Here is a 72089-nt window from a genome sequence, read left to right on the forward strand (position 1 = left end):
ACAGGGCAAACTGAAAAGGAGAAGACAGGGATAGGATAAAGTGACCTCACTGGCCACACTTGTCTTGAAGATGGCAATGGGGTCTGGGCCAAGAGTTTAAAAGGGTCCAAGTCTTAATTTTCTTTTCAAATTTGTTAGAATTGTGAACATCTGTACCAAGGCATAGCATATTTCTATGGAAATGTAGAATCATGTGGTGGTGAGATAATTGGAAGCCAGAGGTTCATGATTCTAAGAAGTAATAAGAGTAGTTAATTGTTATTGATGCTCACTCACTATATGCCATGTACTATCTTTTTCTAAGATTTATTTATTTACTTGAAAGTCAGAGTTACATAGAGAAGGAGAGGCAGAGAGAGAGAAATCTTCCATCTACTGGTTCACTCCCCAATTGGCCGCAATGGCTGGAGCTGTGCCAATCCAAAGCCAGGAGCCAGGAGCCAGAAGCTTCTTCTGGGTCTCCCACATGGGTGCAGGGTCTCAAGGACTTGGGCCATCTTCTACTGCTTTTCCAGGCCGTAGAAGAGAGCTGGATCAGAAGTAGAGCTGCCTGGACTAGAACCAGCACCCATATGGGATGCCAGCACTGAAGGGGGCAGTTTTACCTGTTATGCCACAGCACCAGCCTTACCATGTACTATTTTAAGTTCTCTATGTATGCAAACTCTATAGTCAACAATATTTTATGGTACATAATAATATCACCACTATTGGAGAAGAGAAGAAACTCAGAAAGCTTAAGTATCCCACCAAAGTTCAGATATGATAGAACACCAGGAATCAAATGTAGTCTGTCCTTTTCTGTCTATCCTAGTGAAAGAAGAGGTGGGACATTGGACTCAGATCCAGAAAAGGGAGCTTGGAAGAAGGAATGGGTGAAAAATTCAGAATGTAAGGATTTCAAATGTATTGTTGTTGAGGGTGGAAGTTAATTCTCTGGAGGGAGAAGTGTTGAACTGTATATGGACAACCTATTAGAATAAGGAGAAGGAACTGTGGAGTGTTAATAAGATTCAGAAGTAGTGGCAGACTAAGAGTGACAGGCTGGAGATCTATTTGGGTTCAGAATTTATTTGGATTATCACAGAATCCTATAGCAAAGAGAACAAGGTGGGTCTTTGACTTATTAACTTTATTAAATAAATGTGTTGAAAGAAAAAGGCTTGCAGGAGACACAGTCTAATCAAGATAAGTTCAAGGCCCATGAAATTTGTGTATATAGACTATTTATGTGGTTCTGACTTGGGTGTAGATAAAGAGAAAGTCGAAGAAAAGAGAGTCAGTGTATTGTTTTTTCATAAACAGTATGAAAAATACACATTTTATAAAGTTCTTGTTGTGAACCTATTGGGTGTTAACTTTTTAAATTTATCATTTAGAGTATAAAATTGGTCCATTACCAAGATTTTTAAAAAGCCATTATTTAAAGAGAGGACTTTCTACTTTTAGCCACAGTATAATTAGGATTAGATTTAACTTCTCATCCTAAATAACTAGAAAACTGAACAAAATATATGAGACGTCTATTTTCAGACATGGACAGCAGGGAGTACAGATAATGGTGGTCACTGTGAAAGAGAAAATACACCAGGCGGGCTTTTGTCTGTCTGAAGTTCTTTTCAGATCTTTAGTAAAGCACAGCGGTCCTGTTGACTTGAGGAGACAGAGATTGGAGGGGACAGATAGAGGAGACAGAGGTGTTTGAGTTTGGAGGACAAATGAAGAGATAAGAGAAAGCTAAGTAGAGAAGGAGCTCCAGAAGTCAGCGGAGGAATCCCTTTGTGCCTATGTCTAAGTGGCAGTGTGTGTATGTGGAGTGTGTTGCTTAACCTCTATAATGAAACAAAACAAATTAACACTAGACCACGGGGCTAAGAACAGTCTCCTGCCTAAGAAGTCATGGCCCACTGCTTTGTTTTCAGACCCGAGGCAATTTTCAGATCCAGAACCCATTGGTTTAAGAGATGGCTGCGTCTACAGGAGAAAGAATCTCCTACCCTGCAGCAAATATAGATCAGAACAACTCCTAAGAATTTCTCTAAAGGCATCTATGGCTATTTTCCCAAGGAAATGTCCAGTTTAGGAAGAACTATGGGACATAAGGTCTGGGTGGAAGCTGACGTACAGACATTATAAAAATCACTGTTTTGCCACTTTTAGAGTAGGGACTTAAGGAAACCAGATAATAAAACTTTGGGCCAAGTCCAACTCAGTAAAGACCCACTGTGGTTATTTCTCTGCTTCTTAAATATGTATTGGAACTGGTATACCTGGCAGTTGGAGAATCACTAACATTTAGTCACTGGTGCCAGAGATACATTTTATCATAGCAAGGAAGGTGTAGTTGTGAACATGGCTACTTTGTAGTTAAGTAAAAGGTGGTCTACCATTGTTCTTTAGGGTCCATCCATTCTTTGAAGGGGCTAGACTGTAAAATTAGTTAGAGATATGATAGAGACCACTATTCTTGCTTCCTTTTATTTTCAATGTTGATATGAATCTTTGTTGCAATCCCTACCTTCACTCTGGGATGTGATATCATTTTTGAGAATGATGCATTGCATAGATAACTGGATAATGCAAGCAAGTGGTGCTTTTATGTTGGTGGTCTTGGTGAGATACTTCAGAGAAGGAAAGATAAGTGCTACATTGCTACTTGTGAAATGGCCACATCAGTGAGTGTTTAAAAGTCTACTGATCAAGGGTACGGCTAGAATAATTCTCCCAAAGTAAAAGAGAAATTACTGCATCTTGCCTCCCTAGCCACAGAATAGTCTGGCAAGCTTCTTTGGGTTCTGGAATAAATTCATTCTATATGTATAAATATTACTTCAGCCCATAAATGGAGTGGTGTGGAAAGACTGTATGTGATCCAGGCTATCGTGCTGCCACTCTATTCCATAAACCATGTCATTCAGTAGACCTTATGGTTAGAAATGTTAAAAGTAGAACAGATAATGCATAGAAATAATAGGAAACTCTAGGGAGTGAATGCATAACATTGACCCCTGAGATTCTGAAGAAAATCCATACTATCCACAGTGTTTATATGTTAATAAGCCCTGGTAAGGACAGACTATTTGACCATGAAAAATCAAGTGATTTTGTTAAGAAGTAAATCTCCATGAGACTCCTATATTTCTGCATATTAGAACAAATGAATTTATGGTCTTTGTTCTGGACTATATTTTCAGGAATGTTTTTATAGTAAAGAGCCTTAGAAAGTAAGTGATCCTCTCTGCCTCTCTCAAAATAGTCATTTGCTTATTGTTATATGTGATGTACATAATTCTTAAATTTTATTATATATGAATATAATATTTCATTTTAAAGCAAATATCATGTAGGCTTACTAACTGCTACAACATATATAGATTCTCAGTCTCAGAATTCCCCTCCTATAATGCAACCCATTGCATGTGGTGGTTGGTGTCTTCTGGTTTTCTTCATATTTCTCTATGGAAGTTGGGGCTGGGGAAACCAGAAGAAGTGTTAATATCACTACTGATGTTGTTGTGGGTAATACTGTGTTTTATCATTTACCCAGGGGTCTCATGTATTCTGGAAGAACTCTTGAAACTGTGTCAGGATAACTTGTTGGCTTGTAAGTAGTATAAAAATCTGATTTTTTTTTTTGCAGATTTTGAGATTTAACATCTCCATACTCGTTTGTTGATGGCTCTGAGTCTCATTTTACTGTTGACTCATAATGTGTGTTTAATGTCTTAGGGATCCCTGTGGGTGTTTTTGAGAAGCACTCATGGTCAACTGAGCCGTCTTCTCGACCTTTAAGTTCCTGTCATCTTGATAGTATTTTTATGTCATCTTTCACATCTCTTTGTTACATTTTATTTTTCCCAGCCAAGACTTGTAACAAGTAGATTTTTTTTTTATAACACATATGTCAAGGAAATATTTCATCAAGACTCTAGAAATCTCTGAGGGTTTCATTTCTTTCATAGACGGGACAAATATTTTCTGCTCATATCCTTTACAAGTGCTTGAATTTTGTTCTTGCTTTGTGATGTCTCTCAAATGAAGAATTCATGTAAATCAGAGCTACCTCGGATTGAAATTTTTTCTGAAAATTTCAACAGAGCTACTTGGTGAACACACATAGGAAAGAACAAGTATTTTTGAAATGGTTTTTACTTTATATGACTTTTGAACACATACTGATATATGATTACATTTTCTCCTAGTTTATCTCAATAACTATTAATATAGATTGGAATATGGAAGTGAGAGAATATTGAGAATAGGCAACAGAGTTCCCTTCATCCCCAACAATAAATATTAAAAAACTCAAATAAATATTTAAAAATTGAAGTTTTACTCTTTATTATTTCCAAAAACGAAATGAAAACTTACCTTCAAGAAGATTTTGCAGGGCCGCATTATCGCATAGCAGGTAAAGCTGCTGCCTGCAATGCCAGCATCCCACATGGGCGGTGGTTTGTGACCCAGCTGCTCCACTTTCCATCCAGATCTCTGCAATGGCCTGGAAAAAGCAGAGGAGACAGCCCAAACAATTGAGTCACTGCTAACCATGTGGAAAACCCAGAAGAAGCTCCTGGATCCTGGCTCTGGCTTGGCTCAGGCCTGCCATTGTGGCCACTTGGGAACTGAGCCAGCAGAAAGAAGACCTCTCTGTGTGTGTCTCTTCTCTCTCTGTAACTCTATCAAATAAATAAATAAATAAATAAATAATTTTAAAAAGATTTTTCATGAATATTTATACTTCCATTATTAATAATAGTCCCAAATTAATAATAACCTATCAATAAATGAATGGATAGCCAAATTGTGGTATGTCCACGCAATAGAATAACAGCAACAATAAAGCAAAGCTAAAATGATATATGCAGTATATGGATAAGTAAAAAAACATTTATTCTGAGTGGAAGAAGGCAGATACAAAAAATATCTATAACATTATTTTGTTTATGTGGCTTTCTAGAACAGGTAGAACTAGTATATGGGGACTGAGAGCAGACTCATCATAAGCTGGAGAGGCAGGAATCAATTGCAAGGAGTAAGAAGTATCTTCCTGGAGTGATGGAAACATTTTGTAATTTGATTATGGTGGTGATTACAAAAGTGTACATTTATAAAATTTCATCAAACAGTATATATAAAATTTGTTCTTTGTATTGCATATTAATTATACCTCTATAAAACTGTAAAATGAAAACAAAACCAAGGTGATAAGAAATAAACGATATTAACTGCCTTCATTTGAAATATTATGTATTTGTGGTTAAAAATATATCTTGTGTTATACAATAGAAGATGTTGAAATTGATGTTAGAATTGTCTATGAAGAAAACATCAAGGTATTTTTATAGTAGTTCAGTTTCAATGAATTGAAGCATAGGCTTAAGAATACAGACTCCTTATTTAGTAATGCAAATAGTATTCTTTTTTTTTAACTTTTATTTAATGAATATAAATTTCCAAAGTACAGAATATGGATTACAATGGCTTCCCCCCATAATGTCCCTCCCACCCGCAACCCTCCCCTTATCCACTCCCTCTCCCCTTCCATTCACATCAAGATTCATTTTCGATTCTCTTTATATACAGAAGATCAGTTTAGCATACATTAAGTAAAGATTTCAACAGTTTGCTCCCACACAGAAACATAAAGTGAAAAATACTGTTTGAGTACTAGTTATAGCATTAAATCTCAATGTACAGCACACTAAGGACAAAGATCCTACATGAGGAGTAAGTGCACAGTGACTCCTGTTGTTGACTTAACAAATTGACACTCTTGTTTATGGCATCAGTAATCACCCTAGGCTCTTATCATGAGCTGCCAAGGCTATGGAAGCCCCCTGAGTTCACTGACTCTGATCATATTTAGACAAGGCCATGGTCAAAGTGGAAGTTCTCTCCTCCCTTCAGAGAAAGGTACCTCCTTCTTTGATGACCCGTTCTTTCCACTGGGATCTCACTCATGGAGATCTTTCATTTAGGTTTTTTTTTTCCCCCAGAGTGTCTTGGCTTTCCATGCCTGAAATACTCTCATGGGCATTTCAGCCGGATCTGCATGCCTTAAGGGCTGATTATGAGGTCATAGTGCTGTTAGGACATTTGCCATTCTATGGGTCTGCTGTGTATCTCACTTCCCATGTTGGATCATTCTCTCCCTTTTTGATTCTATCAGCTAGTATTTCAGTTTCAATGAATAGTAGTTCAGTTTCAATGAATTGAAGCATAGGCTTAAGAATACAGACTCCTTATTTAGTAATGCAAATAGTATTCTTATACACGTAATCATTTCTACTTTAGAAATTTACAATTTCCCTATCATAAAATTTCCTTTCACATTATAGGATGAGTGTCAATACTTCAGAATAGTCCTGTCACAATACGCTCATGTGAATTGTATAATACTGCAGAACCTGAGGAGTCCTATTCATCGATGCTACAACATGATTTCAATGCCATTTGCACCCTTTTCAGGTGTCCTTTACTGAGAGATTGTCCCTGATATTTCTTGGTTTCATGGCATTTTGAAGTTAAATGCACTTGGAGGTTTTCTTCATGTATGGTTCTTGTTTTGTGAACAAGCTGCCAGCTTGCAATTTATCTCACAACCGTCCACTTGCTCTTCCAAATGTCTGGTTTATCTTTCTTTGTTGTTGTTGTCATTACTAGGCTGAGAAAAGGAGAAGCACTCTGAAGATAGTGATGCAGTTGATTTATTTTGTTCTTCCTATTGTCTTTTTTTTTTTATAAGAATGGAAGATGAATCTTTGTTGCATCTGACTAAAGTCCTTCATCCTGCTCAATAACTTCATTTTAAAATAATGTTTAAATTCATCAAATACATTTTAGCTGTCCTTTCTCTGAGCCTATTATAACTAGTCTTCGGCAGAGACCAGGGAAGTAATGTTTTTTCCTATAGGCCACGCTACTTTAATCCCATTTTAATACAAATGGTTTTAAGCCAGTCTCTTCACAAATATATCAGACAAGCTAACACAGAGTTTTGGTACTTTAAGATTTCATAATATGATTATTTTCTTGGTGCTATCTCAAAAAATAAAATTGTGTGTGTGTGTTTTGCTTGCTTTTTCTAGTAAAATGTAGAGGAGAAGCTAGATTGTGGTTCAGCTTATTTTTTATTAAAGGATAGCATAGTGTTTTAAGCTTGTGGGCCATATCTCTGTTGTAACTTCTCAACTCTGTCACCACAGCATAAGAGTAACTGTAATTGCTTAAAGCATGTTCTTTACTAAAACAGTTGGTTAGCCCATGGCCATCCCTTGCAGACCACTGAATTAAATAATATTTAATTCCCTTAATAGTCTAACATGTCTTGACTCTAGTATAATGAAACAGAAAATATTCTAGAAAAATACTGTGTGGTTTGAATATCAAATATAAGTATCTTGTCAGAAAACTGGAACTATAAATTTGTAAGCCCAGTTTTTGCATGACAGACAATTTAGCTCTGAAGATTACTTCAGAAGCAAAAAATTTAATTTCTTATCACTGTGCAATTTTAGGAAATGTATTACATGTATTTCTTTGATGGGAATTAAGAATGGGTATATTCAGATTAAATGAGCTTGAAGTGCAAGGTGTATTTTGAAAAGGCTTTGATCAAAAATCATGTTATATTATACAGGTAAGATGCTATCAAGAGTAATTTATGGAACAAGAATTTAATTCTCAAGCTAGCCAAATTTAGGAGAAAATCCACTTGACATTGTCACAGCATATTAGTGACCTTTCTGGACCGGTGTTTCCTTGATACAGTATTATGAAAATATATTCTGTTCTTTATAAAATGCAAATTCATTTCAAAGTACATTTAACTTGAATAAATAAATTTTTAATGAAACGGATGGTTGTTTTTGAAATTCACTCTGTTCTGCAACAGACTCTAAATGGCTTCATTTCTCGGTTCTTAGTCCTTTTTTTCATAAAGTCTATGACTGCTACTCTATGATTATTAAATTCTGGATAGTTCCTTGCATCTCACATAGTTTGAAGAAGGAATTAATGAGCAGCAGGCCTGCAAGGTACTTGCTCAACTTCTCCTGTGAAAACAGCTCATCAGAGCTCACTCACAAACAGCTGTCTACAAGTCATAAATAACAATCATGAATGGTGACTAAAGTATGACACCCAACGTATGGTCAAGTGCAGAACAAGTCAAGAATGGTATTTCATCATTTGAAAAGTTATTTTAAAGGGCTCTATCATCACTAAGTTATCTGAAACCCATCTAGTCCCTGCCAATTTCAAAAATGACACAGGGACAGAAGCTAATTTACTCATTCAAGTCCCAGGAAGATTCATTAAACCAACTTAGGGCTCTGAGATCTCCAGGGATTGGGCTCATCTGTCCCTGAAATCTTGTCCCCACTTCCTGAAGGCATTTGCTTAACGAATGTTAGACCAAGATCTGACAGTTTCAGCAACCAGAAACAGGAAATCATTCTCCTCATTCTCCACCCCAATCTTCATTAATCTTTGATTTAATGTGAGTAGGCCCATCCTGCTTGAAATTGTATCTCAGGAGACTTGGGGTTAGAGCTTTGGAAGGCAATAATGCTTGGCAAAATAATACTCTAAAACTGATTTGGAAAGCTCAAGGGGGAACTTGCTCACATTTAAGGCTTCGGCTACTTCCTGGTTGCAGTCAGGGCAGAAACACCCACAAACATGAATGCTTTTCCAAATTGCATTTTGGCACATTGCTTTTCTAGTTCCAGCTGAATTCAGGAAATGTGCCAGATGAAAAAGACAGTAATGTAATGTGAGACAAAAAGTTTTTCTTTGTCTACCTTTCACTTAAAGAACCTCCAGGAACATTGTTAATATAGATGGAGTGGCATGGTTGCTTTTTCTTGATGTATGGTAGATTTTTAGAATTACACCCTCACTCCTCTGGATAGAGCCTAGAGCCAAGATTATGTATAGGGGTAAGATGTGTATGTGACGGGGAGTGCTGAACCTGCATGTACAGTCAGGAGTAGGGAAATGGGTGTTTGCAAATTGTAGCTGACAGACAGTTTGACCGACCTTGATTTCATTCTGACTTTATCTTCCAGGTGTAAAATATAAGGCCAGATTTTCAGAAGACACCCAGTACCTACACCATTATGGGTCATCTGGGTTTTCTTTGCCATCACATCGTTGTGTACTGGTTTTCCTTAGTTTTCACAATGGTTATTGATGAACAAAGGATGTTGGAAATTTTAGAAAAAAACTAAGAATTTTGGAAACAGAATGTCACTTTCTCATGAAGTTAGACATACACCTATCCTATGAAACAGAAATCCCAATGCTTGGGATTTCTTTGTCAGGAGTCCACTAAAAATCCTTTACAAAAATGTTTTACTGCAGCTTTAATTACAATAGTCCCAAACTGAAAATTACCCACATGTCCATCAATTGGTGGAAAGGTAAATTTTTACATCAGCGTAATGGAACATTGCTCATCAAAGCAAAGGCATGAGCTACTAACACATGTAATGACATGGATGAATCTTAAATGTATTGTGCTTAGTGAAGTAAACCAGACTCTGAAGTTTACATATTGCTTGATTCTATTTATATGATACTCTAGAAAACTTAAGCAATAGTGAGAGAGAGCAGATCAATGGGGAAAGAGGATGGAGAGTAGACAAGGAATGAGAGGAATTTTGAAAGTGATTGTGTGGTGGTTACATCTCTTTCTGTTTACAAAAAACTAAGCACTAGAATGGGTGAATTTCTGTAGTAGGTAAATAACATGTCAGTAAATCTGGCTTAAAAATAGTTAGGCGGAGCTCTACATTGGTACTGAAAATTAATGTATGTTTCCTGTCTTAAAAATATCAAGCTGGTTTCCCTTGTTTAAAAGAAGCTGTGTCTCGCCCACCCCCCAACCTCAGCCCCATGCTTGCCAGAAACCTGACTCCTCTGCTTACTATGATAAGCCAAGCAGGACATTGATTATCCTCAACAAGCGCTAATTTAATGCATTTGACTTCTTCTCCATCTCCGCCTATGTCTTATTCCCCTGTTCTTTCTCTTTGGCCACCCTGCTGTTCTCTGAAATCTTCTACACTGTGATAACCAGCATGGGACCTTTTTGGTTCTTTCACCTAAACTCTGCAGAAAACATGAGAGGGAGCTCAAATAATGCTCTTTGCCTGTAGATGGCTGTGAAATGTGATGGCCAGTGTATTTACTCACTTAACAATCATCTCACAGCCCCTGGTTGCTACACATTCTGCTAAGCATTTATTTCACTGCCCTCTGTAAAGGGTACTAAGTCACCACATTGGTATTGGCACCAGCATACCATTAAACAATCATAAAAATAATTGTGAAACATTTAGTAAAGGAAAAAGAGAGTGAGCTATGGAATGGTTACAGCAGGCACCATAGCATTTTCCCTGTAGAGACTCAATGTACTAGGATTTGATGTGCTCGTACTCGTATATAATTTTGCTTAAAGAGCTGGATCAATAGAAAATGAAGATCAATACCTCAGCATATCAGTAGCTTGTGTCAAGCAGCAATTGTGGAAAAGCTCTGGTTTTCAGGACTCAATTTTTCTGGAATTAGATAATGACCTGAAGTTCTAGCATGGTTGGTAGTGGTGGCCTCAGTGAGAAATGGGGCTGTAATAATGATAGTAGCATGGTAGGCTCAATAAGTATTAAATGGAGATTAAAGTGAGTAAATGCTGCAGCCAAAAGTAGGTTTTAGGTAAACATGGGGCACTGGAACACTGGTGGAGAATCTGAAACAGTTTATTGCCTTGAGCTTGCTTTTCAGAAAATGTTGCAAGAAAGCTTGTCTTTCAACCATGTGCTCAAAGGGGCCAGACAACCACCAATAAGGAATGGATAAAGCTGGAAGATACCACTTTGAGTCAGAATTTTTAAAAGATTTATTGATTTATTTGAAAGTTAGATTTACAGTGAGAGAGGGACACACACACATACACACTCTCTTTCATCTTATTGTTCACTCCCCAGATATCCACATGGTTGGGACTGAGTCAGGCTGAAGCCAGGAACCAGGAACTTCTGGGTCTCCCATGTGGGTGCAGGGGCCCAAGCATTTGGGCTAGCCTCTACTGCTTTCCCAGATGCATTATAGGGAGCTGGATAGGAAGTGGAGTGGCCAGGACTCAAATTGGTGCCCATATGGGAAGCCAGTGTCACAGGCAGCGGTTTAATCCACTATACCCCTTACTCAGATGTTTGCACATACAATGGATAAAGACGTATATTACAAGCAGGGAGAGACCTCTTTGTTGCTCTTGTCTATGTCCTGGACCCTCTAAGCCTTGCTCTAAAAGCCTTAGCAAATTGCTTCTCAGGGAGGCAATTTCTTTAGAGCACTGTACTTTTCACAGCCCTCTTACTTGGCCCATAAAGCTTTCCTCTGAGCAGCTCCTGCTTAAGCCAGATTATTTGGCAACATCCCAAGCTAACAGATTCATTGTTTCTTTTAACATTGTTATAATAATAAAACATGCTGGGATATACTCTGTAAGAGCTCATAATACATAAATTTTTAAATATTGGATGAGTTAGTAATAAATAAAATTATATTTTGTACTGATACCTTTTACATTTTTACTCATATCAGGATACTACATATGAGAAATATTGGGTATTTTGCATGAACATTTCCTATTAGTAAGAAACTAATTTATTGGGAGAAAGAAGACATATCCTAAGGAAGAAATCAGAAAATGAGACAAGACCAAAGAACTCATGTTCTAGTTCTGCTTTCTTCTTTTGGGAGAAGCAGGACCTGAGTTTGTTACATTTTACATTTGGCAGAAATGGATTTTTCTATGAGCCAAAGTGGGGTTGAGGTCCATCAATGTAAGAAACAGCGATTTTATTTACTTTTATTACTACCTGGGAAAGCAGATAATACAACTCAGAAAGTGAAATCATATTTCTAGGGTGAAGATTGCCTTTGTTTGCCCCTAGGACAGTGCTATGCACACAGGAAGTGATGGGATTATTGTCATCTCAAAACAGTTAATTCATAAATTTCATGCTCATCTTCAAGACTGATAAGTATAAATTTGATAAATCATTTGAAAAATGAAAAAGATAGGTTTTATATATTAAAAAACAGAATTCATGTCCTAAATCATTTGATAGAGTGAAAAGGAAATCAAGAAGGTAAGAGTTAATGAGGTGAGAAGGGTCAGGAATGACGCTAAGGAGTTAAACCCACAACAAAGGAGAATGGAGCATGTGAGACTTGAATCCACATTCAAGGTGGGGAGTTTGGGCCCTTCCAGTCATGGGTTCTCTTGAGCAAACCCAGAGAGGTAGGTCAGGGAAATTCAAGAGCACATGTTGTTTGAACTATTAAGATAATCTGCTTATGTGTTATTTCAAAGTGAATTTGTTCAAAACAGCATGCTCCGCTCCTATTACAATCAATATGCTGCTTCTTGCCATTAATTCTTGCTCCGCTGGGGGAAAAGCATTATTCCCCCATTATGCCTGCTCTTTGCCATCTCAAAGTAAAAAGTGCTGGATGCTTTGATGAAGTTAGCAAGATTAACATCTGTAGAAATAAAAGGTACAGAAGCGTTAATTCAAATCACTTTTGTACTTTTAATGGCTTTCAGCTTAGGCTGGGACCCCTTGTGAGAAATGCTTTGAAGAGATGTTTTGTCTGCTTTTTCTGTACTTCTTGCCTCTTCCAAAGATTAAAATTGGATGCAATTATGTTCTGAATGGTTGTCCCCTCAAAATTCATATGTTGATATTTAATCTCCAATGAGTAGCATAAATAGGTAGGACCTACAGGAAGTTATTGATGTATGACAGCAGATTCTTTATGAATGGTAATAGCACCCTTATAAAAGAGGCATCTCAAGCTTGTTTGTTTCTGCTACCCTTTGAAACAAAGAGGCACAAACTATAGGAAACAAACCCTCATCAGACCTTATGCGCCTTGGTGTTGGTTTTCTCCCCCTCCCAAACCATGAGCAATGAATTTATATTGTTAATAAATTGACCAGTCTAAGGCATTTTGTTATAGAAAAAGGAATGGACTATGACAGAAGCCTCTCCTAATATCTTTCCTGAGCTTTGGAAATGGTTTTCTGTGTGACCCAAGCTCAGTGTTGACTGTCTTTAGAATCTCTACTCTTTCCATCATCACATAAGAAAATGCAGGTAAAGGTATCACCCATATTGCAATAAGTTGAATTTGTAGTTAAGCTCAGGAATCATTTTTAGGCTTAAGAAAAATCAACATCAGCAAACAAGACATCAATAACTCTCCCCATTTTTTTCTGATTTCCCCTTAGAACATTAAAGGTTTCTTTTCAAACAGGTCTGAGCCTGGGATCTTGTCTGGACCATCCTCTCCACAAAATTGCCTTATGTAATACTTGGGCCCTGTTCTCTGAATAAACCTTAAAAATTCTGAGACTGTAAATACATAATGGCAAGGCCAGTCTGAACTTTAGTCTTGTTTGGCAAATGTTAACCATCTTTTAGACTGTAGACATCTTCTGCTATAATCATTTAATATTCATATTTATTTCAGCCTCAGCTCTTATGAAGCTCTCAGAGATCTGGTATAAAATTCTTGGGTGTTGTTTATTATTAAATAAAAGTCTTAATTTCCCTTCAATTACAGGGTGCACTATTCCTTTCTTTAGGCTTCTGAATACTTAGTTACCAACTCACTATATTGTTGCTGTAATGGTTTGGATAATAGTTATCTCCTAAGGCACATGTGTCAAGCACTTGAGCTCCAGGAACTTATGTTAATGAATTTTGGATAGAACTTAGTCCAATTTTCTCATCGGAAGGTGGTGCTTTAGAAGGTTATTCAACTGGATTATGAAGTAGGAGTGGAAGTCTTTATGATTAAATTATGGTTGCTTTGCAAGGAGAGATCAAACGAAGTGTAGACAATCAGTGTGCTCCTTGTCGCTCTGCTTTCTGGCTCACCATATGATGTTCCAACAATAAGGTTTCCACAATCTACAGGTCCCATCAGATGACAGACCAATGAAGCCACCTGATCTTGGTTTTTGAACCTCTTAAACCATGAGCCAAAATAAACTTTATTTCTCCTTAAAAAACTACCCTTAGGTTTTTAAATATAAGAATGGCAAGCTAAATAATATAATAAATATTCAGTTCATGTTATTTGATTCTACCTCAACAAACTTTTTTCGTGCCTACCATGACCTTTACACTGAGGAACGGCAGAAATGACTGAGTCTTGTTACTCTCAGAGTGGTGAGATCGAGAAAAACATGCACACACACTGCTACAGCATAGTAAAGCCACAAGTACAATGTGAGAAGAGAAGAGGAGAAGATAAGTTTTGACCTAAAGAGTTGTGGAGAAGAATGTCATTGGTATTTTGATTTGGATCACATTGAATCTGTATATTGCTTTCAGTAGTATGGACATTTTGATGATATTAATTCTTCTAATCCATGAACATAGAAGATTTTTCCATTTTTTTGTATCTTCTATTTCTTTCTTTAATGTTTTATAATTTATTTATTTTATTTATTTGAAATACAGAATTAGAGAGAGAGAGAGAGAGAGAGAAAGGGGTTTTCCATCCACTGGTTCACTCCTCATATGGCCGCAACAGCCAGAGCTGCACCGGTCTGAAGCCAGGAGCCTCTTCTGGGTCTCCCACGGGGGTGCAGGGGCCCAAGGACTTGGGCCATCTTCCACTGCTATCCCAGGCCACAGTAGAGAGCTGGATCAGAAGAGGAGCAGCTGGGACTAGAACAGGTGCCCATTTGGGATGCCAGTTCTTCAGAACAGGGCTTTATCCCCCTGAGCCACAGTGCTGGTCCCAATGTTTTGTAATTTTCATCATGAATATCATTCACCTCCTTGGTTTAATGTATTTCAAAGCATTCTTTTCTGTGTATACTGTAAATTGGATTGATCTTAAGAGTTTTTCTCAGCCATGGCATTGTCTGTGTATACAAAGGCTATTGTTTTTTTTTGTGTTAATTTTATATCCTGCCACTTTACCAAACTCTTTTATGACTTCCAATAGTCTACATGGAAAGACAAGAGACTCTGTATATCTACAGCAACCTTATACAACAAAAACAAAGCTTGAGACATCACAATGCAATTTCAAGACATGCTACAAGGCAGTTATAATCAAAACATCCTGGTACTGGCACAAAAACAGACTTGCAACCAATGGAAAGCATAGAAACTTCAGAAATCAATCCACACATCTACAACCAACTAATCTTTGATAAAGGAGCTAAAATCAATCCTTGCAGAAAGGACAGTCTCTTCAAAAAAATGGACTTAGAAATTGGATCTCTGTGTGTAGGAGTATGAAACACTATCCCTACCTTAGACCTTATGCAAAAATCAACTCAAAATGGAACACAGATCTAAATCTTTGACCTAATACTATGAAATTACTAGAGGAGAACATTGAGGAAATTCTGCAAGACATTGGCATAGACAAAGACTTCTTGGAAAAGATCTAAGAAGCACAATCAAAAACAAAATAGACAAATGTGATCACATTAAGCTGAGATGCTTCTGCACTGCAAAGGAAACACTCAGCAAAGTGGAGGCAAGAGACAGAATAGGAGAAAATATTTGCAAACTATGAAGCTGATAAAAGATTAATATATGGGATCAATAAAGAGCTCTAAGAATTTAAAATAGCACAACAAACAATCCAATTAAGGAATGGGCAAAAGAATTGAACAGGCATTTTTCAAAAGAGGAAATTCAATAGTCCAACAGGCATATGAAAAAATGCTCAGGATCACTAGCCATAAAGTATATGAAATCAAAACCACAATGAGGTTTCACCTCACCCCAGTTAGAATGGCTCTCAAATAGAAATCAACAAACAATAAATGCTGGTGAGGATGTAGGGGAAAAGGTACCCTAATCCACTATTGGTGAGAATGTAAACTAGTACAACCATTTTAGAAGACAGTATGCAGATATATTAAAAACCTGAAAATGGGCCTACAATATGATCTAGCCATCCCACTCTTGGGGATTTACTCAAATGAAATGAAATCAGAATATGAAGGAGATATCTGTACCCTTATATTTATTGAAGCTCAATTCATAATAGCTAAAATGTGAAATCAACCCAGATGTCCATCATCAGATGACTGGATAAAGAAATTATGATATGTATATACCATGGAATACTGCTCAGACATAAAAATGAATGAGTTCTTGTCTTTTGCAACAAAATGGATACTACTAAAACCCTTTATACTTAGTGAAATAAACCAGTCCCCAAAAGACAAATATCATGTTTTCCCTGATCAGTGGTAATGAACAGAGTACCAAAAATGTAATGTATAGGAGTGAAATAAACACTTTTAGCTTCAATGATTGTTTATAATTGTTGTCTCTCTATTGTTGAGGAGCAATTTTTTTCCTTGCTATTTGCTGAACACTTTACTTTGTGCAGGGTTAATCTTATGAGCATCAAGTAAACAGAAAGTAGATCATTGTAAAAATAAAGAGAAGGAATAAGAGTGGAAGGAGGAGGAAGTGTTTGAGCATGGGCAGAAGGTGAAGTATCACTATGTCCCTAAATCTGTATATATGAAATAGATGAAATTTGTCTACTTTAAATACAATTTTAAAAATTAAAAATTATATGAAAATTATATAAAAAGAGTTATGGAATATCTTTTGAAATTCAAGGGATTTCTGAGTAGCCCCTGGAATATTGGGTAACTAAGGATGATAAGAGGGATGCAAGTTTGATGGTTTCCTTGAATTAAGATTTCTTTTCAATGCATATTTTCCTTGATATGAAATTGTCTAACTACTACCTTTACTTAATATTTTCCATTTTATTGTATCTATTTTGGCTGCTTTGTTGTTTTATTGTTTCTGATTTATAATTCACTCTTTCTTTATTGAATTCAGGTTTTTTCTCAAATCTGCTTTTGTAATAACAATGGACCTAACTGTGCTACCATTTTGCTATGTGAATTTGGGCAACTCCCTGAAAAGTGAGATAAATTGCATAGGTCTCACAGGAAGTATACGCAGACAACATGATATTTGAAATTAACTGGTATTCATATATTCATGCTTAAATAATGCATAATTACTGTTACTCTTGTGACCTTCTAAATATCTAATAATCTATCATTTGTTTTATAGTTGCATCCAAATTGCAATTGAGTTCAATATACTCTTTCATTATGAATTCTTTCATAGCCAGATATATATGTCTCTCTATTGTATACTGATATACATATCAGTATAATCAGGATGATTGGGTCCAAACTATTACCTGTATAAAGGAAAGATGAGATTGGTCAGTCAGTTATGTCCAGCCTTGAAGCTGGTTTTGATCAAGATGCTGGCCCTTTAGCTCATTTTCTAGAGGAAGTTGGTCAGTCTCATTTGGACAAGACTGGTCTAAAGGTTCAAACTACAGATTCTTTTAACCCAGGTCTCAGACAGCAATCAAATGTTCCAGCACACAGCAATTTACAGTTTGGAAAACAATTGCCGTTATCACCTTGTTCTAATTTTTCCAGTCCTTATCCTCTGCATAGCCACACACACTTACACACATACTTACACACACACACACACATACACACAATGTCACCTGTTCTCTCCCAAACACACATTTTGTCAGATTCCTCATAGAGTGTTCTCTCTTTTTTCCATTAATTTTTACATCAATAAATGTCTTTAAATCAATTTCTAGACCATCCACTGCATTAGAAAGAAGCCTGGTGGTAGATAGCCTTGACCCCCAAATTTCAGTGAATTGTATCCAGACTTTCGTTCTTATCCATAATTGTCCAAAAAAACCCTTATACTTGGAAAAACTTAAGTCTCAAAATAATCTTGATTCAGGAAGAAATTCTATGCATGATTCAGACAGATTCTTTAGAACATAGATAATCATTATTTTGTGTGTGTGTACAATCCTTTATGTAATGTGTTTTTAAACGTAGGACTTTCCTTCCCTAGGAGATAAAAATTTGTTCCAGATTTGCCTTTCACTCCAAAGGCAAATGCTCTTGCCTGTATAGACATGAGTAGAGTAAGGAAATGAGCACAATTGGCATTGTGCTGCTTTTTGAACACCTTAATACATCCTCTGAAAATAGCGCCAATATATTAGCAGTGTTTGCTCAGAACAATTTCCCTGAGGTAAAACACAACTTTACGAATGAATTCAAGTATTTTAAAGCACTACTCTCTCCTTAGTACATGTTCAAGGTATTTAATAAATGGAATCTGAACTTCACACAGTTCTGCTTAATTGTGTCTGAAGATTCATATGTTGAAAAGTTGTCAGTCTATGTTTTTGCTTCTTTTGAAGCTAATTGATACTACTTTAAAATTCCACATGATGTGTTAGCATCCTCTAAGTAAAATAATGGGTACTCATCAGAGCAACAACACAACTATGGTTAAGAATGAAAGCCTGGATACAATTCACTGAAATTTAGGGGTCAAGCTATCCACCACCAGGCTTCTTTTTAATGCAGTGGATGGTCTAGAAATTGAATCAAAGACATTGATTGATGTAAAATTAATGGAAAAAAGAGGGGCTGGCACAGTGCCTCACTTGGTTAATACTCCACCTGCGGTGCCGACATCTCATATGGGCACTGGGTTCTAGTCCCGGTTGCTCCTCTTCCAGTCCAGCTCTCTGCTGTGGACCAGGAAGGCAGTGGAGGATGGCCCAAGTGCTTGGGCGCCTGCACATGCATGGGAGACCAGGAGAAGCACCTGGCTCCTGGCTTCGAATCGGTGCAGCGCCGGCCGTAGTGGCCATTTGGAGGGTGACCCAATGGAAGGAAGACCTTTCTCTCTGTCTCTCTCTTTCGCTGTCTAACTCTGTCAAATAAAAATTAAAAAAAAATTAATGGTAAAAAGAGAGAACACTCTATGAGGAATCTGACAAAATATGAAAATATGTGTTTGGGGGAAAACAGGTGAGAATGTGTGTCTCTCTGTGTGTGTAAGTATGTGTGTAAGTGTGTGTGGCTATTCAGAGCACACATAGAAGGCTGTGTGTGTGTGTGTAGGGTGGATTGAAACCAACATTTAGTTATTGTTCCTTGTTATGCCTTATGATATAAAATAGTGGAAGCAGATTATCTTTTTCTCCATTAGAACAATGAAATATATTAAAAAGAAGAACATGAACACTACATTGTATAAAATTAATGCTAATATAGCATAATTATCAAAATACTGCATTAAACAACAACTAGGGTATGCATCATGGTGAAGGCAGAGACAAGCATGTTTTAGTATCTGTCATACCACATACTTCCTGTAGCACACTCTGTACATTACTTTGCTCTTCTGAGTCTCATTTTCTGTATTTGTATAATGCAAGTAATAAGAATACCTACTTCTTGGATAGTTATGAGATTAAGTTAAATATGCATGTAAGATTCTGATTCGAGTTGTAGTGCGAAATAAAGCCCTTACTAAATGTTAGATGGAGTTTTTTTTGTAGAAAAGACTAATCAGTTGTCTTTAGTCTTCACAACCGTCGCACAGTGGTGCCTGGTTCTTGCATTTTAAGAGACCCAGAGAGTTTTCAAACTTGATCATTCAGAATATCATAGACATAAAAAGAGTTTTCTAGCAAATCCTGCTTAAAAACATTTTAAAAATCTTTTTTTTTGAGGATTATTTGCTTTAGAATCAGGGCTTACTTATCTAGGGCACAGTAACCACAAGATATGTGGCCTAGAGTCACATTGGAGTACCAATAAGATGTTTCTTTTAAAATCAGAAGAAATGAGACTGGTGTTGTGGTTAAAGTAGGCTCAATGGCTTCTTGGGATGCTGACATCCCATATTGGAATGCCTAGAACCAAGTCCTACATCTGCTTCTGCTGCAGCTTCCAGCTAATGTGCACCCTGGGAGATGGCAGATGATGATTCAAGTACTTGGGTCCTTCCCAACCATGTGAGAGATAGAGAAGAGTTCATGACTCCCCGATTCTGCCCAGCCCAGCCCTGCCTATTGCAGACATTTGGAGAGTAAACCTGTTGGTGGAATCTCTCTCTTCTCTCTCTCTCTCTCTCTCTCTCTCCCTCCAAAAACAATACAATATCAGATTTCAAGAAATACTATAGGGCAGTTATAAAGAAAATAGCCTGATACTGGCACAACAGCAGATGGATAGACCAATGAAACAGAATAGAAACTACAGAAATTAATCCATTTATCTACAATCAACTTTTCTTTGACAAAGGAACAAGGACAATCTCTTCAACAAATGATGTTGGAAAATCTGGATCACTGCATGCAGAAGCATGAAGCAAGACCCCTATCTTACACAAAAATCCACTCAAAATGGATCAGAGACCTAAATCTTTAACCTGATACCATCAAATTATTAGAGAATGTTGGGGAAACTCCATAAGACATTGGCATAGGCAAAGACTTCTTAGAAAAGACTCCGGATGCACAGCCAAAATTGACAAATGGAAATATATCAAATTGAGAAGCTTCTGAATTGCAAAATATACACTCAACAAAGTGAAGAGGCAATCAATAGAATGGGGGAAATTATTTGCAAACTATGCAGCTGACAAAAGAATAATATCCAGAATATATAAAGAACTCAAGGAACTCAACAACAACAAAACAAACAACCCCATCAACAAATGGACAAAGAACTTAAAAAAGCATTTTTCAAAAGAAGAATTGCTAATGGCCAACAGGCACATGAAAAAAAGTTCAACATCACTAGTCATCAGGGAAATGCAAGTCAAAACCACAATGAGGTTTCACCTCATCCCAGTTAGAATGGCTTTCATACAGAAATCAACAAACAACAAATGCTGGTGAAGATGTAGGGAAAAAGATACTCTAATCCACTGTTGGTGAGAATGTAAACTGGTAAGCCACTATGGAAGACAGTGTAGGGATACCTTAGAAATCTGAATATACACCTATCATATGACCCAGTCATCCCACTCCTGGTGAATTTACTCAAGGGAAATGAAATCAGCATATGAAAGAGTTATCACTACCCCTGTTTATTGCAGCCCAATTCACAATAGCTATGATATGGAATCTACTCAAATTTCTGTCAACTGAACACAGCAGTAAAAAAAACAAAAGAAAGAAATCTTGTCATTTGCAACAAAATGGATGCAAGTAGAAAACATCATACTTAGTAAAATAAGCCAATCCCAAAGGTACAAATACCATATGTTCTCCCTGATCTGTGGTAACTGATAGTGTACCTAAAAGGTAATCTATAGACGTAAAATTAACACTTTGAGATGCAATGATTTTGAACACCCCTTGTCTCTACTGTTGAGAAATAGTTTTTGTCATATTTTTTGTTGAACTCTTTATTTAGGATATGGTTAATCTTATTTATATAAAGCTAATTGAAAATGGGTATTAGTAAAAATATGAATGTGAATAGGAGTAGATGGAGGAGGAATGGTGGGAGTGTGGGTTGGAGGCTGGGTAGGGTGAGAAGAATCACTTTGTTACTAAATTCGTATTTAGGTAATACATAAAGTTTATATACCTTAAATAAAAAGTTTCTGGGGAAAAAAGAGAAAGCCTATACTTTTTCATAAAAAGGAGTTGTAATATATAATAATATGTCAATCTCCATATAAATGCAGCCATAAAATAGCATTGTAAATTTTTTATGGAGGAAATGTATCACAAAGGAAAAATTACCAGAGGCCTATGAAAATCATAGTGTAGCCCTAGTTAAAACAGATACCAGGGAGTCTACATTGTGGCATGTTGACCCTCAAGTTGCAATGCCAGCATCCCAGATGAGCATCCATTTGAGTCCCTGCTGCTTCGCTTCCAATTCAGCTCCCTGTAATATGCCTGGGAAACCAACAGAAGATGGCCCAAATTGTTGGGCCCCTGCCACGCATATGGAACACCAAGATATATTTCCAAGCTCCTGGCTGTGGCCTGGCCCAGCCTGTGGCCTTTTGTGATATAAACCAACAGATGGAAGATCTCTCTCTCTCTGTAACTCTTTCAAATAAATAAATAAATAAATAAATATATATTTTTTTAAAAAAATGCGATACTAGAGTTCACGTAGTAGAATTTTTCTCAATCTAAAATAGAGAACAACAGAGACTTTTTTAATTTTCCTATTTGTCAAGCGAATGAGAGTGGTGGATAGGTAGGATGGTGGTACTCAGCCTGTTGGAATGCACAAGCATTTTTTTTTCTCAGAATGATGTTGATATATAGTGTCCCAATAAAATTAACACTGGAACATGGAAGGACCTATTTCATGAGAATAAAACTGAATACGATCAGAGAAAATAATTTAGAAAAAAGGAAAATATAATACAAATTTTAATTTTCTTTAGATTTAAGGTACAGAGCTCATTGAAAATTGCAAAAATAACTTGAAAAGCTTTTTGAAGAACTGAAACATTTACTCCTAGTAATATGTGTTCCTACAAGTAGTACAAGTGCCCTCTGCTCATGAGGCATCAATTATATTTTTTTAAAACTTTTATTTAATGAATATGGATTACAATGGCTTCCCCCCATAACGTCCCTCCCACCCGCAACCCTCCCCTTTCCCACTCCCTCTCCCATTCCATTCACATCAAGATTCATTTTCGTTTCTCTTTATATACAGAACATCAGTTTAGCATACATTAAGTAAAGATTTCAACAGTTTGCTCCCACACAGAAACATAAAGTGAAAAATACTGTTTGAGTACTAGTTATAGCATTAAATCTCAATGTACAAAGATCCTACATGAGGAGTAAGTGCACAATGATTCCTGTTGTTGACTTAACAAATTGACACTCTTGTTTATGGCATCAGTAATCACCCTAGGCTCTTGTCATGAGCTGCCAAGGCTATGGAAGCCCCCTGAGTTCACTGACTCTGATCATTTTTAGACAAGGCCATGGTCAAAGTGGAAGTTCTCTCCTCCCTTCAGAGAAAGGCACCTCCTTCTTTGATGACCCGTTCTTTCCACTGGGATCTCACTCATGGAGATCTTTCATTTAGGTTTTTTTTTTTTTTTTTTTTTTCCAGAGTGTCTTGGCTTTCCATGCCTGAAGTACTCTCATGGGCATTTCAGCTGGATCCGCATGCCTTAAGGGCTGATTCTGAGGCCAGAGTGCTGTTTAGGACATCTGCCATTCTATGGGTCTGCTGTGTATCTCACTTCCCATGTTGGATCATTCTCTCCCTTTTTGATTCTATCAGCCAGTAGTCTTGTTTATGTGATCCCTTTGGTTCTTAGTCCTATCATTACGATCAATTGTGAACAGAAATTGATCACTGGGACTAGTGAGATGGCATTGGTACATGCCACCTCGATGGGATTGAATTGGAATCCCCTGGTATGTTTCTAAGTCTACCGTTTGAGGTAAGTCAGCTTGAGCATGTCCCGAATTGCACATCTCTTCCCTCTCTTATTCCCACTCTTATATTTAACAGTGATCACTTTTCAGTTAAGTTTCAGCACTTAAGAAGAATTGTGTATTGATTACAGTATTCAACCAAAAGTATTAAGTAGAACAAACAAAAAAATACTAAGAGGGATAACATATCAAGTTGCTCATCAACAGTCAGGGTGAGGGCTGATCAAGTCACCGTTTCTCATAGTGTTCATTTCACTCTGACATACATGTAAAATGTCTTAGAAAAAAAATCTGAACCCATTGTTACAGCAATTCTTGAGCTTAATCTTTTGGTGTCGTTATTTGAGGTGCATATCTGATGTCTCATAAGATAATTTTGGACATATCAAGACATATTATGCTTAATCAAGAATGAAGAGAAGTCATTCTTCTTGGTTGCTTTTTCATCATGTGCAAAATTATATGTATAATTTACTTTCAATAGCAATTTGAAGTTTTTTTAAAAAAAGTTTGAAATCTACAAAAATAATAAATATTGAAGAATTTGCCAGGAGATAGATGATTTGAAATCACTTATGTATATGCCAAAATGATGTACTTTAATTATAGGCCATGACATTTGTCTTCTGAGCAATCTTGAGGCCATGGCTTCAGTAAGAATGTAAACACCCACAGTGCAATTGGTACTTTGTTGGGCACTGGAAACTGATGGGGCACTGAATTAATTTAAAAAAGTCATTTTCCTTCACTCAGTTTCCTGATCTGTGTACTGGAATTAATAACTACTACTCTAGAGATATATTATGAGGCTCAAATTAGATAATTCCTATCAAAGTGCTTTGGAACCTGAAAGGAACTATAAAAAACATGACACGTCATGATTACCATCCTTTAGGCTTAATTTTCATTCCATAGCAATTAATTGTGATTAGTTTATAAGAGTGGGCTTAAATATATCTGTATATGTAGTTTAAGACTGAGTTCCATAGCAGTGTCATGGGCTATAATATTTCTCTTAGGACTAATAAAAGCAATCACTGTTAACTAACACACATTCTGCCAAGCAATTTGTTTTGCTCTTTGCGAAAGTGTTAGTTCACAAAGTCTCCACATAAAACTAATTTTCAGTGAAAATAATGGATGTGCAATGACAATGAACTTCTTCATAATCTTTGACTTTAGGGACAAATAAGTAGTTAATCCAAACTTGTTTGGTTTGAATATTTTTCTTTGAAGGAATCATACCAAACTGTCATACCTAAAATTCTTCCTGAAATTAATAACCAGATATCTCATTTTACAGGATACTTGACTTGATTGATTTATCCAGGTTAATTTTATTGATTTGTGGCCAATAAGAGCAAAACCAAGTAAATGAATTTGGAAACCTCTGACTCTTAAGGTTTCACATTCTGTCTTTTACTATCTTTCTACTGACATTTTTGGCACAGTCATTTTATACCCAGTGGTACTATGTATATCATCTCATGCAGTCTTCATAAAGATTACATCTTTGAAACTAAAGAAATAAAATTCCACAGAATTAAAAAAGTCTGTCCAAGATTACCCAGTTATAAGTGATGATATTTTTTCTTTACTGACTCTAAGAATTGTATTCTTTCAAAAACAACATGATTTCTCATCCACATCTACATGCTAGGCAGAATATCTTCATATTTTTTCTGTGATTCTAATCAGAAGTTGATCTCAGGAAAATATGAGATTCACAAGATGATAGGGCACACATGATTCATAAAGCCTAAAATCATTTGTATTGGACACAAGGAAATGCAAGTTATAACAGGGGCAAAACTCTTTGTAATTTTGTGTTAAATGTGCGAAACTCTTCCTGAAATTTTAGACATCATTGTGCAAATGAGTTAAAGGAACTAAACAGTGCTCTGCAGCCATGTTAGTAGGTGATACTCCCCTGTAAGATAGGCAGTAAGGAACCATAGCAGTGATGAGAGGGCTGATGCTTTACTTCTTTTATGGAAAGCTTATATTTAGATCTGTAACTGTTACTGATGGCCTTAGCTCATATAAAGCCACCTACCATGAAACTGCTGTTCAAGAAGGCACTGGATATTTATGTAAACTGCTTCCCTTCTCCTCCTCCAATCCTCACAGCAAAGATAGATGGTATATCATATAAAATGTAAAAAGACATGGCTACAATCACAAGCAAGATAAACATCTCTGAAGTCCTAACGCTGAATGAAAACACATGGCAATGAGTATGGTTTAAGCCACAGGCTTAATGAGTTCCAGGAAGAGAAACAAGAAGTGGCCATGTAGGCAACTCTGGAGGACAAAACAAGGGGGAGAATAGAGCCAGGATCAGTGAGTAGTACAGGGAGCTAGGCCAGAGTACCCAGGCTGACAAGCAAATCTGAATCTAAGAGCAAGTTTTTGCTTAGTTGGCTGGGAAGAAACACAAATAAATGCCTCACCAAAGCTGGGCCAAGCCCCAACTAGCTTGGTAATCCATCCATGACTTCCTTGCATTATGAAAGCTCTGATTGCCAATAAAAGAGCAAGGCAGGTACAGGCAACGGTAAAACTGTCACACATGAAGAGGTAAGAAAAGAGAGATTAATAAAAGACAAACAAACCAGGAAAGGCATGCTGAAAAAAACCCACTAAAATTTCAAAGCACACAAGGAGAAAAACATTGATCATTAATATTAGCCACCAAATGATGATATAATTATGATTAATTTGAGAAAGATTTAAATATGTAATTTTTAATTATTTTATTTACTTATTTGACAGAGAAAGAGAGAGAGCCCCTATCTATTGGTTCACCCCCCAAATGCCTTTTACAGCCAGGGCTGGACTGGAACTATACCCCAGGACAGAGAGCACAATACAAGTTACCAGCTAGGGGAAGAAGGAACTCAATGACTTGAGTTATCTCTGTTTTCTCCTGGAGTATGCATTAGCAGGAAGCTGGAGTCAGGAGCCAGTGCAGCATCAAACTCAGGCATTCAAGAGTGGGATACAGGCATCTTAATTGCTAGGCAATTTGCCCACCTAAAATCATGAAATAAAGAAAAAACAAGCGATCATAGTACTTAAAAAGACTGTTATCAGTCAAAATATGTGACCATAAATAACTACTGAAGTGAAACTTAAGAAATGAAAACCATTGTCATTGAAATTAAGAAACAGCAAGAACAAACAATTTAGTAAATTGGAGGAACATCAATTTAGAAGAGCTGAATTCGAGAATAATGAATCAGAAATCATACTGAGGAACTGACCAAGAACATGTAAATGAAAGATTGGAGGAAGAGGAAATGTAACATCAATGTTGTAACAGACTTGGAGAATGTCTGACTTAAAATTTTTTATCTTATAAACTTAAAAAAAGACTATCAATATTTAAAAAAATAACAGCTTTGAAATTTCCAGAAAAAGGACTGAATTTTAATTTAAACTTTAGGTTAAAGAAGAAACAAAAATGGGGATCTCAATTGAATTATAAACTAATAGCAGCAGCAGCAGCAAAAAAAAAAAAAAATACCCATCAAAATGATTGGTGCTGGTTCTGCACACAGTAAGATTCCAATAAGATTCCCTATCCTAATCTGTAATTTTATTTTCAAGATCTTTCAGCACATTCCTCCTGAAAATTCCCAACTCATTTGAGATTATGTCATAGCATAGTATCCTTCCTCATTGTAGCATCCTGAAAACTCACACTCCAACACTAATCATCGTTCACACTCCTGCCTCCATTGCTGGCACCCTTCCACACTCATGAACTTGACTAGAGCCCACGTTTAACTCTAAGGTATGCATACTCCACAGACTCTATCCATACTACACTGCCTCTACTTTCAAATTTGGATGAATTGCTACACTGTTTAATGAGTCTTGGGAGTGGAGAGTCAGATTCTATAATATGAAACTTAACCACTGATAGTTGACAGAGTATAGGACAGACAAATACATCTTTGTTTCTCCCAATTATGGGCTACTCTAATGTATGGTTTCTGCTTGCAAACATTGCAGAGAAGCCTAACATGCTCAATGAAAATGCTGCTGATTGACTTTATTTCTTTATGAAGGGCACTTTTTTGTACTGTTTTTGATTGTGCAAGTATTACTATGAATCTTTTCTCACCCCACCTCTGTGTATTTCTTGCTCTTTGGTGCCCTGAACTTTATATGCTAAATAAGGCATATGGGAGTGGGAGCTGTGGCATAGCAAGTAAAGCCACTCCCTGCGATGATGCCAAATATGGATGCCAGTTTGAGTCCTGGTTGCCCCACTTCTGATCCAGCTCCCTGCTGATGGCCTGGGAAAAGCAGCTAAAGACGGCTCAGATGTTTGGTCCCCTGCACCCATGTGGGATACTTGGATGAAGCTCCTGGTTCTTTGCTTTGGCCTGGCTCAGCCCTAGCTATACAGTCACTTGGGGACTGAACCAGCTGATGAATGATCTCTCTCTCTCTCTCTCTCTCTCTCTCTCTCTCTCTTACACACACACACACACCTGTAAGTCTTTCACATAAATAAATCTTTTTTTAAAATTAAATATATGAAATCTAATCCCTGCCTTAATCATTATTTCCTGGAAGCCTGGAGTGAAGAAAAATGGTAAATATCTGTTAATATCTTCTGTGGAGACAAGAAGGAATCACTACAAAATTTCCATGGTGAAATAAGATAACATTTTCTGTCCCAGCAGATCCTTTATTCTTGATCATGTGTTTAGCAGAAATGATGTTCAATCAATGCTTAATGAGCCACAAGACAGGGTCTTTTTTCTACTTCTGGTCCTAGTAGATGAGCTTTGATTTTTCACTTGGGATTGCATTTTATTAGTTGTTGTTTTTTCTTAACAAAAATAAAGTAAGACTTTGACATGAAATGGATCCTTCTGCTCCTAGCTGCCAAACCAGTATAAATTTTGATCCAAGCAGTTGGTGCCTGAAATTTCATTTTCCTCTGAAACACAGAAGCCACCAAGCGTTATTTGCTATATTCCAATGTTGTCCAATAGAAATTTTGGTGGCAATGAACTTCATTTTTCTGCTGGATACAGAAATCACTGGCTACTTGTGGTTATTGAGTGCTTGACATGTGGCTGGTGAGATTGAAGAATGAAAGTTTTAACTTTTTAAAAATATTAATTCAAATATAAGTAGCCATAAATGTTGCTAGTAGCTATCATATCAAACTTCACAGTTTTTACTTTTTATTTTTTAAAATATTTATTTATTTATTTGAAAGTCAGTGTTACAGAGAGAGAGGGACACATACACACATACAGAGGGAGAGAGAAATGCAGAGAGAGAGAGAGAGAGAGAGAGAGAGAGAATCTACCATCTGCTGGTTTATTCCCCAGATGTCTGTAATGGCCAGAGTTGGGCCAGGCAAAAGCCAGGGGCCAGGAGTTTCTCCCAAGTCTCTCAAAGGGGTTACAAAGGTCTAAGAATCTGAGCCATCTTCTGCTACTTTTCCTAGCCCGTTAGTGGGGAGCTGGATCAGAAGTAGAGCAGCCAGGACTGGAACCAGTGCTTACATGGGATGCCTATTACCTAGGTAGTGGCTTAATTCACTGTGCCACAATGCTGGCCCCTTACTGCACAGTTTTAAACTGGCAGGGGTGATGTTTTTGTAACCCAAGAAATAGACCATAAAATTAACTTTCACAAAACGCCTCTAAAGATACTCTCCCTCCTGCTCTTTCAAGCATACACCATGAACTAAACTATAACAGAATGATAAAAAAATTCCTAATATAAATGGGAAAAAAGTGATTGTGATACAGTGCTATAAATCTAACTAAACCTGAGAGTAAAATAAAGCTATTTGTACATGTAGATGTTTTTCCTGACGATATTACTCAACAATTAATGTGTTGAGTATCTGTAATTACATACATGCTTTGGTAATACAGCTTTTGAAGTTATCCAGTTCATTAAATTAGCATTAGATAAAGTTTATAGTACAACTGACTAATCAAAGCCTTCTGAAAAGTATTTAATTATTTCTGTTTCTCAACAATCATATTCATATCATCTCTTTAACATGGTCTTATATGGAGCTTCAACCATCTTCCTTTTGTGCTTAGATTCTTTGTTAACATGCTATCATAATATCATGCTCATTTCATTCAATTCCATTTTCTGATATAATTATATATTCACTACTGTGACTGGCTGATTAAAATCCACCTCTTCTACTAACTGCTGAGCTCTGAATAAGTAGGAGAGTACCTTTTTTCACATACCTGGCACAGTGTCTGACACATAATACATTATCAATAAATATTGAATGTGTAAGGAAAGTTGATTCATTCTTTCAGAGGAAAAATTAATTTAACTTGTCTTCATTTACATGAAAGATCCTAATGCCTCCCAGTGATTAATTTAAGTAATACAAAGATACTTCAAAAGTTCATGAAAATGGAATGAAAATTCATATTTATTTTGATGCAAAAATGCTTGAAATCTATGAATGTGGGGGTTTTCAAAGTTTTGGGAAAATGCATATTATATAAAGCTGTGCATGGGTTTCAAAATTTTTTTCACCAAAGTAATCTATTTTAAAGTTTTATTTTTTTTGAAAGTCAGAATTACAGAGAGGAGAGAGGGACATAGAGAGAGAGATATTCTATCCAGTGGTTCACTCCCCAGATGACCACAATGGCCAGGGCTGGGCCAGGCCAAAGCCAAGAGTCAGGAGCCTCATCTAGATCTCCCATGTGGATGGCAGGGGCTTTTTCCATTACTGTTTTCCCAGGTTGTTAGCAGGCAGCTGGATCGAAAGTAGAGCAGTTAGGACTTGTACAGGTGTCCATATGAGATGCAGCATATTAAGCTACATTTTTACCTGTTATATCACAATGTTGGCCCACCAAAATAGTCTTTTAACTCAATTATTCCATAATGATTTTGAAGTACCCTCATATGTATTGTCAGTTAACTATAATTCCTTTGTGGGACTTTCCTTTTACCTGATAAAGTGGATAAACCAACTCTCTTTAGGTTTATTGAAAAATTTCAAAGAAGTAATTATCTTTGAAAATGGAATGACTAATAAACATTAGTTTTATTAAAATTGGCCATATGTTAAACTTCAATATTCTGAAGTTTAGTAATTTTTTAGTGTTATAATTCTTGTGACATTAGTCCTCTCACTAATGCTGGAAGATCATAGACAAGATTGATACATTTTCAACTATCCCTTTGTCCACTTGTATCTCATTATTTTATCCCACCACATGTTGTTTTCACTGAAATATTTTAATATATAACTGCATGCCAGCTAGGATAGTTTCTAAAGTCGTTTGGGGATGTGTTACTGCGTATGAAGACTCGTAGCCTTGATATGTGGCAGTTAATATAGACTACAAAAAATATAGGAATGAGATGGTCAATTTGGGATATGTTTGTCATTTTATCTCTTGTTTATACTCCTGTGCTACTGTGGTCTTCCTATCTTTTAATTTTTGAACATTATGGTTGATGGAGAATTAAGCCTGTAAATATAGAGTGGATTAAAATTATGTATTTGCAAAAACTGATGAAGAGAGGAAGGGAGGAGTTTGGCTGGGGAGGGGATCAGGATTCATTTCTTTAATCGACACAAATTTGGCTCATTTGTGTGCACTCATCTCAGACAAAAATTTCTTAGTCCCCATTAGAATAAAGGTTCTTGGTTTAGTATATGAAATGGAAGTTTTTGATACTATACTTTGTATAGGTGCTACATAATAAATGAGAATGATGGCAGAATGTCTTCTTAAAATGAGAGCACTAAATACAAAATGTATTTTAAAAGTTTTTTTCACTTCTCTACCCCATGGGAAATCATAATAAATAAGGGAATTAAAAGTTAGAATCCTCCCCTTGATTTTCCCAGCTCTTATATTCATTAGATGTATGATTGTTGTAATTAGTTAGATTCTTCATGCTTGTGTTTTCACATTCATAAAACAGAAATAATATTATAGAGCTTATATGGATATTATAAAGCATATTTAATGTTTGTAAAGTACTTTTTTAACAACTTAAATGTCTTAGAAATATAAAATTGCCTTAATTTTAAAATATGTATACATAATTGTTCATTTAATAAACATGGAAATAACTGTCAATATATATTTACATGTGTGATTCTGGCTTGAAAATTTAAAATTTGTTGAACTTTATTAAAAAACTGAAATATCTTATATTATTATTATCTTTTCCAATGAAACACCTCGAGGAACTAGAAAATCAAGAAAACCTGACCTATAACTAGGAGAAGGAAATAAATAATATAAACAGAGCAGGTATAAAAGAAATCATGCTGAACAATACAAAAAAATCAATAAAACAAAGAGCTAGTTTTTTGTAAAGAAAAACAAAATTAACAAAGCTTTAGCTAGTGAGTAAAAAGGAGAAGATTCAAATAAACAAAATTAGAGATGAAACAAGTACATGTTAACAACTGATATTATTATGCAGGACTATATGTCAACAAACTAGAAAGTTTAGAAGAAGTGGATAATTTCTGGAATATATAACCTATCAAAATGAAGATAAAAAACATGAAGACTAATGGAATCAATATTAAAGAGATATAAAAGGAAAATTTAGGATTAGATGTCTTCATTTCAGTGTTCTACCAATCTTTTAAGGACAACTCTATAGAATACTATACAGCAGTAAAAAAAACCAATGAAATCTGGTCATTTACAAGAAAATTGAGGAATCTGTAAAACATCATGCTGAGTGAATTAAGCCAGTCCCAAAGGGACAAATATCATATGTTTTCCCTGATTGGTGACAACTAACTGAGCACCAAAAAGGAAACCTGTTGAAGTGAAATATAAGAGTCTCTGTTAAATATAAGAGTGGGAATAAGAGAGGGAGGAGATGTACAATTTGGGACATGCTCAATTGGACTTGCCCCAAATGGTGGAGTTAGAAATGTGCCAGGGGATTCCAATACAATCCCATCAAGGTGGCATGTACCAATGCCATCTCACTAGTCCCAGTGATCAATTTCTGTTCACAATTGATCACACTGATAGGTCTAAGAGTCAAAGGGATCACATAAACAAGACTAGTGTCTGCTAATACTAACTGATAGAATCAAAAAGGGAGATTACGATCCAACATGGGAAGCAGGATACACAGCAGACCCATAGAATGGCAGATGTCCTAAACAGCACTCTGGCCTCAGAATCAGCCCTTAAGGCACGTGGATCTGGCTGAAGAGCTCATGAGAGTATTTTAGGCATAGAAAGGCAATACACTCTGGCAAAAAAACAAACAAACAAACAAACAAACAAAAAAACAACAAACCACAACTAAATGAAAGATCCATGCAACATGCAAGTGTGATCCCAGTGGAAAGAATGGGTCATCAAAGAAGGAGGTAGCTTTCTCTAAAGGGAGGAGAGAACTTCCACTTTGACTATGACCTTGTCTAAATAAGATCAAAGTTGGCGAACTCAGAAGGCTTCCATAGCCTTGGCAACTCATGACAAGAGCCTAGGGAAATTACTGAAGCCATAAACAAGAATGTCAAATTGTTAAGTCAACAACAGGAGTCACTGCACTTACTCCTCATGTAGGATCTCTGTCCTTACTGTGTTGTTCAATGTGAATTAATGCTATAACTAGTACTCAAACAGTATTTTACACTTTATATTCTGTGTGGGTGCAAACTGATGAAATCTTTACTTAATATATACTGAATCGATCTTCTATATATAAAGATAATTGAAAATGAATCTTGATGTGAATGGAATGAGAGAGGGAGCGGGAGATGGGAAGGTTGCAGGTGGGAGGGAAGTTTTGGGGGGCAAAAAGCCAATGTAATCCATAAACTGTACTTTGGAAATTTATATTTACTAAATAAAACTAAAAACAAATCAATAAATAATTAAAGCATTGATGAAATTAAAGACATGAAGAAATGGAATGAATTCTCATGTGCATCGATTGAAAGAATTAAATTTATTAAGGTGTCCATACTGGGTCCAACATTGTTTCATAGTAGGATAAGCATCTGCCTGCAGTGCAGGAATACCATATGGGTGCCGCTTTGAGTCCTGGCTGCTGCACTTCTGATACAGCTCCCTGCTGATGACCTGGGAAAGCAGTAGAAGATGGCCCAAGTGCTTGGGCTCCTGCACCTCTCTGGGATACCCAGAAGAACTCCCGGCTCCAAGCAGTGGGTCGGCACAGCTCTGGCCGTTGAGGCCATTTAGGGAGTGAACCAGCGAATGGAAGACCTCTCTCTCTGTCTTTCCCTTTCTCTTTCTGTAATTATGCCTCTCAAGTAAACAAATACTTCTTTATTCATCTTTAAAAAATAAACTATCCATACTCTGCAAAGTGATTTATAGAAACATTGCAATCCACATCAAAGTACAAATGGTATTCTTTATAGATCTAGGAAAAAATTTTTAAATGTACTTGGAATTACAGAAGTATCCAAATAATAATAATCACTTTGATTTTTTTTAACTTTTATTTAATGAATATAAATTTCCAAAGTACGACTTATGGATTACAATGGCTTCCCCCCCATACCGTCCCTCCCACCCACAACCCTCCCCTTTCCCACACCCTCTCCCCTTCCATTCACATCAAGATTCATTTTTGATTATCTTAATATATAGAAGATCAGCTTAGTATACATTAAGTAAGGATTTCAACAGTTTGCTCCCACACAGAAACATAAAGTGAAAAATAATAGATGATTTTCTTTAAATGATGATGAAATCAGATCAGACCTATTGTCATGTTTAATCCCAGTGAGAGTCAAGTTGGGAATTGATAATTTCTTTTTCTTTTCTTTTTTTGTTTTTACAGAAGATCAGTTTAGTATGCATTAAGTAAAGATTTCAACAGTTTGCACCCCCATAGAACACAAAGTGAAATATATTGTTTGAGTACTCGTTATAGCATTAAATCTCAATGTACAGCACACTAAGGACAGAGATCCTACATGAGGAGTAAATGCACAGTGACTCCTGTTGTTGACTTTACCAATTGACACTCCTATTTATGGCATCAGTAATCTCCCTACGTTCCAGTCATGAGTTTCCAAGGCTATGGAAGCCCCTTGAGTTCTCCGACTCTTATCTTGTTTAGACAAGGTCATAGTCAAAGTGGAGGTTCTCTCCTCCCTTCAGAGAAAGGTACCTCCTTCTTTGAAGACTTGTTCTTTCCACTGGGATCTCACTCACAGAGATCTTTTGCCAGAGTGTCTTGGCTTTCCATGCCTGAAATACTCTCACGGGCTTTTCAGCCAGATCCGAATGTCTTTCGGGCTGATTCTGAGGCCAGAGTGCTATTTAGGACATCCGCCATTCTATGAGTCTGCTGAGTATCTCACTTCCCATGTTGGATCACTCTCCCCTTTATTTATTCTATCGGTTAGTGTTAGCAGGTACTAGACTTGTTTATGTGCTCCCTTTGACTCTTAGTCCTTTCATTATGATCAATTGCGAACTGAAATTGATCACTTGGACTAGTGAGATGGCATTGGTACATGCCACCTTGATGGGATTGTATTGGAATCTCCTGGTATGTTTCTAACTCTACCATTTGGGGCAAGTCAGCTTGAGCATGTCCCAAATTATACATCTCTTCCCTCTCTTATCCCCACTCTTATGTTTAACAGGGATCACATTTCAGTTAAATTTCAACACTTAAGAATAACTGTGTATTAATTATAGAATTAAACCAGTCATATTAAGTAGAACAGACAAAAAAACTACTAAGAAGGATAATATATTAAGTTGTTCATTAATTTGATTTTTTAAAAAAGAGGGATTATTTTGAAATCACAACACCTGATTTCAAGACATACTATGAAGCTTTTGTGACCAAAACATTATAGCACTGGCATGAAAAATAGACACATAGAGCAGAGAAATGTAAGAGAGAGCCCAGAAATGAATCCATGCATTTATAGGCAACTGATTTTCAATAAAGACACTATAAACATGTATTGGAAAAAGAACTGTCTCTTCCCTAAATGGTGTGGCGAAAACTGATATATATATGCGGAAAATTAAAATTTGACACCACTACCCATACTGTCAACAAAAAGCAACGAATAGGCATAAGTGTATAACTAGAAACCATGAAATTTCTAGGAAAAAAATAAGACTTCAGCACAGTGGGGTGATGATAGATCACAGTAATGCATTATACAGTATGTACAGAATTGGCGAACAGAGCTGTAGGCACCTAAAATGAAGGGAGGATGATAAAATGAGAATGCTGATTGTCTGATTTTTATCAGTTTACACGTTTACATGCAGTAAAATGTCATACTGTGCTCCATAAAGGTATAAAACTGTTACACCTTAGTCAAAAATGTTTTAAAAATTGAATCACAAGAATAATGATTGGTATTGGCCAGGGGCTGGCAGGAATAGCAAATCGGGAGTCACTATTTAATTGATAGAGAGTATCAGTTCTGCAAGAAGAAAAGAGTTCTGCATATGTATGGTGGTGAGGCTTATAAATAATTGAATGTACTTAATATCACTAAAATGTATACTTTGAAATGCTTCAAACAGAAAATATTATGCATATTCTACTTGTAATTTAAACATTTTAAACATTATTTATAACAACTTTTATTGCATTAAAAAACCTCTGTGCTTAACTCCTTTACCCCTCCACATTTTAAATTTTGTAAAATGTACATTTTATATTGCATTTCTCTTATAAAATATTTTAATTTTAATAGTTTTGTCTTTTTTACCTATAAATCTTTTATTTAAGATATAAAAACTTCAGGCATTTCATATACACAAATTTAGGAACATAGTGATTCTTCCAACCCACCCTCCCTCACTCCCAGACTCCGACACTTCTATTTCCTCCCTGTCCTATTCCCATTCTTATTTTCAATTTACTTTATACACATAAAATTAACCCTACATAAAGAGTTGAATGAAACATATGAAGAAAAAAAAATCTGTTCCTCAATGGTTAAGCCAAGAGCTATTCAAAATCATCACATCTCAAAGTGTTAATTCACTTCTATAGATTACCTTTTAGATTATTAGTTACCAGAGTTCAGGGAGGACATATGGTACGTGTCTTTTGGGACTGGCTTATTTCATTAAATATAATGTTTTCCACTTGCATTCATTTTGTTGCAAACGACAGTATTTCATTTATTTTTACTGCTGTGTAGTATTCCTTGATGTACATATTACCATAGTTTCCTTATCTAGTCATCAGTTGATGGAATCAGAGTTAATTCCATATCTTAGCTATTGCAAATTGAACTGCAATAAACACTTGGGAACAGAGAACTCTTTCATATGTTGATTTCATTTAATTTGGGTAAATTTCCAGTAGTGGCATGGCTGGGTCATATGGTAGATCTATATTAAAATTTCTGCAGTATCTCTATACTCTCTTCCACAGTGGTTGTACCAGTTTACATTCCCACCAACAATGTATTAGGGTTCCTTTTCCCCTACACACTAGCCATTGTTTGTTGTTTGTTATTTTCTGTATGAAAGCCATTCTAACTGGGATGAGGTAAAACCTCTTTGTGGTTTTGATTTGCATTTCATTGATGGCTAGTGATCCTGAGCATTTCTTATGAGTCTTTTAGACATTTGAATTTCCTCTTTTGAAAAGTACCTGTTCAAGTCTTTTGACCATTTTCTAAATTGATTGTTTTGTTGTTGAATTTTTTGAGCTCTTTATATATTCTGGATATTAATCATTTATCAGTTGCATTTTGCAAATATTTCTCCCATTCTTTGTAACTTTCATAGTAGACTTCTTTGACATCCTTGGTTAAATGTATTCCAAGTAATTTAATTTTTTGTAGCTATTGTTCTTACTCAGCCATGGCAATGTTTGTGTATACACAGGCTATCGAATTTTGTGTGTTAATTTCATATCCGTCCACTTTGCTAAACTCTAAGTTTTAATAGTCTCTTAATGGAGTCAGCATGCCCTTTATATATAATCATGTCATCTACAAATTGTGGCAGTTTGACTTCTTCCTTCCCTTTGTATCTCTTTGATTTCTTTTTCTTGTCTAATGACTAAAAGGCTAAAACTTACAGGACTGTGTTAAATAGTAATGGTAAATGTGAGCATACTTGTCTGGTTCCAGATCTTAGTGGAAATGTGTCCAACCTTTCCCCATTCAACATGCTGGCAGTTGGTTTGTCATAAATTGCCTTGATTGTGTTAAGGAATGTTCCTTCTATAGCCAAATTACTTAAGATTTTCATCATGAAAGGATGTTGTATTTTATCAAATTCATTCTCCACATCTATTAAGATAATCATATCATTTTTGTTCTTCAGTTTTTCAATGTGCTGTATCACATTTATTGATGTGAATTTTGAGCCACCCTGAACACCAAGGATTAATTGCACTTGGTCCTGGTGAATGATATTTCTCACATGTTGTTGTATTTGAATGGCTAGTATTTGGTGAAGTATTTTAAATCTATATTAATCAGGGATACTTGTTTATAGTTCTCTATGTCTTATGTATCTTTTTCTGTTTTAGGAATGTAGGTGATACTGGACTGAAAGAAGGAGTTTGAGAGGATTCTCTCCCTTTCAATTGTTTTGAATAGCTTGTGAAAAATTGGAATTAGTTCTTTAAATATCTGGAAAAATTCTGCAGTGTAGATGTCTGGTCCTAGGTGTTTTTTTTTTTTTTTTTTTCTGGGAGGGTCTTTATTACTGATTCAATTTCAGTCTTGGTTGTTGGTCTTATTAGGTTTCTATGGCTTCATGGTTCAATTTTTGTAGGTTGTATGTGTCCAGTAAACATATCATCTTCTCTCGGTTCCACTATTTGTTGGTTTACAGCTCTTTGTAGTCATTCCTGATGAGTCTTTTTATTTCTGTGGTATCTGTTGTTACATTTCCCTTTTCATCTCTGATTTTATTGATTTGGATCTTATCCCTCTCCTTTTTTTTTTTTTTTTTTTTGGTTAGTTGGGCCAATTGTGTATCAATTTTGTTTATTTTTTCTAAAATCATTCTCTTCATTTTGCTGATCATTTATATTTTGGGGGCGTTCAATTTTGTTTATTTCTTCTCTAATTTTAATTATTTATTTGCTCTTGCTAGTTTAGGATTTGGTTCGTTGTTTCTCTAGGTCCTTGAGATATATTGATAGCTCATTTATTGGTGTCTTTCTAGTTTGTTAATGTAGACATAAATTGGTATAAACTTCCCACTCAAGACTGCCTTTGCTGTATCCCATACTTTGATGTGATGTATATTCTTCATTCATTTCCAGAAATTTTTTGATTTATCTTTACACTTCTATGACCCACTGTTCATTCAAGAGTACATTGTTCAGTCCCCATGTGTTTGCATATATTCTAGAGATTCTTCAGTTATTGATCTCCACCTTCATGCTACTGTGGTCAGAGAAAATGCATGATATGACTTATTTTTTGAATTTCCTGAGACTTGCTTTATGGCTTAGCTTGTGGTCTATCATTGAGAAAGTTCCATGTATCTGTGAGAAGAAAGTGTATTCTGCAAATGTAGGATGAAAAGTTCTGTCGATATTAGTTAGGTCCATTTGGTCTATAGTTTCAATGAACTCTGTTGTTCCTTTGCTGATTTTCTGTTTGGTTAATCTGTCCATTGCTGAAAGTTATGTATTGAGGTCCCCTATTACTACTGTACTGCCTTGATTATGTCTAGGTTTGTTTCTTCTATACCCAGTTTTCATTAAGGTTTTTCTTTTTTCACAAGAAGATGTTGTATTCAATCAAATGCATTCTTCGAATGTATTGGGATAATTATATGTTTTTTAGGAAGTATTTTTTATTTATTTAAAAAGCATATTTACTGAGAGAGATCTTCCATTTGAGGGTCCACTCTCCAGATGGCCACAATGACTGGGTTCTGTGCCAGGCAGAAGCCAGGAGCCTGGAGCTTCTTCTGAGTCTCCCATGGAGTTGCAGGGGCCCAAGCACTTTGGCCATAGTTCTCTGTTTTCCCAGGTGCATAAGCAGGGAGCTGAGTTGAGGTGAAGTAGCTGGTTTCAAACTGTTTCCTACATGGAATGCCTTCAGCACAGGTGAAAAATTTACCTGCATTGCCACAACACCAGCCCCAATAATATGGTTTTTATTCTTCAGTTTGTTTAAATTATGTATAACATTTATTGATTTGCATATGTTCAACCATCCTCGGATTCCTGGGATGAATCACACTTGGCCTAGGTGGATGACTTTTTTGATGTCTTGTTGGATTAGATTCGCTTTTATTTTGTGGAGGATTTTTGCAAATACATTCATCAGAAATCTTGATCTATGTTCTGTTTCATTGTTGTATCTTTTTCTGGTTTTGAAATTAAGATGATGCTGTCCTCATAGAAAGAGTTTAAGAGGATTTCCTCCATTCCAATTCTATTGAGTACTGTAAAAATAATTGGGATTATTTCTTCAAAAGTTTGGTAGAATTCATCTGTGAAGCCATCTAGTAGACTTTTCTTTGTTGGGAGGGTCTTATTTACTGATTCAATTTCTGACTTTGTTATTGGTCTGTTTAGGTTGTTCTATGTCTTTGTGTCTCATTTTGGAAAATTGTATGTGTCTGGAAATCTATCTGTTTCTTCTTCCAGATATTCCAATTTGTTAGCTAGTAGCTCATTGTTTTAATTCCTGATAAGTCTTTTTATTTCTGTGGTTTCCATTGTAATGTCTCCTTTTCATCTCTGGTTTTATTTTGAGTCTTCTCCCTGCCCCATCTTTTTTTTTTTTTCTTTTTTTGTTAGTTGGGGCAATGGTATATCAATTTTTTTCTTCCAAAAACCAGCTCTTCATAGATCGTATATGGCTTGCAAAGACTGCATTATTTACCATATGATTCTTCACAGTAATTGTTGCTGACCCTTGATGGTCAAACACATTAATTTCATTCCAGAAACAGAAGACAGGAATGAGAGAGAGAAACGTAGTTGTAAAAATAGTAACTAGGGGTGGCCATTTGACACAGTTGTTAGAACGCCCCTTGAGATAATTACATCTGTACAGTAGCTTCAATTGTCAGCTACTCTGCTCCTGATCCAGGTTTCTCCTAATATACACAATGGGAGGCACCAGGTAATAGCTCAAGTATTAGAATCTCTGCCATCCATGTAGCAGACATGGATTGGAATAGCTGCTGCTGGCTTTGAGCTGGCCCAGCTCTGATTATTTCAGGAATTTGGGTAGTAAACCAGCAGATGGAAGATCCCTGTCTCTCTGTCTCTGCCTTTCAAATTAAATAAAAACAAACAAAAACTATATAAAAGAGATGACTAAAATATTTCCATATTTGACAAAATCCTCAAATTTGAAGATATGAGATTCTGTTTATGTGGTTCTTTCTTACTTTTCATCTTGAAAATCAGAGAATCTTGACATCTTGACAAAACAGAGAATGAAAGCAGAGAGAGAGAGAGAGAAATGATCTATTTGCTGATGAACTCCACAAGTGCTTGCAAAGGTAAGACTGGCCCAGGCTGAAGCCAGGAGCCAGGAACTACATCCAGGTGTCCCACTTGGGTGACATGGGCCCAAGCACTGGACCTATTCCCTGTTGCCTACCAGGACATGTTTGCATGGATATGAATCAGAAGCAAAATAGCTGAGATACAAACAGGCACTCCTGTGCAGAACACTACCATTCGAAGCAGTGGCTTGATGTGCTGCACCGCCACCTGGCATTGAAGAAATGAGATTCTAGAGTAAAACTAAGTAAGATATTAGCAAAGTTGTCCACCTAAAATACATCAGAGTCAAATTGCTGAAAGTAAAAAAGAAATAAAGAGCAAATATAACAAGTAGCAGGGATAATAATGACATATTACATAAGAGGCAACCCATATTTAATTTTTCATCTCAAACTATGGAGACTAGAAGAAAGTAAAACAACTCATTAAAATGATGAAAGAAACAAAACTGTCAATGCAGAATTATATATTCAAATTACTCAAGAAAGGATGAAATGCAGACACTTTCAGGTAAATCTAGGAGCAACTTGTCTGCACTGCAAGAAACACTAAAGGAAATTCTTTAAAGTGAAGCAAACACAACAAATAGAAAGTTGGAACTCTAGAAAAAAAAAGAACATTGGGAATGATATGTATTTGTATATTTAAAAAATTTTTTTTGTATTTATAAGTCATTTATGTGTTCAAAATTTATAGTATTCCTAATTTTATAATAAATAATATATTAAGTTTATAAAATATAATATATATTGGTATAGTACATACAATAAAATACAAAGGACATAGAGGGTATGTGCATATGATGAAATATAAAGGACATAATCCTAGGTTTAGTTGATTTCCTGTTTTACAGAAAACATACTGTGGCAATAAATGTGTGTTCAAAAATTAAGTATGTATGCTGTATTTCTTAGAGACACCACATACATACATTAAGGCAAAGAAGTATAGCTAAAAAGCCATCAAGGATATTGAAGTGGAATTCTAAAACTTATTTAAATACTTTCAGAGGTGGAATAAAAACTTGAACATAGGGACAAAATTGAGACACGCAGAAACTGACAACAAAATGGCACACACAAATTTACCTGTTTCACCTCTATTTTATGGCATAATAAATAACTGTAAACTTGATGTCTTAAGCACTACAAATTTGTTATTCTACAGTTTGTTAGATCATAATTTTAGGTAAGCTTCATCAGCCAAAGTTGAGGTCTCTGCAAGCTGCCTTTCTTCCTCAAGGTGCTAGGGAAGGATCCTGTTTCTTGCACGGTTGGACGATTGGCAGAATTCAGCTCTGTGTGGTTTTAAGACTGAGGTCCCTGTCTTCCTGCTGCTGTTTTCTGATAGTCCTTCCTAGCTGCTAGAGGCCACTGATAGTTCTTGGCCATTGTCTCCATCTTTCTGTCTTCACAATCAAGTGGGATGATCACTCATGTTTTGAACTTCTACTTCTTCTACCTTCTCATCTCTCTCACTGTAGATGAGAAAATTTAAAAAACAAATATGATTAGACTGGATCCACCTGGATAATCCAGGATTTCCCCCCGATATCAAAGTCCTTACCTTATTCACATCTTCAAGTCCCTTTCCTACGAACGAAATAGTATTCAGAGATTTTGGTGCTCATTATTCTTTGTACAACACCCTCCAACCTACTAATATTTATATCCACCTAACATGTACAATATTTTACACCATGGGGCCGGTGCTGTGGCTCACTTGGTTAATCTTCTGCCTGCAGCACCAGCATCCCATCCATATAGGCACGGGGTTCTAGTCCCGGTTGCTCCTCTTCCAGTCCAGCTCTCTGCTATGGCCCCGGAGGGCAGTGGAGGACGACCCAAGTGCTTGGGTTCCTGCACCTGCATGGGAGACCAGGAAAAGCACCCGGCTCCTGGCTTCGGATCGGCGCAGTGCTGGCCGTAACTGCCATTTGGGGAGTGAACCAACGGAAGGAAGATCTTTCTCTCTCTCTCTCTCTCTCTCTCACTGGCTGTAGCTCTACCTGTCCAATAAATAAATAAAAAAATCTAAAAAAAAAAAAAAAGAATATTTTACACTTTACCTCAAGACCTCCTAAAATTGTAATTCATTACAACATTAACTGTCAACTCAAATTCTCATCTAAATCTCATCAGCTTAAAATAATTCCAAATCATCTTATGATGAATAGAGTTTGTGGAATAACCTACAATGTCTCTCTATCTTGGGACCTCAGAATGTAAAGAGAAATTACCTGCCCTGAAAACGTGGTGGTGAAGGACTATAGGATAATGGCTCTAGAATTTCTGTCTACAGAATGGAAATTGGATTGTAAAGTACTCATGGGTTGCACCAAAACTTAGATATATAGGAAAGCACACTTCATCTGATTTCAATGCCTGGAAATAGTCCCCTATGGCACTGAATTTGGGACTCTGTCCACCACCTTATTGGTCTCTTTAGGTTTTTCTATGTCTTCATTCCTCAATTTTAGTAAATTATGTGTGTCCACTATTTTCCAGTTTGTTGGCAAATAGCTGTTTTAATTCATGATAATTCTTTTTACTTCTGAAAAATAGAATGGGCTTGTAGCTTCATGGATTTTTTTTAACCTTTGAACCTCTATTTAAAGTATATGAAGTTCATGAATTTCATAAATACAAATTTAGGAACAGTGATTCTTTTCACCCTCCCCACCCTCCCACCCTCACTCAAGCCCTTATTCCTTCTCCCTTTCCTATTTCCGTTCTTATTTTTTACTAAGATTTAATTTCAATTAACTTTATACACATAAGATCAACCCTATATTAAGTAAAGACCTCAACAAATCACATAAAAAATGTTCCTTAACAGTCCAGACAAGGGCTGTTCAAAATCATAGCATCTCAAAGTGTGAATTTTACTTCTATAGATTATCTTTTAGGTATTTTAATAGCTATCACAGATCAGAGAGAACATATGGTACTTGTCATTTTGAGACTGGATTATTTCACTAAGTATAATGTTTTCCACTTGCATCCATTTTGTTGCAAATAACAGGATTTAATTTATTTTACCACTGTGTAGTATTTTTTGGTGTACATATCCTATAATTTCTTTATCCAGTCTTCATTTTACAGACATTTGCATTGATTCCATATCTTATGTATTGTAAATTGAGCTACAATAACCATGGGGGTACAGATAACTCTTTCACATGCTGATTTCATTTCCTGTGGGTAAATTCCCAGGAGTGTGATGGCTGGGTCATATGTTAGGTTTATATTCAGATTTCTGAAGTATCTCCATACTGTCTTATCATTCTATTTCTGGCTATGGAATTTTAGGGCCAGATAGCCTTTTTTATTTTTTACTTTCTCTCCCTTTCAGTTCAATCTGGCAATGTTTGATGGGTATAAAATTTTAAGAAATATACAGATATCCTATATATATCATGCTCTTATAAAAGAAGCATTTAACAGAATTTTCCTAGAGAATTTCATTTCTGTTTTTGCTTTGTAATTGAGTTTTTGTTTTAGGGGGGAGGACTGACATTTCTAAAATGCTCTCTTGTTTGAGGAAATATGTATGTTATTCTATTAATCTCTTCAAAGAATTTTCTGTATGACTGAATACTCTTAATCATTGATGTTTTTGAGGCATTGCTACAATGCTGTATAGCCACAACTTGTTTTTTTTTTTTTTCTCTAAAGCATGCATTCTTGGTAGTTGATCTTTTTTAAAATTTTATTTAAGCTATACAAACTTAATGGATTTAATATATACAAATTTAGAAACATAGTGATTCTTTCCACTCTACCCTACCTCCCAACCATACTCCTACCCTTCTTCCTCCTCTCTCTCATACTCCCACTCTTAATTTTTATTAAGATCTATTTTCAGCTTCCTTTAAACTCATAAGATTAATCACACAGTAAGTAGAATTCAACAATTAGTATGAGGGAAAAAAAACACCCTGGTCCTTAATAGTAGAGACAAGAGCTGTAAACAATCATTGAATCTCAAAATGTCAACTCACTCCCATTCATTACATTGTAGATAATCTATTAGTTACCACAGATCAGGGAAAACATATGATATTTGTCTTTTGGGACTGGCTAATTTAACTATGTATAATGGTTTCCAGTTGCATCCATTTTGTTGCAAGACAGGATTTCATTTTCTTTTTTTACCACTGAGTAGTATTCCATAGTATATGTACACCATAATTTTTTATCCAGTCAACAGCTGATGGACATCTGGGTTGATTCCACATCTTAGCTATTGTGAATTGAGCTGCAATGAAAATAGGGGTACATATAACTCTTTCATATGCTGATTTCATTTCATTTGGGTAAATTTCCAGGAGTGGGATAGCTGGGTCATATGGAAAATTTACTCTTAGTTTTCCGAGGTGTCTCCATACTGTCTTCCAAAATGGCTGGACTAGGTTACATTCCCACCAACAGTGTATTAGGGCACCTTTTCCCCTACATCCATAACAGCATTTGTTTTTGTTGGTTTCTATATGAGAACCATTCTAACTGGTGTGAGATGAAAACCTCATGGTAGTTTTGATTTGCATATTCCTGATGGCTAGAGATCCTGGGTATTTTTTTGTGTCTGTTGGCCATTTGAATTTTCTCTCTTGAAAAATGCCTGTTCAAGTCCTTTGGCCATTTCTTAACTGTACTGTTTAATATTGTTGTTTGTTGAACTTCTTGAGCTCTTTATAGATTCTGGATATTAATCCTTAATCATTTGAATAGTTTGGAAATATTTCTCCAATTCTGTCAGTTGCTTCTTAACTTTGCTGAGTGTCTTTTGTAGTGCAGAAGCTTCTCAGCTTGATATAATCTCACTTGTCCATTTTGGCTTTTATTGCCAGTGCTTCTGGAATCTTTTCCAAGAAGTATATGTCTTCTAGGGTTTCCCAAATGCTCTCTAATAGTTTGATGGTATTGAGTCATAAATTTAGGTCTTTGATCCATTTTGAGTGGATTTTTGTATAAGGTGTAAGGTAGGGATCAGTTTCATACTTCTGCATGTAGAGATCCAATTCTCCCCAGCACCATTAATTGAAGAGATTCATTGTCCATGGATTGAGTTTAGCTCCTTTGTCAAAGATAAGTTGTTTGTAGATGCAGGGTTGATTTCTGGCATTTCTATTCTGTTCCATTGGTCTATATATTTGTTGTTGTTTTAATTTTTTCTTTGCCTGTACCAGACTGGTTTAATTATAACTGACCTGTATTATGTCTTAAAATCTGGTATTGTGATGCCTCTGGCTTTGTTTTTGTTGTATAAGCTTGCTTTAGCTAGTCAGGGTCTTTTGTGTTTCCATATGAATTTTAGGATCATTTTTTCGTAAATCGGAGAAGAATGTCATAGGTATTTTGGTTGTGATCACATTGTATTTATAAGTTACTTTCAGTAGTATGAACATTTTGATTATGTTAATTCTTCCAACCCACAACCATAAAAGATTTTTTTTCTATATTTTGTCTTATTCTATTTCTTTTTTAATGTTTTATAATTTTACTTGTGCAGCTCTTTCATCTGCTTGGTTAAATGTATTCCAAGGTATTTAATTTGTTTTTGTATCTATTATGAATAAGATTTTTCTAAGAAGTTCTTTCTCAGCCATGGCATTGTCTGTGTCTAAAAATGCTACTGATTTTTGTGTGTCAATTTTCTATCCTGACACTTTACCAAACTCTTTTTTGAGTCCCAATAGTCTTTTTGTTTCCCTTGTATGGAATCATATCATCTGCAAATAGGGTTAATTTGACTTCCTCTTTTACAATTTGATTCCATTTGATATCTTTTCGTATACTAATGGCTCTGATTAAAACATTCAGGATTATATTGAATAGTAATGATAAGAGTGTGCATCCTTGCCTGGTTCTGGATCTTAGTGGGAAGGTCCAAGGCATTTTTTACAATCCAAAGAGTTACACAAAACACTTCTACAGCAAAAAGATCATAATCCCATTTTTGTTAAGTGCTCTTGTCTCAATTTTTCATCCTCTATTTGCAATTTAGTTTAAGTAGCAAGAAAAAAGAATTCACACATTTAATATTTTATTTGGAAATATCCTCAGCTAAAATTCAATTTAATTTTTAAAGTTCTGTTTTCTATATAAATATGGGACAAGGTTATACTAAATTTTCTTTCACAATATAGGGAACATCCTTGTATTAGTCAGATTTTTTTTTATTAACATAGAGTGTATAGGAAAAGTTGCTTCTCAAAGTACAAGGCATATTTAGAATCATGGCTTTAGAGGTTCATAGTCTAAGATCAGGCCAGTCCCATTGTGTTAACAACTGGTGAGGCAGGAGATGGCAATGGCAGAGCATGTGTGGAAAAAGAATCACATTTCTAATAAGGAAACAAAAAGTGAATAGTTCCAACTCAAGTTCTAGAATCTAACTTTTATAACCAACTCAACTTTCATAATGGAATTTTTGCAAGAACTATGTTCCAAAGCCATGCCTCCAGTGACCTACGGACTTCCTACTAAGTCCACTATATAAACATTATGATTGGATTAACTTTCCATCCTTAGTAGTATTATCATTAAAACTTTCACACCTGGGCCTTTGGAGGGATGCCCAAACACATATACAAATGATTGCAATCTCCATTCCTATAGTTTCAAATAACACATTCCTCATTTCCTCCTGAGCTCTCAGTAGCCCCATCATTTACATCCATATTTCCAGTTACAGTCTATTCAAGACAATCCAGGCCTTTTTTGTCTGCTGTTTCAAGAATTTTACAGTCTACATTCAGTGCCCAATTGTAATGCCAATTCCAGTTCCATATTACAATAACATTCTACTTTCAAGTATCAATATATATATATTAATTTTCAATTTCAGACTTAAGAAATTTCTGAATATTTAATGTCTTAACACCAACTTTTATAGTTCTGTGGGTTTTAATTGTGGTAGAATTTTCAACAAAAAAATCTAACAACCATCTTCATTTCTTTCTGAAGGCTCTAGGAATAAAATCAGTTTCCTGTTTCTTTAGGTTGGTGGTAAAATGAGGTCCTTGATTCCTCAAGGGCTATAAATTCAGGATAGCTCCTAGTTTCTAGATACTAGCAACTTTGGCTCCATCATTCTATCTTTAAAAGTTATAATGATGGGTTAAATTCTTCTCCTGTCAAATCTCTCTGAAATTTCTTCCATAGTGTTTATACCTCTACCTGACCACAGCTAGAAACGGTTTCCTGTTGTAAAGGATTTATGAGGTAAGACTGGACCCAACTGGAGAATACAGGGTTATATCCCAATTTCAACATCCTTAATGTTAACCATTCTCAAAGTCCCTTTTACCATGCAAGGTGACATATTCATAGGTTCTGAATATTAGGGAACAAATGTATTTGTGGTCCCTTTTTTTCCTTTCTTTACCAACCATTTCAATAATTAAAATAATTATGAATGATCAAAACAATTGAATCAAATAGAAAAGATTTATGAATAAACATAAAACAAGACCAATTGTTAGCAACAGCACAATCAAATATAAAAATGCTGAAATGATGCAAGAAAATGGATGAAAAAATATACTTCAAGAATAACAAGGTGAGAATTGCTATATTAACATCAGATAAAAAAGGTTTCAAAACAAAAATATTATCAAATATAAAGAACAACACTTCACAAAGATAAAATGGTCAATTCATAAGAAATATATACAATTATAAACAGAATTCTAAATTATAGAAAGCCAAAATTTGACATTTAAAGGGAGAATTAGAAAATTGCAGTCACTATTGGATATTTTCATACCCCTCTCTCAGTAATTGATTCAGCCAGAAAAAAGTCAAGATAGACATACAAGATGTGACTTGCATTATCAACCACCTTGATTTAATTGCTATTTAATAGATGAGTTGGCCAAACTTAAGAATACACATTCTTTTCAAATGCAATGGTATCTTTAGCAGAATAGACCACATTTTGAGCCATAAAACAGTCTCAATAAATGTTTAAAATAGTTGAATGGATTACTTTCAATACAAGATAATAAAGGGAAGAATGAAGAAAAGAATGGCACTTTGGTCAGCTTAGAGAACAGCTACCCTGTCTTTGCAATAACAGTAACATGTATTGTGTTTCCAGAAGAAGCAGTACAGTTTTTAGCCCCAAGAACTCTGCAGTGAAGAAAGGTAAAGCAGCACTGTGCTTCACCAGGAATTTGATTATTGTACAACTAACTAATTGTAGTGGAGAGGCAGAGAACCAGACACACACAGGGGGAGAGAGATCTTCACTCCCTAAATACCTAACCTGCTCCGGCTGGATCAGGGTAAAGATGGGAAGTGAGAACTCAATCCAGGTCTCCCATGCTTGTGTCAAGGACTCAACTACTTGAGCCATCATCTCTTGCCTCCCAGGTGTGCACTACCAGGGAGCTAGAATCAGAAGTGGAACTAAGACCTGAACCCAGGCACTACAGTATGCAAGACAGCCAGCCTCGTCAGCATCTTAACTGCTAGGCCAAATGCCCAGCTGAAGTGGGTAATTTTACAATCATGAATTTACTTCTCTAGATGTTTTCTAAAAAATATTTTTATTACTAAATTGCTGCAGCCTTTGTCTTTAAGATGTAATCACTCAAAGAAAACTTTGAATTACTAGGGGAACTTCAATTAGAATATCTAAATTCCTAAGTTTTTAAAAAGACACTCCATCAAGAGCTCTGCATTCCCAATAATTTTGAGAACAGTTGAATAATTTGTTTCCAATGATAGATTATTTTGCTGTTTCTCAGTGGAAAGTTTCATCATAAGATAATGTAGGTGAAAACACTTTATGCACTGTATAGTTTTATGTAAAACAATTATTATTCTATTGATATAATGTCAATATGTCATGTGAGACTTTCATTTTATAACTTCAGTTCTAATGCTTTATTTTCCAGTATTTTAAGCTAACATAATAAAGATCTACAAATTTTCGCTAAAACTGAGGGAAGGCACCATACTTTCAAAGACATATATACTGTATCTTATTGATACAATTTACTTGTGAGGAATTTGTGACAATATTCTATTTATGATATACTATTCTTGACTTTAAAATCCAGCCAGGGTTTGTCTTCCTTCATGAACACTTCTTTACCTAACCTTTTTTGATGGTAAATTTTATGTATCAAATTGAGTGGGCTGGCTGGCGTCGCGGCTTAATAGGCTAATCCTCCACCTAGTGGCGCCGGCACACCGGGTTCTAGTCCCGGTCGGGGCACCAGATTCTGTCCCGGTTGCCCCTCTTCCAGGCCAGCTCTCTGCTGTGGTCCGGGAAGGCAGTGGAGGATGGCCCGAGTGCTTGGGCCCTGCACCCCATGGGAGACCAGGAGAAGCACCTGGCTCCTGCCTTCAGATCAGCATGGTGCGCCGGCTGCAGCGTGCCAGCCGTGGCAGCCATTGGAAGGTGAACCAACGGCAAAAGGAAGACCTTTCTCTCTCTCTGTCTCTCTCTCTCACTATCTACTCTGCCTGTCCAAAAAAAAAAAAAAAAAAAAAAATTGAGTGGGCTATGAAATACCCAAACATTTGGTTAAATATTCTAGGTATGTCTGTCAGTGTATTTGTTGATAAAATTGACATGAGAATCAGTAACTCAGTAAGCAGTTTGCCCTCCCTAATCTGGGTGCACTTTCCTCAATCAGTTGAAGGCCTGAACAGGACAAAAAGGTCAATTAAGATGGGAACTTCTTTGATGTAACTGTTGGAGCTGGAACATTGGTATTCTGCCCTTGGATTATAACTGATACCTAGTTCTCATAGGTTTGAACATGGACTGAAATTATATAATCGGCTTTCTGAACCCAAATCTGCCAATTGCAGATCTTGGGATGAAATTCTTAGTCTTCATATTCATTTGAGCCAAGTTGTTATGATGGATCTTATATCTGTATATCTATCATTTATTGTTATGGTTTGAATAATAGTTTGGGCATTCCCCAAAAGCTCATATGTTAAGGGTTTGATCCCTAAGTCTTAATGTTAATGGGTTAAAGATGCTTTCTAAATGTAGGGCCTTGTCAAATGATTAGATTGGGTTAGGCTTTTAGAGTGTGTCCCTATGATTGAATCTTGGTTACTTTATTAAGGGAGACAACATAGAAAATAGACAATTGTATCGGGACTGGCTTTGTGGCACAGCAGGTAAAGCCACCACCTGCAAAGCAGGTATCCTATATGGGCACCAGTTTAAGTCCCAGCTGCTCCATTTGCATCCCAGCTCCTTGCTAATGAGCCTGGGAAAGCAGGAGAAGACGTCCCAAGTACGTGGAATCCTGTAACCACATGGAAGACCCAGATGAAGTTGCAGGCTCCTTGTTTTGGTGTGTCCTAGTCCTGGACATTGCAGCCATTTGATAAGTGAACCAGTGGTTGGAAGAGCTCTCTCTTTGTCTATGTGTCTCTCCTTTTCTCTTGGTAACTCTGCCTTTCAAATAAATCTTTTAAAAAAATAAAACAAAAGAAAGTAGATAACTTGTATACTTTCTGTCTCTCTGCTTCCTGGCTCATCACCATCTGTTCCTTCCTTGGCATACTTTCCACTGTCCACTGTCCATTGCCCTCATCAAATACCAGATCAATGAGTATCATGATCTGACAACTTTCAAAAACCATGCACCAAAATAAACCTACCTTCATAAGTAGTTTGTCTTAGGAATTTAGTTTCTAGTAACAAATAGCTGACTTATTTCTCTCTCTGTCTAGTCCTTGCCTCTACCTTCATCTTTTTCTGCTATTGTTTCTTTTTCACTGGCAAACCCTGACTATTACATCCACTATTTTCAGGATTGTTTCCTCTAGCAATTTATGCCATTAGCTTTTTACGTCTCTATATAGCACATCATTCACTAGTATAATTGTCTCTTACTATTAAGGATTCAGAAATAATGTCTACGTTTTTCGTGTTAATACATAGGCCTTAGTATATTGCCTGAAATATAGTATGCACTGATTATTTGTTGAATAAATGAATATATAAAGCTTACAGTTAATTGCTTCTTTATGTATTTTTGTTAGAATTAACCTAAAATAAGCAAATTCCAGCTAGAGATTACTGATCCAGGTAGTGATCCTTAAGTTATTAAATCCTTCTGTCTATGTACATAACAATTTATTGCTTTATGTTTACCTTTTCCATTTACAAATCTCTGGATGATAATGGATTTTTGATACATACTACTGATGATGAAAGTGGGTATTGTGATGGCTATGTGCATTCCTATTCCGAGGTTGGCACAATTATAGTAAAAAGGACTAGCACTATGGAAAGAAGAGGGTCCCTCTTTTATTCTGCTCAACCACTTTTTCAAAGTGAAACAATCATTTTCCCATAATAATTAAATGCAGAGATGGCTTTAGGTAAATGATTTTCATGGTTTCCTGTCCTTAACATAATTCCAAGTAGATCTCATTCATAATTGCATGAATTTCCCTGGAGAAAAAAATGAAACATAGTTTAGTAAAGACATACATCAACATTTTGCGTTTTGTGGGGCATGCATATTAAGAAAGAAGAAAACATCTAAAAAGTTGGTCAAGGATGGTTAAAATTACACTGTTCGCTTCTTTATTTTTTGCTGTAAATTTTTTTTCTAAACAACACTTAAAGCCAAATGTCTTGGTTTTGTACACATCAATAGAAAATACAAACAAGAAACAGAAAGAACAGAGACGATTATCGATCCTGCCTTACACAAAAGGAGTTGTTTTCTTAGGTATTGGCTTTAAAACATGGTGGTTTCTCCCCTTCCCCTCCTCTTAAAAAAAAGAAGCAAGCAATTCATTGTGTGTGAACTGGAACTGCAAGGAATTATTGAGAAAAAATAAAAGCATTATGTCAGAAAGAGAAACACATTTCAAGTCGGGCTTATCTGCTGTCTTGGATTTAGGCACATGCGTCCTGTACTCTGTGCTAAGTGAAAGGGTTTGAATGCATGTGAGCATTGATGGTGCCTTGCTCCCAATATTGTAACTAAACTCTCTTTCTTTTTTTCTTGGCTATAGAAATTGCCTACTATTCTATTTTATACTCTACATTGTGAGGCCGCAAACACCTAGTTTAAACCAACAGACAATTCCGTTTTAGAAAGCCTCTGGATAGCCATTTGTTTAATGATATGTGATAGCAAGGGGAAGGACCTGGCACCCCAGGCCAGCTCAAGCGTTCATGTAAACTACCACATTTATATTCCTCTCCAATTGATATTCATGATTTTAAATTTTAAACTAAATTTGTAAAAAAAAAAAAAAGCCCTTTATTTAGAGGGCACTTACTAGTTCTTTTTTTTCGGGGGTGGGTGGTGGAAAAGAGAGCTTCTTTCTGTTTTTTGGTTTTTTTTTTTTTTTTTTTTTAGATTTATTTGTTTATTTGAGAGGCAGAGCTACACAGTGAGGGAGAGACAGGGAGAGAGAGGTCTTCCATCTCCTGGCTCACTCCCTAAATGGCCACAACAGCTGGAGCTGGGCCAGTCTGAAGCCAGAAGCCTGGAGCCTCTTCCAAGTCTCCCAAGTGAGTACAGAGGCCCAAGGACTTGGTCCATCCTCCACTGCTTTTCCAGGAGCACCAGCAGGGAGCTGGATCAGAGGTGGAACAGCCCGGACTTGGACCAGTGTCCAAATGGGACACTGTCACTGCTGGTCTAGGCTTTAACCCATGTAGGAAAGCCTGGCCCAAGCTTAGCTGTGGTCGACATTTGGGAAGTGAACCAGCAGATGGGATATCTCTGTCTGCCTGTTTGTCTCCTTGTCTGTTGATCTGTCTGCCTTTCAAATACATAAACAAATAAACTTAAAATAATTTACTTACAGTACACATTTATCAAAACATTATAATTTATAAAGAAATATTCATATCCAAATTTTTTCTTATTTCCTTCTTTATTCATTTTAAACAGAAATTATTTGGTAGTCAGCTTTCTTCATTTGGTTTGGCATCAAAAAATTTTACTCTACTTTGACATGCTTTTCTTAACATCCCAATGCCAGTAGGTGTTAATTTCTAACCAGTCTGGCTATGTATTTTCAGGTTTATATCACAGTGTAGTAAGCTATTTGTGCATATATTTTTATATGTGATCAACATGATCTCCTAGAAATAAATAGAATGTTCTTTATCATTTTTTAAAGATTTATTTGAAAGGCAGAGTTACAGAGAGTGAGGGAGACACATAAAGAGAGAAAGATCTTTCATCCACTGGTTCACTCCCCAGTTGCCACAAGCCAGGGCTGGGGCAAGAACTAAGAAATCCATCCCAGTCTCCCACATGGGCGCAGGAAACCAATCACTTAGGCTGCCTTCTTCTGCATTCCAGACTCAGTAGCGGGAGCTGGATTGGAAGTGGAGCAGCTGGGACTCAAACAGGCGATCATATGCGATGGCTGCATCACAGGCAGTGGCTTAACCCGCTATAAAACACCAGCCCTAGAATTCTCTTCACATGATTTTCTTTTCTCAATGTAAGACATTGAATCAGTATCCCTGTTTAGTCACCTCCTTACTTTAATGTTTAAGTAAAAGTGCAAACATTTTACATAATTACAAAACAGGCTGATAACTGAGACTCAGGGTTACTGGACTTAGGTCTTAATTCAATCTGGAATACATGTTTGACTTTGTGGAAGTTATTTCCTTTGCATCTCATATTTCACATTTTAGAACTCTGCTTTCCAGTCCCAGGCTACCACTCTGTCCTAAGAACAAGCAAAAAGTCAATCTTACTGAAAAATCAGCAACTCTTCTTAGATGTTTCAGGGATGTGAGGTCGCAGGGCCATCCACCACCCCAATTACTGGAGAGGCAGACAGGTGACTACAGAGAATGACAGGCAGAGCGTACTTTCATTAAAGCCTGTGCCAGAAAGCCTGAACTGTAATTGATAAATTCCAGGAGGTTCATTGTAGACAACTCTGAGAGTTGAAACCTCTAGGGGATTTTAGTGGTTGAAGACTCCACACTTCTGTGTTTTACCTCTTGATTCTATGAGATCCTCACAGTGAATAATGGAAAAAGTCTCTTGAGTTTCTGACAATCAGAGGGGGAAATAAAGCTTTTTGAAATAGATGGAATGTTTTGTTCTTAACAAGGGCTGCCCTCAGGAGAGCCTAACCTGCTAGAGTTTGAGCAGAGCTTAACTTACTCAGAGCAAAGGAACCACCCACATCCAGTTCCCTCTACCTTCCACGGGAAGGAACGTAAATAACAAATCAGCCTGACTCTTCTACCGGGAGACCACAGGGAAGCATTGAGAAGTTCACAGTCCAGGCTGAGACAATCCGAGAACTATCATCACTTCCCTTCCCCATCCCTCACCACTGTGGTACTAAGGCTTACATAGTACAGCTCTTCTTACTTAGCACATTAAGGCTGCCTTTGGACAAGAAAGTGTGAAGTATGCTAAAAGTCACAAACAGTTGAAGAGATGGAACACCTACAGGAATCAGAGGCAGATACAATAGGAATATTGATAGAACCATACATTTTCATTAAAAAGCACTGGTGATGAGAATGCTAAGGACTTTAGTGGCAAAAAGTAGTCAACATGCAAGAACAGATGACGAATGTATGCAGATAGACAGATATTTTAAGCAAGATTCAAAAAATAATACTGGAGATAAAAACATTGGGATGAATGCCCCTGAAGGGCCCACTTGTAGGCTGGTCATGGCTGTGGAAGGAATCTGAACTTGAAGGTAAGAAAATAGAAATGTTGAAAAATGAAAAGCAAAGAGAAAAACAGACCAAAAAATAAGAACAGAACATCAAAGCACTGTGGGACAAAGTTGGGAGCTGCAACATGTGTGTAACATGATTACCAGGAAGAAAAGCAAGAGAGAGAGAGGAGGCAGAAGCAATATTTTAAAGCAGCAATGACTGGTATTTACCCTAAATTGATGCTGGACATCAAACTGCAGAGCTAAAAATCTCAAAGAACACCAAATACAATAAATGACAAATAACAAAAGCAGCAACAAGCAAACCTGGACATACTGTATTCAAACTCCAGGAATGTAGATGAATATATGTCGAATAAATCAAAGGGGAGAAACAACTGCACAGGACAAAAAATAAGATTGATATTCTACCTCTCTTCAGAAACCATATAAGCAGGGCCAGAGTAGAGACATTTATAGTTTTGACAGAAAAATAACCCACAAACCTAAATTCCTATATGATATAAAATTATCTTTCAGAAGGAAGGAGAAATAAAACACATTCAGGCAAATAAAATGGAAAGAATTTGTTATGAGTAGATCTGCATTGCCAGAAAACAGTAAAAGAAGTTCTTCAGAGAGAAGAAAGTGTGTAGGTTAGAATCGGAGATTTATATAAAGAAGCAAGAGCATCCATGATGAAGTGAAGCAAAACACAAAATTTCATTTTCAAATGTTTAATCCATTTGAGAGATAATAGTTTATTAAAATGTACTTGGATTTTAGTATGCTATGCACAAGGGAAATGAGTAACAGCAGCAACACTAGGGATGAGAGGTTATTTTGTTATTGTAAGGTTCTTGCAAGAGCTGTGACTTAATACAGGAATTGAAAGTTGACTTAAGTTAGCTGTAAATGTATCTTGCAAAAATATAAGTACATAGGTCAAAGCAGAACTAAAACAAATTCTGAACTGTGTTCAGAGCTGTGGAGTTGTGGGTAAAGCTGCTGCCTCAGGTGCTGGCATCCACTATGGGCTCTGGTTCCATCCGGGCTGCTCCACTTCTGATCCAGCTCCATGAGCATGCCCCTGGGACAGCAGCAGAAGATGGCCCATGTGCTTGGACCCCTGCCCCTACATGGGAGTCTCCTACATGGGAGACTTGGACGCCCCTGACTCCTGGCTGCAACAGGGAGTGAACCAGCATGTGGAGGATCTCTCTCACCTTCCTTCTCTTTTTGTTACTGCCTCTCAAATAATAATAAATCTTAAAAATATTTTGAACTATATGAAAATTAAAGTGTTAATATTTACAGAATGCTATAAAAACAGTACTTAGAGGGCAATTTATAACATTGACTGCATAAAATAGAAAACAGGAAGCATTTAAGATGATTAGTCTGAGCTTCCACCTTAGGAAACTGGAAAAAGAAGAGTGAATTAAACCCAAGGTAAAAAGGAGAATACAAACCATAAATATTTTAAGGAAAAATCAGTAGAGAAAATCAATAAAGCCAAAAGTCAGTTCTTAGAAAAAGTTGATAAAATCAAGAAGCCCCTAGCCCAACCTGGAATAAAGAGGACACAAATTATTAAAATTAGAAATAAAAGAGAGAACTTCACTACAAATTGCATGAATAATAAAAGGAAAACAAAGAAATAATATGAACAACTCTTTGTGTATACATTTGGTAATGTGGATAAAATCAACTATTCCTTTGAAAGTCACAATATATCAAAATGAGACAAGAAGAAATAAGGGTTCTGAGATGTGGCATAGCGGGTAAAGCTGTAGCCTGTAGTGCTGGCATCCTGTCTGGGCACTGGTTGAATCCCGGCTCCTCCACTTCCGATCCAGCTCTCTGCTACGACCTGAGAGGGCAGTAGAATATGGCCCAAGTCCTTGGGCCCCTGCAACAGTGTGGGAGACTTAGAAGAAGCTCCTGGCTCCTGGCTTCAGATTGGCGCAGCTCCAGTCTTTGCAGCCATCTAGGGAGTGAACTAGCATTTGGAAGACCTCTCTCTCTCTCTCTGCCTCTGCCTCTCTGTAACTCTGCAGACCAAACATAAAAGGCACAAATATAAAGCTCCTGGAAGATACCATAAGAGAAAATGTAGATTACTTTCATTATAACAATTATTTTTAGATACACCACCAAAAGCAAAAATCTATGAAAGAAATACTAACATTGAGTTCATTAAAATTAATAACTTCTGTTCTGTGAAAGATGATGTCAAAAGAATGAAAACAGAAGCCGTGGATGGGAGAAAATAGTTGTGAAAATAGTCAAATTTTATCTGTTAAATTACTATTATCTAAAATATACCAAAAATAGTTTAAAATTCATCAGTAAGAAAATGAACCATGGGATTAGAGAATGAGAAAATATCCTGAACACCATAGGAAAGAAAATAAATGGCAAATAAGCATCTCAAAAGATCTTTAACATCATATGTAATTAGGGATACAATGAAACAACAATGTACTGCAGCCTCCAGAATGATCCAAATCCAAAATATTAACAAGACTAAGCACCGGCAAGGTTATAGAGCGATAGGACCCTCATTCATTGCTAGTGGGGATGAAAAAGGGTACAGTACTTTGGAAGACTGGTAGGTTTGATAAAACTAAACATACCCTTACCATGCAATCCACCCATTGCATTCTCGTATGTATCCAAAGGAGTTAAACATTATGTCCACACAAAAACCTTCATAAAGATATTTATAGCAGCTGTATTTATAAATGTCAGTAGTTTGAAAGCAATTTGAGCTGTCCTTTATGAGGTGAATGGATAAATAAACTGTGGTGCATCTAGTCAATGCAATTTTATTGTTTAACACTAAAAAGAAATGAGCTATTGTTACATGAAAAGACATGGAGGAAAGTTAAACATATATTACTATGTCAAAGAAGACAGTCTGGGAAGGATAAATATTGTCATTCCAATTGTATCGTATTTGGGAAAAGTCAACACTATGGCAATGTTAAAAGGTTGAGTGATTTCCAAGAGATGAGAGCTGGAGGCGAATAGGCAGAGAACAGAGGATCTGGGGGGAAGTGAAACCATTATATAAGACCCTCCAAAGATGGACATATACCATTCTCCAATTGTCAAAACCCATGAAATATACTACACCAAGTTTGAATTCAAATATGCATGGCGGACTTGTTGATAGAATGTCAGTGAAGATAATTGGAACAAATGTGATGCTCTGGTGAGGCATGTGGATGGGGGGGTAAGCTGTGGGTGCTTGGGGAGAGTAGGATTTAGGAACTCAATTTTTTGCTCATTTGCTCTGAAACTAGAAGTTTTCTAAGAAACAGAATTTTTAAACTGGGTGTGATAGTTTTTATTTTTTATTTTATTTTATTTTTTAAGTTTTATTTAATGAATATAAATTTCCAAAGCACAGCTTATGGATTACAATGGATTCCCCCACATAACATCCCTCCCACCCGCAACCCTCCCCTTTCCCACTCCCTCTCCCCTTCCATTCACATCAAGATTCATTTTCGAGTCTCTTTATATACAGAAGATCAGTTTAGCATACATTAAGTAAAGATTTCAACAGTTTGCTCCCACACAGAAACATAAAGTGCAAAATACCGTTTGAGTACTAGTTATAGCATTAAATCTTAATGTACAGCACACTATGGACAAAGATCCTACATGAGGAGTAAGTGCACAGTGACTCCTGTTGTTGACTTAACAAATTGACACTCTTGTTTATGGCATCAGTAATCACCCTAGGCTCAGGGATTCCAATTCAATCCCATCAAGGTGGCATGTACCAATGCCATCTCACTAGTCCCAGTGATCAATTTCTGTTCACAGAACCAAAGGGATCACATAAACAAGAATAGTGTCTGCAAATACTAGCTGATAGAATAAAAAAGGGAGAGAATGATCCAACATGGGAAGTGAGATACACAGCAGACCCATAGAATGGCAGATGTCCTAAACAGCACTCTGGCCTCAGAATCAGCCCTTAAGGCATGCGGATCCGGCTGAAAAGCCCATGAGACTATTTCAGGCATGGAAAGCCAAGACACTCTGGGGGAAAAAAAGAAACCTAAATGAAAGATCTCTGCGAGTGAGATCCCAGTGGAAAGAACGGGTTATCAAAGAAGGAGGTACCTTTCTCTGAAGGGAGGAGAGAACTTCCACTTTGACCATGGCCTTGTCTAAATATGATCAGAGTCAGTGAACTCAAGAAACAAAATTTATTAACTAGAAAAGAAATGAGAATTGTAATACTTACCTAGCCATATAGATGAATGAGAATATTGAGGTATGTGAGAAAAAAATATAAGAGAAAATCACTATATTGTTATGGACTCAAGGTAACCATAATAACTGACAAATTAGTAAGTACATGTGTAATTTCAAAATGAAGGATAAACATGTCAGAAGAGAATATTAATGTACTTATTTCACTTCAAGTTACTAAAATACAAGATGCCATGTGCTGGTGATAGGTATATGTTCATTTTCAATTAAAAACATATTAAGCATTTCTGAGATTGGAAAACTGGTGCTTCCAGTTTGAAAAAAAAAGTTGCCAGTAGAAAAAGATGTCAATATAGAAACAGCTCACTGATTTTTAAATTGTGTTTTTAGGGCTCTTAGGCAATAGTTTCAGAAATTTGACATCCTGGGTTTTTCTTCATGGACTCTGAAGATCTCTGGCAGAATGAAGAATCAGAAATAGTTCAGACAGCAAAAAGCTTGTAGCTTTTAGTTTATGCAGATGCCTTTTTAAATCATGTCTGATTTTTCCTTTCTACTCTAGTCTGAAATACAACCTGTTTCCAGCACTTAACATAAGTACCATTATTTCTCAGTATTCATGGGCAATTGGTTCTAGGATCCCCATGGATAACAAAAGCCATACACGTTCAAATCCCTTATATGAAGTGGCATCATATTTGTATATAGCCTCTGTATATCCTCTCTAGATTACTTATGCCTATTACTATGTAAAAGCTATGTAAACAGGTGTTGTGCTGTATTATTTGGGGAATAATGACAAGAAAAAAGATCTGTACATGTTTCTTACAATTTTTTTCCTGTACTTTCATTTGTGGGTAGTTAACTAAATGGATGCAGAAATCACAAGTATGGAAGACCCAGAATAGTTCTATTGCTCTGAAAATATGAAAAATACAAGGTTTTTTGTTTTTCCAGTGAAACCTTCTTTATATCTTCTTTTTTTTTCCCTCTCAACTTGAATTCCTTAATTCTGTTAATGCAAATGATTTTCACCTTGAGCAATAGTGATTAATGAATAATCACTTGAAATATGTTTCATGAGATCTTTAATCACCCACAGATATGCATTTTCACATCAAGTTTGTGTTTCTATTTTATTTTCAGATACAACTACTCATTTTAACTAATATAAATGGACTGTATTACAAAAAGCCAGACAAGGTAATTCCAGAAATTACGAGTTAGGGAAGGATAGATGATCAGGGTGATAAGGACCTAATGGCCTTGCTACAGTAGTTTGTTTTCTTTACCTTCTACTTTGGCAAATAATAATAATTGAGTCACCACATGTCAGATAAATTTATTAAAACCTATCACATTGATGATTATTTAAAATTTCATTATTTAGGTGTGGAGAGCCAAGTGCTAATTTAGGATTTAACTGAATCCCTCTCTTGTTTTTATACAACCCAAAATAAGAAGAATCAGTAAAAAGATAAAAGGCAGAATAAGAAACATTGAGTTGTATTTGAGGAAACATGTAATATGAATAAAAAGTGATTAATAGAGTTGATTGATCATGCGGTGTCAGGATTACAGCTCAAATAAAAGTCAATGTAGGCCGGCGCCATGGCTCACTAGGCTAATCCTCCACTTGCGGTGCCGACACACCGGGTTCTAGTTCCAGCTGGGTGCCGGATTCTGTCCCGGTTGCCCCTCTTCCAGGCCAGCTCTCTGCTGTGGCCAGGGAGTGCAGTGGAGGATGGCCCAAGTGCTTGGGCCCTGCAGCCCATGGGAGACCAGGATAAGTACCTGGCTCCTGGCTTTGGATCAGCGCAGTGAGCAGGCCACAGCCCGCCGGCTGTGGCGGCCATTGGAGGGTGAACCAACGGCAAAAGGAAGACCTTTCTCTCTGTCTCTCACTGTCCACTCTGCCTGTCCAAAAAAAAAAAAAAAAAAAAAAGTCAATGTAAACAAAATCTGAGAAGACCACTGATGTATCAGTTGCTTTTGTATTTATAGTTAATTACATTTACAACAACAAAATAATTCTGAAATGGAGATGAAGGCCATAGTGGTCTTATGGGATATGATCACAGGATTTAGTGCTAATCTGGATGTCCTGTTTCCATCGATTTCTTCCCAGCCAAGAAAGGAGATTTGCTACCAGATGCCTCGGAGTATCAGAAAAGGAATAAGTGACTATGATGAGGCTGTGCAAAGGCTCATCCTGAGGATGGGAGGGGTGTGCGTGGATTTTTGGCATTTTCTTTGACTTGAGACACTAGCTTGCAATGCACACTGAGAATAAGCATCAGGATATAACCTTTAATTATGTTTTATTTTATTTCTGGAGAACTTCTACATGATAAGCCAGATTATAAAACTAAAGCTTCAAGCAGTAAGTTGGAAACCCTGAGTTTTAAAAACTAAAAAAGAAAAAAAAATAAAAATGTATCTCTGCACTCAGTGGCAGGAGCTGTATCCCTGGAAAGAAGGGTTAGGTGAGGTTGTGCTTGTGTGTTGAGGGCAGCAGAACAAGACAACAGGCACATTGGAGATTAGGGGATGTGTCGCTCGCTCCGCAGGCTCGCGGAGGAGCAGCAACGGATTTGCTGTTGTCTCTTTCCCAGGTCCCCCCCGGATTAGCTGCCGCCTTCCCCAACGCCTCCTCAGAGGGGCGGCACCCCTGCCGCTTCCCCCGCTTCCACGGAGGAGTGGCACAGGCACACCGCCGGCAGGCTCTCTCAGGGGTTCCTCAAATGTTCCTCCTGCATGTTGTCTCTCTCCTCCTTTATAGTCCTCTTCCACCAATCCCAACTCTGCTGGTGTTCTCTCCCCACACACTGAGCATGCTGCTCTCCTCCAATCAGGGGCAGGATCAGCTCCTGCAGCTTGTTAGCCTAATTGGTGAGGCAGCTGTGTGGAAGTTGTTTACTCCTTCTCAGCGCCATATGGTGGGAGATCAGATGCATAGAGTTAGTCTCAATCATCTCAGTGGTCTAGTCCAGTCTCGGTAGTTTCAGTATTTGTCCTCAGTATTTATTTGTCCACAATCTTAGTACTTATTTGTCTCCTGGGCGACGGGCCCTGCCATGTTACAGAAGACGGGCCCTGCTCCCCACGGGGATGGAGTATTCCAAGGGCCTGTTTTACCACGAAGGGGTGGATGCAGGAGACAGCACAGCCTAGCAAACTAGCAACAACCAGACAAATAAATTATGTACTTGAAAATGATCAAACATTTTTGAATTGAACTAAAATAGCCAGTGAAAATGATCACTATCCAGGATTAGAATTGATTTACTAACTGATGATCATGCACTTTAAAGCGTTCATTGAAAATGGAATTGAAAGATAAATTTATTTTGGCGTAAGATAAATTTTAAATCCATGCCCAATTTTTTCATAATATATATTTCCCATGAAATTTTAGAAAACTCTTCACATATAGAATTATTTTTTCCTTTACAGTAGCTTGTCTTAGGGTTTGTCTTAAGCAATGGCTGTTTTACACATTAACATGCCTATAGCTTTTTATGGATAAGTGGGATTAGCAGCGCTCCATCCCTTTGTCTCTTGGACCTCCCTCTCAGTTGATAATGGCCCAAATCATCTCAGAGAAATCCAGGTCACCGTCTCACAGGATGTGGAGAGAGATGTCTGTCTATACACTCTACTAATGTATCTCCTTTCATCTTTGGAAGTCTGTGTTTTCCACTTGAAGGATGGAGAAGCTGAGGGAGTGAAGAGCCATTTTTAGTGTTTTGGAGAAGCCACTGTGGTAACGTTAGAGTAGCTGTGAATTTCCTATTTGATAATCAGTAGCACAATGCTAGGGTCAGATTCTGGGCTTCATTCTGAACAGTTCTTTTGGATGTTTTTTACTATAAAGAAATATTAAATGCTTTAAAGGATAAATGCTTTTACATTAATTGGAAATTATGCAATGTATGCATGTAATGACACATGACATAAGAACCTCTAAATATGTTCACTTGTTACATGTATTAAAATATTAAAAAGTTTTAAGCATAAAAAGATGAAACGATTAAAAAGGAAACAAATATTTAATCATTTTTTACAAAGGAATTATTTTATTTATTTGAAAGGCAGAGTTATACAGACAGGGAGATATATAGAAAGATCATCCACCTATTGGTTCCCTCCGAAGTGGCTGCAATGGCCATGGCTGGGCCAAGCCAAAGCCAGGAGCCAGGAGCTTCATCTGGCTCTTCCACATGGGTGACAGGGGCCTAAGCACTGGAGCAATCTTCCATTGCTTTTCCAGGCCATTAGCAGGGAGCAGGGTCAGAAGTGGAGTAGCCTGTGCTTATATGGGATGCTGGCATGCAGGCGGGGGTAGCAGAACCCATTATGCCATGACACGGGCCCCTAAACATTATTCTTAGATGATTCTTCATTAATATGTTGCAAAATTCAAGTTTTAAATTATCTATCTTGTAATTTTAGCCAGTATATTTTCTTAAGGACCGACCTTTAACAAAAAGTATCCACCCCCTCTACTAATAAATTGCATTTCTTATCAAGTGAATATTTTTATGTAACTAGCATCAGAGGCTATGTGCTTGGATTGTTTTTAATAAATCAATTTCCATTAGGATGCTGTCTAAATATGGAAATACAAAGTGTTGCTAGCAGATGTAGTCTGCAGGGTCATTAAGATGAAAATTCATTAAAATTCCAAGTAGAATTAAAGAGGATTGCCACTTGTACTTCAGCATTGGAAGCTTTTTGCTTCTTACAAGATTTACCAATTACACAAGCACAAAGGATTAGATGAAAGAGGGAAATTTTGTCTTAAATTGTCTGGGCAGGCATCATTTAGAAAGCCGAGGTAGATCTGTGTATATGAGAGGTGAGGTGGACTGCAGAGAAGCTTCGGAGGGTGATGCTCTTTAAAACAAACTGAACAGCGTTTAATCTTTATTGCCAGGAGAGATAAAATGAGCTGTTGGCCAGAGGAAAAAGTGACTAGCAAGAGTTAAGTAGTGGATCTCTTACTTCAAGGACCCCATTCAATCAGGGTTACAGCAAACCAGTCACATTAGATCTGGGGCTTGCCTTCTAGGAAGGCCCTTCAAAGACTTGCTTCAAACTCCAGGGACTGCTCAGATCGTTTGCTCCCTGATTGACTTCCCTGGCCTTGATATTAATGTCCTCTGAATCTCTTGTATGTCACACAGGGGATTATAACCCTGCAGTGTTGCATGAAACAATGCACAAATAGACTCTGTGGGACAACATACTTATTCAAAGAGGCAGAATCAAAATGCATGAAACTCGTACTTAAATTTGGAAGGGACCTACATATCTTCTCTGTCATATAACATCTGCAAACTGATCATCCAGTGACAGGAAGCTCATGGGTTGGAAAAAAAAACCCTAATTCTGAATAGTTGTAAAACATAAGAAAGTATTTTCTGATAGTGTATGAAGTCTCCATCTAAACTTGGAATATTGGTCTACACATTGAGGTTACCAGTTTTAGAGCAATTGTTATCTCTTTTACAAGATTTCTCTTCTAATATTTCAAGACATATCTTATTCTCACTAAATATTTTCAGTTCCATGACATACATTCCTATCTTGTTCTGTAAAATGGTAGGATTACTTAGTTGTCCAGCTCCTATTCTCAAGACTCCACAGTTTAATCACAGTACATTTATTTTGTTTACTTTTAAGTGTTTATTCCTTTTTTAATGTATTTTAAAGGCAGAGAAAGAAAGACAGAGAGAGAGTGAAGAGAGAACCAACAGAATGAGAGAAAATATTTACAAGTTATACATATGATAAGTGATTAATAACCAGAATATATGTAGAACTCAACTCAATTGAAAAACTAAAATTTTCCAATTTAAAAATGGGTAATAATTGAATTAAAATTTAAAAATTGAATTGCACATTTCTTAAAGACATAAAATGGCCAACAGGTACATGAAAAAAATGTTCCACATCACGAATCATCCAGGAAAGTCAAATGAAAACAAACAGGAGATATCATACCACTTCAATTTAGGTTGACTCTTATAAAGGAGACCAACAATAATAATGAGTTTGGATGTGTAAAACTCTATTGGTGGAAAAATAAATTAGTATAACTATTGTAGAACATGGTATAGAAACTCTGCAAAAATCAAACAAATAAGCAAACTTAATAAAACTAAACTAAAGAATTTTTAAAAACTACTAATATAACTACTACATGATCCAACCATCCCACTACGTGATGTATATGCAAAGGGGAATGAAGTCCAGTGAAGAGACATGTACACTCTTGTTTATTGCAGCACTATTCACAACAGCCAGGAAGTGGACACAAATGTCCATCCACAGGAAATGGATAAGGAAAGTGTGGTACATAAATACAGTGAAATACTACTCAGCATAAAAGGGTGAAATCTTGTCTCTTGCAAAAAAAATGACTAGTATTGGAGGCCAGCATGGTAAGTGAAATAAGCTAAGCATTGTAAGAAAAGTACTACATGAATTCACTCATACATGGGATCTGCAAAAGGCAGGTGGTTAGCCTAGTGGTTAAGACATTGATTACAATGCCTGTGTCCCACATGGCAGTACCTGGGTTTAAGGCCTGGCTCTGGCTCTTCACTCCTGCTTCATGCTAATGCAGACCATGGGACGCCGTGGCACTTGGATTTCTTCTACCCTTTTGGGAGACCTGGATTGAGTTCTGACTTCTGGCATCAGCCCAGCTCAGCCCTGCTGTAGAGGCTTTTGAGGAATGACACAATAGATTTGAGCTCTCTCTCCATCTGTCTGTCTCCCACTGACTGTCTCTCTGAAAAAGACAAGTTAATCTCATAGAATTTAAGACTATAATGGTGGTTACCAAAGGTTAGGAACAGTGAGGAGGAGGGAGATGTAGTGAAAGATTGATTAATGAGGTCAAAATTAGATAAAAGAAAGAATTTCTGGTATACTACTGCACCGTATGGTGACCGTAAATTATAAAAACATAGTGTATATTTCTGTAAAAAGCTAGAATGGATTTCACATGGTACTCAATAGATAAATACAATTTTTGTGTCAGTTAAAATTTTTAAAATAATTAAAGAAAAACTAACAATACTATTTATATATAGACTCAAAGTTCTTCAAAAAACCCAATCTTCAACTTGATAAAATTGACTAAAATTAATCGATTCTTTTTCTAACATTGCTGAGTGAGGTTTACTACACTTTTACTTCTTTATTCAGTCTCTCAGCATTTGTTAGAATTTAGCTGCACGTACTGAACTCAGAAGTCCTTCCTTCTTTTGGCATTGGCCCCAGATCATTTGTTTGTTTGTTTTGATTATAATCTTTCCCTTGCTAAAAGTAAGCCATTTTTCTGAAATATCAGTGTCAAAATTATTCTCATGCACAAAAATCCTAACTCACCAAAAAGAGTGGGCTTTACCTCTTTGCAAAAGCAGTTAACACCCCATGTCTGTTTTCCTATCTCTTTTTCTATTAAGAGTCAAGAAATAAATCAATCCTTCAAAATATTATTTTAGAGTTTAGTTATATATAATTCCTCCTGTATACCGTCATGGAGATTAGTAGCATGTTTTGGTAGAGTTTCTAAATGAAACAAGCATAACTCTGTTAAGATTGGTGAAGTTTTAGATAGTACAGCTTTAAGGAATTCTTCTAAGAATGTCATATCTTATGAGTATAATACCTTCACACAGCGTCTGAATATCATTCTCTCCCAATTCACCAGTCTCATAACTTTGGCAAGCAGCTTTCTCTTTTATTTGACACCTCCAGTCATTCAATTGCAACATGTTGAAGTCTGTGGTTTGAAGGACAAAAAGCAATACTCAGCCCAAAATTTTGGCTGGCTTTCTCTATCCTTTTCCCTCATGATTGTGCAACCTTTGGATTGTCCACCAAAAGTATAAAAATGATCATTGTCATATAGGACTCTATCCAACATGCCTCAAAATTTTGAACCAGAGCCCTGTTCTTGTTAATATTCTGCGTGAACCTATAAAAGACTGAAAAGATTTGGGGAGTAAAGATGATAAAACAACCTTTGCATCAGAAATAAGAAAAATTGTTTTGCTCTTTTTCCGAAAGTGAAAATTCTTGAAGTAAATTGAGCAAATGAAGGATTTCTAGCGTTATAGAGGCACAACAAAGAGTGTGCCATTTTATGAGTGTGAATCTTTCTAATGCAACATTATTTCAGCCAATAGACCCTAGGGATGATTGGTTACATGAAAGGCACAATAAAGACACGCAAGCTGTGAGTCTCTAAGTCTAAATTATTTTTTCTAAAGTGTTTGTGACCATTATATTTTCACATTTGCTTTTGAATACAATCATAATTTTTGTAATAAATTTTCAGTATGATCCCTAAAGGATGTGAAAGTGAGTGGGAGTAATCTTCCACTTGGCTATTCCCATTAGTAACTGGTGATTATTGGTGATATTTTTCACTTGAGTGACTATTATAAAATTATAATTTTTCAGTTGAAGATGTACAAAGGTGGAAACTGTAAATGCATGAATTGTTTTTCTTGCCTGGGGAGCTCTAATTTTCAAGGAAATTTTATTATAAAATATAATTTCAGGATGTTTTCACTGTCAAGAACTTGTTATATTTATACACTGCCCTTCTTGTCTTTTTACAAAAATAAAATTTCAAGTTTCATGTGCTTTCAAGAAGAATTGTCTTCATTCTCTTCTTTTACCTCTCTCTGCAAGTTTGATGTTGCCTGGTTCTTTCTTTGTTTTCTTCTGGAGAGTGAGATTGTGCCTAGCAAACGTGAACTATCTACAGCAGGGCCGTTAAGTCTTAGATACTCAGTGGTGTATTCCCAACAGATGATGCCGGTCAAGCACAGATCCTGGATTTAACTTCCATTAACACATTCTAAATTTAAGTGTAGAAAAAACAGGATTTTTTTCAATAAAGAAGAACCTGTCTTCAAAATAGAGGAGAATATAAGCAGAGAAAATCTGTATCATCATTACTATGAAAAAGAAAGATTTCATTTTTAAAACTGATGATATTGGCCGGCACCGCGGCTCACTAGGCTAATCCTCCGCCTTGCGGCGCTGGCACACCAGGTTCTAGTCCCAGTCGGGGTGTCGGATTCTGTCCTGGTTGCCCCTCTTCCAGGCCAGCTCTCTGCTGTGGCCTGGAAAGTGCAGTGGAGGATGGCCCAAGTACTTGGGTCTTGCACCCCATGAGAGACCAGGGTAAGTACCTGGCTCCTGCCATCGGATCAGCGCCGTGTGCCGGCCCCAGCGCGCTGGCCACGGCGGCCATTGGAGGGTGAACCAACGGCAAAAGGAAGACCTTTCTCTCTGTCTCTCTCTCTCTCTCACTGTCCACTCTGCCTGTCAAAAAATAAAAAAAAAAAATAAAAAAGTATAGCCAAAAAAATTAATGATGATATTAAGATGATGAGTGAACTAGGACTTTCTGATTCTGAGAGTGAAACCCACATGGCAACAGGCAAAGTCTCAAGGGATGGTGTATGTAGATCAAAACTGTGAGGGTGGGATTTTCCTAAGTTTTATTTCCAAGAAAAATTAACTGACTGTTCTTATCTAAATACATATTTAACTCTGGAAATTACAGAATCATTACGAATTTCTGAGTGCTAATTATGGTTTTGGCATCTCTTCTCTGTTCTCACTTTTAGCATCTTTCTATTTATCTTTTAAGGAGAAATCTCTCACTTTTTTAAAAAAAATTATTTATTTATTTGAAAGGCAGAGCCACAGAGAGACAGAGGCACAGAGAAAGAGAGAGAGAGAGAGAGAGAGAGGTCTTCCAACTGCTGGTTCACTCCCCAAATGACTACAATCACCAGAGCTGGGCTGATCTGACACCAGAAGTCAGGAGCTTTCTTCAGGTCCCCAACATGGCTGCAGTGGCCCAGGATTACAGCCATGCTCCACTGTTTTTCCAGGCCATAGTAGAGAGCTGGATTGAAAGTGGAGTAGCTGGGACCCTAACCAGCCCCATATGGATGCCAGCACTGCAGGTGGTAGCTTTACCCTCTATGCCACAGGGCTGGTCAAAATCCCTCATATTCTGCAGGAAACAAAAGAATTGCTTGGCAGTTCTAACTAATGTCCGCTATTAAAAACAAAATGGGATTACTATAAGGGAAGGCATGACAAAGGTGCACGGAAAAATGTTTCATTGTTAAAAAAAATTTTATAAACTTCTAGAGTTGGAATTCCTGAGTCCTGTTGTCATTTTTATCTTGAGTCCTTATTCTATTACTCTTTTCTTGCTAAAAGAATGTCACCATATTATTAGAGGTGGCTTACATCAATCATACTCTTTATCTTCAAAACTAGTTATTACTGTTTTGAACATTGTAGAAAAACCCATGGGAGGTAGCTTACAACTCAATGACGAGGAAGTTAAAAGCAAAGTATTCCTTTTATTTCTAAAGTCATATCAGTCCCCTTTTCACCTTAATATGTTTCAAACCAAAAGAAAAAAAAAAAGGGATCAATGATTGTTAACCACTTATTTCCATAAACAATGCACTTAGCTACTTCTAGGAAAAACAAAAGAATTTATATTTTTTGGGTAACAAGTTATCTAAAAAAGTTAACAGTGTTACAACCATGGAAACTTGAAGGTATTCTGATTCACATAGGTTTGTTAAATGTATGCGCATTGTATTCTAGCCTGTCAGTCCTTTGTAACTGATATCTACTTTTGAAAATCCTTGGTACAAATTAGCTTCATAACTTTATTACAGGAGCTCTTTGCAAAGGTGGTTCTGTATAAATCCTTTTTAAAGAGTTATTTTTATATATTTGAAAGCCACAGTTTACAAAGAGAGAGAGAAGGAAAGAGAGAGAAAGAGAGTTCTTCCATCCAATACTTCACTCCCAAAAAGGTTGCATTGGGTAGAGCTGGGCCAGACTGAAGTCAGGAGCCTGGAGCTTCTTCTAGGTCTCCCAAATTCAGGGGCCCATGGACTTGAGCCATCCTCCACTGCTTTCCTAGGCACATTAACAGGGAGTTATGTCAGGAGTGGAGCAGCCAGGACTGGAACGAGTGCCCATATGGGATGTTGGTGTCACAGGTGGTGGCCTTACCTACTGTGCCACAACACTGGCCCCAGTGTATAAATCCTACCAAGCTACTGGTTGGGGCTTAGTTTAGGAGTGAACATAGATGGATGAAAAGTAATGTTTTATGAGATCTCTTCCAGATCCATGGTCAAAACTTCCACAACCTGTTCTGAATACAAGGGGACTGAACCTATTAATGGCTTATAAAAGGGTTACTGCTTTTGGCCTCTTTTTGATACTATTAGGAGATCAGCAGGTGGTCCTCTCTCAGGTTTCTGTGTGGTGTCTGTGTCCCTCTACCACAGGTCATGGCCCTGTACAGCTGTACTCTCTCCCAGTCACTTGTGTAGATGCCCCTTTAGTTCCGGACAGCAACAACTCTGCACTCTTAGCTCTTGAACACCATTGTTTCCTTCGCTGACTTACTTACATTCTGCTCTGCCAATAGTCCCTTATTAAATTCTTCTCAACTATTTGAGTAAATAATCTTTTATCTTGATGACACACAAATTTTGTCTTGCAGAAAATGATAGATTAATTTTCTTAAATGACTCCAGACATCTCTCTTTAGACTTTTTTTTTTTTTTGACAGGCAGAGTTAGACTATAAGAGAGACAGAGAGAAAGGTCTTCCTTCCTTTGGTTCACCCCCCAAATGGCCTCTACGGCGGGCGCACTGCACTAATCCAAAGCCAGGAGCCAGGTGCATCTTCCTGGTCTCCCATGCAGGTGCAGGGCCCAAGCACTTGGGCCATCCTCCCCTGTACTCCTGGGCCAGAGAGCTGGACTGGAAGAGGAGCAACCAGGACAGAATCCGACGCCCCAACCGGGACTAGAACCTGGGGTGCCGGCGCCACAGGCGGAGGATTAGCCTAGTGAGCTGTGGCGCCAGCTCAGACATCTCTCTTTAAAAAAGCATTCTGTCTTCCACATCTTCCACAGTTCTCCCTATTCTTCCAATTACCTTGGACTTCAGGAGAAATAAACCTATGGGAGATAAAGAACATTGACATCTTCCTGCAAACTAAGTCATAATAGGAAAGTTGAAGAGGTGTCTCTCCCAATAATTCTCAGGATCTCAGTTTCACTAAACTGTCTTCAAGAATAGGAATGATAGACAAAGTTATATAATCATATTGTCATTCTCGAGCTTAGAATATTTGCTGAGTGGAAGTGAGTAATGGACATATTGATGCAGACCCAAAAACCTAGGACACATGAAATGGAATTGGGCACTAGAGAATCAGCCCATGGCTTCATTGACCATTCCATA

This window comes from Oryctolagus cuniculus, chromosome 4 (genome assembly GCF_051225735.1).
Source record: "Oryctolagus cuniculus isolate XC-2025 breed Fujian yellow rabbit chromosome 4, ASM5122573v1, whole genome shotgun sequence".
Taxonomy (NCBI): Eukaryota; Metazoa; Chordata; class Mammalia; order Lagomorpha; family Leporidae; genus Oryctolagus; species Oryctolagus cuniculus.